General features: G+C 37.9%; 1 protein-coding gene across 1 annotated transcript; it reads right to left on the reverse strand.

Annotated features, from left to right (window-relative positions):
- Positions 1-33480: 33480 nt before the first annotated feature.
- On the reverse strand, positions 33481-44817 carry LOC146003091 (uncharacterized). Its single transcript, XM_083141263.1, has 2 exons — positions 44256-44817; positions 33481-37354 (listed from the first exon to the last, which is right to left on the reverse strand). The coding sequence occupies exons 1-2, from the start codon at positions 44785-44787 to the stop codon at positions 36993-36995; spliced, it is 894 nt and encodes a 297-aa protein (XP_082997389.1). The 5' UTR covers positions 44788-44817; the 3' UTR covers positions 33481-36992.
- Positions 44818-72089: the final 27272 nt, after the last annotated feature.

The following is a 72089-nucleotide window of genomic DNA, read 5'->3' on the forward strand; positions in this document are numbered from 1 at the left end:
GAATTGGGGTATAAGCCCCTCTTGGCATTGTTTTAAGTGTAAGCAAATCGGGTTGTTCAATCAAATAACCTCTTCTTTTCTACACTTGTAAGTGGGGTTTATAATATTGTAAATACAACTACTATCATGTCATCAATATATACCGCGTTTGGTAGAACCTGTCCCGTTTCCCGCGCTAGGGAGAGCTCGACAGTTTCGGTGCCAATGAGAAACGAGGAAAAAATCGTCTGCTGGGCAGCGAGGAGCGAATGGAAGCCAGAAGAGAGGCGCCTACGTAGGCGCTGTTCCGACGTTGCGTATTTTAATTGGCTGCCTGGCTTTGACTTTCCCCAGCACGGAGAGAAGCCAGCGATCGCCTAGCGCGGGAACAGGGACAGGTTGTAACAAACGCGGTAGTCACTTTTTTCAAATTCATTGCCTCTCTGATCTGAGTCTCTGTCCTGTAAGTAATTGTTTTCAAGCTTTTCTTCGTCTGCGCTACAAAGACACAGTTCAGTACGTCGCAGGAACTGATCCCGGCATATGCATGAACATTTCCTCTTTCCGCAACCACATGTCAACTGTAATCTTCTGTGAAGTTCTAGGTAGTATGAATATGACAAGAATGATCTTTTTGTCATCCTCATTTTCTTTTTTCTCTATTCAACAATCTATTGGACTGGGTAGATTTGGATGTTTCTTTTCTGCTTTTATTTCACTCTAATACTTGGAAATTATTCCTCCTGGTGAAAGGTGTGAGAAACACTTTGGCGGCACCGTTCACACTATCTATTAATGGTATCCCAGTTTGAGTTTGTACTTGCAACGAAGGCAAAAAAGTGGTTGTTGATGCATTTGAACGCATTTGATGGCGCTGAAGATGATGTGCTTGAATCTCTTGCAAATCTTGGTTCTCCTGGATTCGATGAACAAGATGACAGAATGAAAGAATGAATTGATTTATTTTCTTCTCGTTTCTGCTACTTTTGGCTAATTTCAAAGATGAAAATTAATTATAAGATGAAATAGATGGAAGGATGATCACAAACACATATGGGCAGCACACAACTCAAGTCCCATGGGTCCAGACGCCAGAGCATTGATTGATTGATTGAGTTGGTGTTTTATTTAAGTCCACTTTATGCACAGTAAGGCTAATTGTTACAGGACCTACAATTTAAAGTGGGATCTGAACCACTATATGTGCCTCCACCGGGTAATGAACTCGGGACCCCTTGATTACAAGGCAACGACGATACCACTGTGGCATCAGGGAGGCCCTAGACGTCAGAGCAATGTTAGTCTGCAAAATGCAGTCCAGGGTGTACTTCGTGGAAGTGAATGGGTGTCTCTTACACCCCGAATATGATCACAGGATTTTGCATGACACCCAAAATCAAATATTTCGGCAAATTACGATGGTATGTGTTCGCGAAAAGTGATGTTTAAGGCTCAAGTCTTGCTCCAACCAAAGTTCCCCTCACACTTTTTATCAGAAGAAGTTATTTCCAAGTATTGGAGTCAAATAAAAGCAGAAAAGGATCATCCCAATCTACAATCCCAATATAGGCTGTTGATGGGAAAAGAGAAAATGTTGATGACAAGATCATTCCTGTCATATTGGCACTGCCTACAGCTCCAGAGAACGTTGAATGAGGAAGTTACAGGTGACGTCATTACTCCTTTACCACAATAAGGTAGTGTCCAAAAAGTAGAAAAATGGAAGGGGAAGAAGACCTGTACGATCACCGTAAATAATCATCAAGGAGTGTAACTCACCTTACGAGAATAGGCAACAGTACTGCTAGTGTCAAATAGGCCCGTGATTGAAAGGTAAACAAATCACCTTGTAAATAGCGTGTTTCGTCGTTGCAAGGTTGTGTAGCTGTTAGGGGTAACTTCACCCTATACAAACCTCTTTTCTTCGTCAAGGAAGTATCTTCTATTTTCTTAATTTTTGCATGTGTCTTTGCACTAAAAACAATTGTTGATTTCATGCATTCTACTCTATTGTATACCATATAACGTTTTGATTAATTTTCACTATGTTTTATGCAGTTCTGTCACTTTATTAATAAAACATTTTGTCATATCTTAGTTATGATTAACTTTCGGACACTACTGTAGTTATGAAAATTAGAATAATAATTTTCACTTTTTATTTATTAACAAAAATGCCTGTGGAAAAATCTGATAATCGAACTCTAAATCAGAATATGAACCATATATCATGTGCAGAACCTCCAAGGTGGCCATCTTGGATTTGGGAAATCATGTATGGTCTCTGACACATTATCCAGCCTATTCACTACAGAATATGACAAATTTATGTTTTCCTTCAGAGATATAAACAAGTCGTTACTTGGATATTTTTATGCTGTTGGAAGTGAAACATGTCTTTTTCCTTTTGAAACATGAATATATTTGTCCTGTGTCCACTCTATTCTCTCAACCGTCATAGCAAATTAGGGTAACGAACCATTTTCCTGGAGCAGACTAAGAAGTACTTGAAATGTACGTATTGTGAGTGGCTGTCATCAAGTACTTCTACAGGCATTTTGAGAATAAACCTGTGGTGTTATTGCAAGATGTCGTTTAATTAAAATAATAATCGCAGATCATTTTGAAATCCAACAAACACACACACACACATGTGAATATTGTATAACATACCATTCGAGTTTAGCCTCCCCGATGGCGCAGTGGTAGCGTCGTCGCCTTGTAATCAAGGGGTCCCGGGTTCGATACCCGGTGGAGGCACAAGTGGTTCGGATTCCACTTTAAACTGTAGGTCCAGTCCCGATTAGCCTTACTGTGCATAAAGTGGACTTAAAACACTAACTCAAAAAACCATTCGAGTTTACTTAGTTTGTTTATATTGTTCATCTTTTCCTCCCCTTTTACTATGTTTTTCAAGTAATATCTAACGGAGATATCGTACAGTTGAAGTATATAGAATTGATTGTATTTATAGAGCAGAAATTATACTTCCTACATTTTCGGTTATGAACTAACTTCTATTGAAATACGATGCATTTGAGGCTACTACCATCTTCCTAAACACGAACGTGGTGTATTGTTGGTTAGGACTACAGCGCCTTGAATAACGTAGTGTGGAAAACGACCCAAGAAACTGGTTCCCCAGACGGATGAGAAACATAGATGGCAGTGCGATCGAACCAGGTGCTAATTTTCTTATGAAAGTAATGCGGCTTTGTTAGTTTTTGGAATATATTATGTACATTTGTTTGTCTTGAAAGGCGGTACGTGAATTGATGGAAACAGTTATATTTGCGGAGTGATTTGCAGTCACGAAATAACATTAATTTGGAAAGGAAAGTAAAATAAAATTAATAAATAAATAGCATGCGTAACACAAGAAGAAACATCGCAAAGTGATTCCGGACGTCAGGTGTTGGATTGTGTACTAGAGTTTTATTTTTCTATGTTATTAGAATATAAATAGTATCCTGAGAGATATTTCATACCGAGGCGACAAACCACAAGTGTCACTTGGAAGCGAGCAGTCCGTAATCAATGCAGCCTTTCGAACCGTAGGGACACAAGCTCTGACTGCACCGTTTCCTCAAGGAGATTTTACAAAAAAACGACACGCGACAAACGATACGAGGATTTCACACCAAAGCGACAGGGGTCCTTCGGTCCATGCAACTTTCACACCGAAGCGACACATGTTGCTTGGAAACGAGCCAATCAAGAGCATTCCACGCGTATTTTTTCTCCCGTATTATTAAAGAAAGTATGACGATAACAGGACGTGATCGACTGTCTAGAATGTTCGTTAATATCTTCGCGACTACTGTACCAAATATCATAGCAATTATCACATTCATAGAAATGCTTCATGTAAAAGAATCAGACGTTGCAGCGAAAACTCCATTTACTTCCATTATAAGCAGACGAATACCAAGCACCGGGTTCAACACCAGCGCCTCTAGCGGATCATTTTCGAGTGGAACCAGCCAGAGCGCGCAGAATTGTGCCGTTTTCCACACTACGTTATTCAAGGCGCTGTAGTTAGGACATTGTTTGTAATCGTTTATACTGTTCTAATATATATTTTTACTAACATAATTAGCTAATAGGTGCTGTTCAATTTCAGATTTTGTAAGTAAATCAATTTTATCAATACTTTATTCGTGTCATGAACTTGCACAGAAAATTGCATTCACATACCTAGTGATTTAACTATTTATATGATGCTGGTAAATCTGTGTAGTGTAGTTAAAACTACATTTTCTACGCATTTTATAATTGCATGACAGTGGGAAAAATTTGTTGGTAAATATTACGAACTTAAACAATATTTCATTGAACGACCTTCTTTTTGTGAATATGGAAAATTTAAATTCGTTTCCATATATCTGAAACATTAAGTTCATTTTAATGTCCATACAAAATGCTCAAAACCAACTCTATACATAACCATTAAAGATTTCATCAAACGTCACGACCATTACAAAAAAAAAAAAAAGTTCAAGTATTCTCCTTTATGTTTAGTTCTGAATAAATGTTTCTTGATTGTAGACTAGCTACACTTGGGTGTTATAATATAGCGTTAGAAATAAAATATTCTCATAGGAAGCAATTGAAGCTCCGTATTTTTATCAGAAAATTTAGAGGATAGTTTGTAATCGCCCTTTCGTTAAAGGTAGTCTCGAGACAGAGGCAAATTTGATGGCGGTCAAGGACATGTAGCAATTTATGCATCAAATGTATTTTTCAAACACGAAACTTTAGTTCATCAAAGTTCAGTGTTCAGTAATATTGTAAATACTATTGGAAGAACTTGAATGCAAATTGAAGGAGGCGTCACTTCAACCTAGTCCCTTCTTTGTGAGAGGGTATTTCTTGTCTCTAATTTGTACCATACAGAAAATGATTGAACACAGTTACCTTTCAAACTACGTACATTTTACCTCACCAACGCAATACATAAGAGTCTTGTGAGTATACACGTATTATTTCTATTCCGTCATTCTGCATATCATACATGTTTCTAAGCTACACGAACGAGAATCGAAGCCAACCTCTCGTAACAAGGAGAAGTGTTGATTGAATAGTTTTCATACTTACTCGAAACTGTAGCCTAGTTCCTTCTAAGAAGGTATGAGATCTTACTTTCTAACACTAACTAATCTTTTGCTCACTTTGATACCTATTTAAAGTACGTCAGTAGGGTCAGAGTGACACAATTCTTTTTTATTGTGTACAGGTTTAGTAAAAAACCTTAAAATTGTTGAACAATTTTATATTTTAACTATTTCCGACTGACATACAGAATAGATAATTGTTCTAGAGAAATGCATGTATCTATTTCTGATCGGAACCTAATTAATGGTATTGAATATTTTTCTCATATACTATTTTGTTTGTTGTTTAACCTTTCGGACGCGCGCCGTTGTAAATTTTACAGCAGTGCTGTTCTTCTGTTTCTATATTTTGAAAGATCTTGAATAACGTTTGATTCTCCACTCAACTTCCATAACTTTAAGCGACTCCCCTAACAGTTTGTCAGTTGGCAAATAAAGCTTTTTATTTTTATTGTTGTGGAGGAGAGTCAAACAAAGTAATAGACGCAGGCGCCACGTTGCAACAATATTTACCAAATGCCTTTGTTAGAAACAAAAGAACAACACTGTTGTAAAATTTAAAATCCATTTGGAATGATTTGTACAGTTAATTGCAGTTGTTTGCTTATTTACATTAACTAACATGCATTTGAGTTCTCCTCCGTGGCCGTGCAGTCAGGAGCTGTGCTTTGGGCTCTGACTTCGGGACGACATGGGTTTATTCCAGGGGGTGCTCGTTCGGCGGCGCAGATCGTATGCGCAGTTGTCCGTGGATGCATGACGTCATCATCGAAACGCTCGACACGGAAAAGGCTGGTTCCTTATGCAAATATTGAGATATTTGACAACGAATATCTTCTAAAATATAGTAGTAAGGGAAAAGTTACAACTTTTACTGTTAAGATTCATCCTTTCTAATCAATTTATCACAAAGTTGATTCAAATGTGTAAAATGGTTTTCAAGAAATCATGTTACGAAGGAACCCCTGTTTTGTTCTCTCCAGTCTTCCAATGTAAGGGAGTTTTAACTTAAGCACGTTGGATTTCTTTTTGCTTTATGTTTTGAAATAAGATTATTTTGTTCTTGTCAACTGAAATCATGCCTAAATGCTCTGGAAAGCTGTGAAAACTATTATCAGAAAACTAACGGAATAAATCTAAAATATCATAGCTTGACTGATATACAAAATGCGGTATTGCCCATTTTTGTGAAAAACGCATTGTGCGAGATCTAAAAGCAGAACTTTTTAATATTGTATATAAATGTAAGATTGTAATAAACGTGACTGCTTCCCAGGCACGTATCCAAGGGCTTAGGGGGCTCGAACCCCCACAAAAGTTTTCAGTTTACACTAGATAAAATGAGATTTTTTGTTTCTTCTGGTGTCAAATAAAATAATGTGACGTTAATTTAAGGAGAGAAATAATTATCGAGGCAAGACGGAGAATATTCCATAACCCTGTTATTGGTAACAGCTCGTATCCAAGGTGTGAATCAGGGGGCTCAAACCCCCATTTAGAAAATTTTCAGTTTACGCTAGATAAAATTAGTTTTTGGCTTCTTGAATAATATGGTGATAATTTGAGAGATAATTATCTAGGCAAGACGGAGAACGTTCTATAAGCCTGTTATTGTTAATAGCGCGTATCCAAGGTAGGGATCAGGTGGCTCGAGGCCCCCTTTCCCCGCTTCCCAAGGAAATTTTTCAGTTTACACTAATAAAATTAGGTTTTTGACTTCTTGAATAATGTGACGATTATTTAAGGAGAGGAATAATTATCGAGACAAGACGGAGAATGTTCTATAACCCTATTATTGTTAATGGCACGTATCCAAGGTGGGGATCAGGGGTTCGAGCTCTCCCCCCTTTAGGAAATTGTTTTGTTTACAATAGATAAAATTACGTAGGTTTTTGGCTTCTTGAAAAATGTGATAATAATTTGAGATATATAATTATCGACGCGAGACGGAGAATGTTCTATAACCCTGTTATTGTTAATAGTGCGTATACAAGGTGGGCATCAGGTGTCTCGAGCCCCCTCCCCCAGGAAATTTTTCAGTTTACACGAGATAAAATTAGGTTTTTGTCTTCTTCAATAATGTGACGATAATTTAAGGAGATAAATAATTATCGAAGCAAGATAGAGAATGTTCTATAACCCTGGTATTTTTTATAGCGCGTATCCAAGGTGGAGATCGTAACTCGTGCCCCTCCCCACCACCAGGAAATTTTTCAGTTTACACGGGATAAAATTAGGTTGTTGTCTTCTTGAATAATGTGACGATAATTTTAGGAGACAAATACTTATCAAGGTTAGACGGAGAATGTTCTATAACCCTGCCGTTGATAATATTGCACGTAAACTTTTCTTACGCTTTCGGTGTTGTCGTAGCGAACTTGAACTCTATGTAGAGACTTGTCAGCATTTGCAAGCTGCACAACAAAGCTAGCGCCACACATAGGGCGATTCGGATTAATTGTAATTTTTTAATCTCTGGAAAGCGCGAGAGGGAAAAGAGAAGGAGGCGAACTACTGGCAATATTTACGAATCGTTTTATCTGCGGAACGTCTAGAATATAATGAGTATATTAATACGCGGCTTCAATTTTCCGGTTGATCTGTACAACAGAATAGGTGGAGACTTCAGAGGTAAGTATGACAATTCATACAGTCGATTAGTGTTCAGTCAGTGACCATTGGTTGCTTTCTAAGATCTAGTGATTCGAAAATGAAATAGACTAAATACCGTAAAGTAACGAAGTCTACTACTAGTTCCAGTTTGGTCCCAAAGCTAAAGACATTGGCGACAGCGGAACTTCGAGTAGTGCTACGAGTAGTTCGGGTCGAAAGACGAAGAGATCGACGGTCTCTCTCTCTCTAAAGTGAATATTTCGGCAGTATCGGGCTGGGCATTGGAGCGATTTATTAAAAAAGAAATAAGCTGCACAGATCAACTGAAAATTAAAGTTTTGAGTGATGATTTGCTTGTGCCAGGACCAAATTTTGTGCATGCAGTCCGAGAATTTCATGGCATAAAAAAAATACTTTTGTTTAAGAACGTAGTTCTACCATATCTCACTAGGAAGCGTTATTGTTCAAATAGTTCATTATTAATCTGTATAGATGGCACCTCATGTTAAGCAGCGCTCTCGTAGTTCACGAGAATCCACTAGAGGCGCTGGCGCGGCGCTCGGAATTGTATATAAGCAGCGACGCTGCCCCGGCCAGTCAGTTCTGTGTTGACTCTTCGGTGACTCATGGTCGAGCTCTGCTCCCGCAAATAGCCCAGCATTGCAAGCACACGGGTGCTTAGGGATACAAGAGGGCTTCTTACAGTGTGGCCTACTCTGGTAGATTATACGAGAGGTAGCAATATTTCTCAGCCTACCGGGTAGAATATACGCATTGTTTCAAGCTCAACCTCCTACAGTGTGGCCTGCCTGTAGAACAGAAACGTACTCCTTGTGCGGCCTACAGGTAGATTATACGCATTGTATTGGGTTACGGTTTAGCTCGCGGATATATTTACTGTTGGGAGACGGCCTACTAGTAGATTATACGAAGGGTATCCGTATTCTTTGGCCTACTAGTAGATTATACATTTCACAACAGTCGATGCAGAAATAACGTCATCTTTTGGCCTACTGTGGTAGATTATACGAGCGATAGCAATATTTCTAGGCCTACCAGGTAGATTATACGAAGGGTGATGTTCATCGTTAGTTAATTTTTCATTAAGGGAAAAACGAGCAGTGTTTTATTACTGCCTTCAGCTTAGCATTATTCAAGTAATTAATTAAAGTAAATAAAGTTTAACTAAGCATTATCCTTTGTAAGCTTATAGTAAATTTCCGTTGCTTTGTTGATATTACTCTTTACTAGGAAAGCAGATTTAAATGTTCCTTGAGTCGTTTCATTAATGCCCTATTGTCCCCAAGTCAGCACAAAGGCGACCCAATGCCATAAAAGAAAAATAAGGTCCTTTATTCCCCACTGGAGAAAAATTGAATGGTCCCTGTCCTCCCTCTCCAAGACATCTGCAGAGGAGATTCGAACCTGGAACTTCAAGAACGACAAAAGTGCAGTGAAATCTTATCAGGAGATATTGTGACTTTGTTTTGTGCGGATATCTAATTACACCCCGATGTAATAAACTGATTACGTCGACGCTAACTTTCATTATATATATATACCCGAACCCTGAGTGTATAAGAACATCATATCTCCGGCTAGAAAAGAGCTAACATCATGGGTAAAACTGAATAATATTCCCCGTCACAACGTCGAACCCGGTACGTTGCAGTTGAGTACCATTCTGAGAAACTGCAACGTTGTGTGAGGGCGTGTGTGTGTGTGTGGACGAACACGAGGGGCATTTCATGGGTTCGACACACACTCAACAGACAATTTTGAACATTTGCAAGTGCTTAGGCCTGAATATGAACAATTTGGTGGGTTTCGGCTTTTATAAGAGCTGCAAACTTGGGAAGACAATACACATTAGTGGTGTTCAGGCTCGAATCAGGGAGAAATATTCGAGAACTGTGTGCGTCCAGTTCGCAGCACACAGTTTGAATCTCGCGTTGTCGAGTGGATTGTGCATTCCGTGCATGTGTAACACCTTCGTAAAAATACTTCTGGTACATAGATGTTTTGATGCCTGATGAGAAGAAATGGACAAACACACATACTGAGATGGTTCCGGCACACAATGTTAATGTATGGAAAGAGAGAAGTTCGAGTGGTAGAAAATGTCCCGATTTCACGTTCTGATTAAAATGACAGCCTTAAACAGTGGCGACGATTTAGGAGATAGTTGCTCCCCATTCTTTTACCTCCACACTATCACATTATGGCCTCTTAATGCTTGTCTCTAACAGACACTCACCCCCCCCCCCCCTCTTCCCACATTTTGGAACCCAATTGCCACCACTGGCCTTAAACATACAATTGTGATACCTCTTTAAAAAATGGTGTTCAGCCTCCCACCGAAAGGAATCCCTGGATACGTGCCTGCTCCTTCCCGTAAAATATCACTGCACTCTGCACGTTTCTCTTCTGTATTTTCCTTGGCGCTGTCAATAGCTTCAACACGTTGATTCTTATATATATATATATATATATATATATATATATATATATATATATATATATATATATATATATATATATATATATATATATATATATTTGTCACATATTTGTTTTAATTAGTATTCTGCTCGTTCCGCCACCTGAAGGCAGCAGCTAGGGCTCAAAGAGCAATTCAGTTACACCGGAAGAAGGCTCGGAAATGGCAGGCTTCAGAAGTTAACTCATCCAAATTAAATGTGCTCTCTCTAAATTTAAATCATAGTTCACAAATAATTTGATTAAAAATTTTAAAAGTATCTGTTTTATTTAATAGTGTATTAATTGGTGCATTCTTCTCCAGCATAGCTATAGGCAGTGAACACACTACGGGGGGGGGGGGGGGCAGGAACGCTCCCCTATTCTCGTTCGATAATTTCTCTCTCTCTCTCTCTCTCTCTCGACAAAAATAAATAAATGAATGAATGCTCTTTTAGCCAAAATATGATTTTTTGTGTCGTATGTAACGGAATAATAAACATGATTGCCCCGGGAAAATATGATTTACCCCTCCATCTTTACTATTGCGCCGTCACTAGCTACAACATATCTTGATTTCTATTGTTCCCACATATTTATTTTAATTTTAGTATTGTGAATCATATTCCACTGTGTTACCTCGCGTAGCCACCCCCCCTCCCTCACACACACACACACACGTACGATATCAGTTGTAAGTTTTAGACTAAGCTTGTCAAATGTCCACTTCTATCTTTGTATTCTTGAGCCATTTTTAAAAAAAAATCATTTCGCTCCTTCTCCTGGACTATTTCATAGCAATGTTTTCCCACTGGAAAACCCTTTGCAGATCGAGATCCGGGGTTATAGCCTTCCCAAGCCACTGCCCCCTCCAAATACTCTCTTGGCTTCATGAAAGAAAAATATATGTATTTCTACGAAATATTAATTTGACTTGGCAGTTTCTTTTTTCGAACAGGAATAAGTTTTAAATTTTAATAGCTTATAAATTTACACTAGCAATTTTGAGTAAAGGTTTTGCGTAACCCCAAAAGTACATTTAGAGACTGCAAGGTCAACTCTCAACATTTCAGATATATTAACAATTTTCATCACAACGTCTTGTATAATTATTTGTTACTTCAATAACCTCCTCGCAAATGTTTCTCGCATATTAAAACATATATGCCATTTTCTGTTTATTTCCTTGTAATGCTGACCTTCGTGGCGAAGTGGTTAGCACAACGCTTTACGATGCCAAGGCCCCCAGGTTCGAATCCCCGACCAGGAATGGGTCTACTCTCCTTTCTTCAATTTCATCATATCATCACGCATCCTCATCTTTGCGATTAGCCATATGTGACAGATAAGCGAAGTAAAATAAACTAAGTCTATTAATCAATTATTTTTTTCAACTCTTTAATTCTTCTTTAGCATGCAACGTTTTGTTTTGTTGTCATTTTGTAAAATGACGAAATTCTAAAGGAGAACACGCAACTTTCTTTGTAGCGCATCGGTCAGAAAGTTTCAGGAATATGGATTTTCAAAATACATTTTTTCACATGTACTTTGCCCCCTTTTAAAAGTAGCGCGTTTTCAATTATGTTACTAATCATTAAAAGGATGCCTCAATAACATTTTGGAGGATGACAATTAATATTTTCCCCCTCCTAAAAGTAATAATATACTTTCGCTCTCTGAATCTCCCATATAAATGCTAGGGGCCGTCTGCTTCAGCCGAGCTCACTGCTACTCCGGTGACGTCACGCGTTCATGCAAGATCGGCAATCTTCGGATGGCTTTACCTAATCTCTATCTACCTTGGGTTTAGTCTCTAAGTTTTCGACCTGTGTATAGGACCGGTGGCAACCCACCATCGTGAGGAAATTGGGGAGCTACGAGTGAGTAGCGTAATCCGATTTCGAAAATCTCCTATAATGGCTGCGGATTTGACGTTCTGAACCCACGTCACCCAATTACCGGTTGAAGAACTCCACACATTTAGGTAGGATTGTGGGAGGGAGACTGGCAGTCGAGAGATAGGCCAAGGCCTTTTAAGGGCTGTCGAGTCACGGATTATTATATTATTAACATGCATCTGAGGTTGAACTTTATGCCAGGAGTGATTTTGAATAAATGAAATATTTACAGTTTCTCGTTTTACAAATAGTCTAATTATAGATTCTACAAAATCTGTATTTGAATGGGTCTCGACAAGATATTGCCAAGTTTACATTTACTTTCACCACGCACTTGCATATCATTTCAAAGAAATTTAACGAATGCACTTCCAGATATTATAAACACGGGTCTTCATTGGTAAGTGATTTATGAATTTATTTTAACTTTAAAATCAGTGGTTGTTTATGGTATGAAAATGTAGCTTCGCAGTATCTTAATTTAGACCCCCTTCATCAAAACCCTGAATTTTCTCACATTAATGAGTTGATCAAAATTTGTTGTGTTATAATCTGCTTAAAATTATAATTTAGAAACAATAATTGCAGACGTTTCATCTAGAGGCATGCATTTGACAGTGTTGCTCATCCTCCCTCCACCAATTGCGGTCGGCATTCTTCACCTGGAGACAAATTTACGTGAATCTAAAGAGGTGAACGAATTATCACGCTGCGTCCTGGAAATCTTGAACAAGTACTTCAGTACAGCTGAAACATTGTTTTTCCTGCAGGATGAACCTGCTGATGAAATAAATAACGTTATCAGCAGAAACATCCAACATCCACTCATGTCGACTGAACTAAGCAGAGGTGGATATCTTGAAAATAAATTAGGGAAGAAATGGCTGTTTGCAAGAAACAATGTCCAGTACTTGATACCTGTGAGACATGCTGAAACGTTTGGAAGAGTTTTAGGTGCCCTGGAGATATCGTTAGTTCTTAAAACAAATAAATATTTGATAGTCGTTCAGGATCAGCAACCAAGTAAATGGGTAGTTCTGAAAATATTCTCAAATCTGCAAAGATCGCGCATTTTCAATGTGGTTGTTCTTTGCTTAAAAACGCACCAAGAACTTTACGGTCTGAAGACTGGCGTGTTAGTGTACACATATTTTCCATACTCGGAAAATAACTGCGACGAGACGACAGAGTTACATATCCTTGATATGTGGATAGATAACCGATTTAGTCATAGAAGAAACTTATACCTGATAAGGGGAAGCAGCTCTCCGGGTGCAGTCTTGTATTTTCGGTAGTTAGAAGTAGTTTTCTGGATAAAATTGAAGAATGCGAAAAAGGAATTGACAGGTTCACATAGAATAATGTTAGAGAGTCTCAAGGATAAACTCAATTTTACTTTAATTAGGAAATACTATGAGCCTGGAGACATTGAGAAAATCCTTAACGGCAAACACGAGGGTTCAATTGTATCGTTTGGTCCTTCTGCTTTTGAATATAATACTTACGATTTAATTTCCCCAATTGACTTCTACTCTAATGGGTTTGTTGTTCATGGAGGGAAATATTATTCCCCATGGATGAATTTGATTTTTTCGTTTCAAATCCATGTTTGGGTGTGTACTGCTATATCCTTCTTCTTATATTTCGCATTCATGAAATTCCATTCAACATTACCTCAAGATAAGGAGTCTGATACTACGGAGTCACATCTCGTGCTTAACCTGTCAATTGTTTTAGGAGTTTCTGTTCTTCAGATACCACGTATGCTTTTGTCAAGGATTGCCTTTGGTCTTTGGGTACTTTGTTGTTTGGTTCTCAACACGGGGTACCAAGGTTGTCTCTTCAGCTTCACAACAAACCCTAAAGTGGAGCCTTCCATTGACATTCTGGAGGAACTTGTAGATTCTGGGCTACCAGTGTATGGCCATCATTCACTAGGATTATTATTTAAGGAAAGGGAGGATAACATCTCTCAAGTCATATATACCAAATGGGTTTTTTCACATGATGTTGCGAATATTTTAAAGAGGATTGTGAAAGGAAGGGACGTTGCATTATATACTCATACCAATGTTTTGGAAAATGCTGCCATAAAATTGAACCTAACTGATTCTTTTGGGAAACCACGCTTCCACATTCTTTCAGGACATGCTCATACACTACCTATTGTGTTCCACATGAGACGTGGATCTCCTTTCACAGAATCATTTTCGCGTGTCGTCGGTGCATGTTTCGAATCAGGTATACCAAAATTCTTGGACAAGAGGAACAATTTAATGTATTCTGTTAAGATTCTGGAGGGTCACAATTTCCGAGACGTTGCAGAAAACACAGTCCTTGGGTTGAGAAACCTTGAAGGTGCATTCACATTGCTTTTGATAGGAACCGTTCGCAGTTTAGTTGGGTTCATAACTGGTGTATGAACCCATTGGGAAGTGGCGAGAAAAAGATAAATGAAATAGAATTAAATTGTCAGAGTAGCAATGCCTATGTCGATTTATTTCCAAACAATGGTTCTTATCAGAATGTCCATTGCTCCTTGTCATTTCTCTCTATGGTATCACAAGCACCGAAGTTTATTCTTTCAATAAAGTATCAATTTCTGTCGTCTTCGTATTGATAAATCTGATGTAAAGAAGGCTGCAGATTCATGGTATCCTTGATATCGTTGAAGAATGCTGTGTAGGTAGTAAAATTTTCAACTTGATGGACACAAAATATGTCTTGAAATTTGTGGAAAACTCAAGATGTTTGGTGAAATTATGCACCACTATTTCTTAAGAATATTTATTTGCCTTCACCAGAATCAAAAGCATATGTTGGGCAGTAAAGCACCTCCTGTCAGAAAATCCCTTAAACTGATTGTTCCGTCCCTTCTCTACTGATAATGAGAACAGAAATATCTAAACTTCAACAATAAATATATTATAGTTTAACATTTATTGTAGTTAGCAAACGGAAAGGTCCTTATAGTGCAGTCGTTGCTCATAAATATTTTAAATGTACAAAATTACTCGCAGTTAGGTCGATGACTTACGTCCTACAGAGAAATATAACCTAGTTAGTACGAGGACATTTTAAGAAGGCATTTCTAGCAGACCTCTTCAAGAGTAAGATATTTCTAACTGGACAGAATCACGTAGTTATGACTTTCTCATGTTGGCGGCCAAATATATCAACATTTGATACTGAGGGACTTTACAAACAGATCTAGGTATTTATGTACTGTATGTTTCCATTTCATGAAATTAAAATAAAACATATGCAAACCCTTTGTTCTGTCGAAAGAGTGGATGTCTCTTGCTATGTATTGAATGAAGAAATTGTGTATACAAACATTTCCATTGGAATAATGTTTACAAGTTTGTAGAACAAATGAAATAAGGTGAATTTTAATAGTGTATAATATCTATGATGATCTGTTGAGGTTATGACATTTGATACCAAATAAATTTTCTTCTTGGAATTGTAGTGATTCGGCTTAGCTTTTTCGAGGTAAAATGAGCAAGTGTTTCTGTATTTTCCCATTTTTTAGATATTAATTATTATCAAAAGCATAACATTTATTAATTTCGTGGGTTTAAACATCACATGTATTATCAATCAAAGTAATTCTTTGCTTGTTTTACGTTTTATGTATGTAACTATCTAAATATAATTTGAATGATGTAGAATTCCAGATTATGCACCCCTTTGAGGTGCACTTGTTTGTAATTTAAATAAATGTAATCAAAATCTAAGTGAGTTCATAATCTCAAAACACTCAAGTGTCAATATGCCAAAAATATAATTATATGTATGTATAATGTATATATGTTGTGCAATACAATACTTTCTTTTATCTCTAGTCGATGTAATCAATCAGAATACACATGTTGAATTGTTGAATTAAGTCCACTTTATGCACAGTAAGGCTAATCGGGACTGAACCTACAGTTTAAAGTGGGATCCGAAGCACTATGTGCCTCCACCAGGAATGGAACCCGGAACCCTTGATTACAAGGCGACGACACCAACACTGCGCCGTCGAGGAGACCAGCAGACTACACATGTTTAGCAAAAGTGTAAACATTGTATCTAAAATTTTACAAAAGAAAAATTCGACGTCATGCTTAATTCAAATATTAAATCTTAAAATGTTCCAATAAATGTCAATTAACTATCGACTAGATACACATAAGATGAGATAGAAATATGTTGTAGTTCCTTTTAACATTGTTGACGTATGGTTTTCATATGGAAACCAAGTCTGCTATTTCAATTTAACAAATTTTGTATTGATTTCAATTTCTAATAGATTATGAACAAACAGTCGCATATAACAGTTGGGCTGAAAAGTTCGTAGGCTGACTCATAGATGGCGTTATTAGAATTAAATCCATGTGATTTTTACTTAGCACTAACCTTCAAAAGATACGTGTATAAATTTCACAGCTGCCGGATAATTAGTTCGTGAGATATAGCATTGTGAGTGAAGCAGCTTTTGTTATTGTGAAAAAATGGATAAAAAAGAATTTCGTGTGTTAATAAAGCATTGCTTTTTGGCGAAAAAAAATACTGTTGAAGCCAAGGCTTGGCTTGATAAACATTATTCGGACTCTGCACCAGGAAAATCAACCGTTGAGAAGTGGTTTGCTAAATTTAAACGAGGCGAAATGAGCATCGAAGACGATGCACGCAGTGGACGCCCCAAAGAGGCTGTTACCGACGAAAACATCAAAAAAGTCCACAAAATTATTTTAAATGATCGTAAAGTGAAGTTGATCGAGATAGCTGAGACTTTAAAAATATCAAAGGAACGTGTTGAACATATTGTGCATGAATATTTGAACATGCGAAGGCTGTGTGCAAAATGGGTGCCGCGCGTGCTCAAAATCGATCAAAAGCAACAACGTTTTGATGATTCGGAGCAACGTTTAGCGATATTCAACCGTAATAAACACGAATTTTTCCGTCGATATATTACAATGGATGAAACATGGCTCCATAACTACACTCCAGAGTCCAATTGACAGTCAGCCGAGTGGACTGCACGTGATGAACCGAATCCAAAGCGTGGAAAGACGCAACAGTCGGCTGGCAAGGTTATGGCATCAGTATTCTGGGATGCGCAGGGTATTATATTCATCGATTACCTCAAAAAGGGCCAGACCATCAACAGCGATTATTACATAGCGTTGTTGGAGCTTTTAAAGAATGAAATCACGAAGAAACTGCCCCATTTGAAGAAGAAAAAAGTGCTGTTTCATCAAGACAATGCACCGTGTCACAAATCAATGAAAACGATGGCAAAATTATATGAATTAGACTACGAATTGCTTCCCCATCCACCATATTCTCCAGATCTGGCCCCCAGTGACTTTTTCCTGTTTGCAGACCTTAAAAGAATGCTCGCTGGAAAGAAATTTAGCACTGATGAAGAGGTAATCGCCGAAACTGAGGCCTATTTTGAGGCTAAAGAGAAATCGTACTATAAAAATGGCATCGAAAAATTGTATGACCGCTATAATCGTTGTATCGCCCTCGAAGGCAACTATATTGAATAATAAAATCGAATATTGTCAAAAAAATATTTTTTACTATGTAAGCCTACGAACTTTTCAGCCCAACTGTTACATCAAATATGTGATGGTTGTGTTATTTATGATAACATAGATGTTACGTAACAAATGAACAAAATCTCTGGGGGAGGGGCTTCCCGATGGCGTAGTGGTAGCGTCGTCACCTTGTAATCAAAGAGTCCTGGGTTCGATACCCGGTGGTGGCACATAGTGGTTCGGATCCCACTTTAAACTGTAGGTCCAGTCCCGATTATCCTTATTGTGCATAAAGTGGACTTAAAACACTAACTCAACAAAAACAACAACAAAATCTCCGATTCATTTTGTAATTTTAATAAGTCAGTCTCCACACAAACAGTCAAGCGCGCGTACGCACTATGTGTAAAGCGAGAGTAATGCAGCCAGTAGGGTTTCTGACTGCCCGGGTGGATCGGTATCGATCCCCAGGTAAGTGATCTGAGGGGTGACTTTTATCGGAAATATTCCTTCCTGAAGCGGCCCTGGTTTCATCCAGCTTCTAATGGAATGGGCACGGGTGCAAACTTGGGGCTTAAAGAGGCAGGAGAGTGGTGATGATCACATCACTTGTGCAAATAGCTCGACAGCATGTTGCAATATGCAGGGAGTAGCTTTTATATATATTACAGGAGTAGAATAATACAGGCCGCCCAGTCGTCATGGCACCTAAAAATGTTCACCTGGTGCCTGAATTGTCAAATTCAATTTTAAATTACTTTCTTTTTTTAAAAAACTCAAGTTCGCTTATGGAAATTTCCATTATTTTTTTAAAAAAGTAACGAGTACAATATTTTTTTAAAAAATGTGTCTTTCTGTATTATGTGTATCATTAAATCAGAATAATAAACATGTCATTACACATTTTTGCACTGTTGTTAGCAGAACATTCAAATCTGCTACTAGAACACATTTCAAAATGTTTAGCTTTCTCTTAGTTGTAGTCACGGCTTTCATAGCCCGTATTTGCAAATATACGCACATACATGTACAGGGTGTCTCATAAGTAATAGCGCAAACTGACACAGGTGAAAGTACACGATAATAGAAGCAAAAAAGTCTCACTAAATATGGGTCTGCAAACGAGCCGTTTTCGAGATAATTGGGAACGTGTGGTTACAAGCCGCCACTTACTTCATTGTTTGTAAACGTCGTCCTAGTTGGTAAAATGCTAATAATGTGTGCGAATGTGTTGTTACAAGCCGTCATCGATTGCATTTTGTAAACACCGAGTGCCTTACTCCTTGTGCGGTCCGAGGTTTGCTCTTTGTTTACAAAACAGAACATTCCGAAAACGGCTCCTTTGCAGACCCACTTTTACTGAGACTTTTTTGCTTCTATTATCGTGTACTTTCATCTGTGTCAGTTTGCGCTATTACTTTTGACCCACCCTGTATGTATATGTGTGAATAAGTATCTCTCTCTCTCTCTCTCTGTCTATATACAGGGTGTTGCAAAATACCTGTTACAACGCTTGGGAGGTGATTCGACAAGTAAAAACAAGGAAAAAATGCCATGTGAAAAAATGTCGAAATCGGCACCGTTTTCGAGTGACAGGCGTGCGAAAATCGCCTCACGCCATGTGTAAAGTACAATAACTCAAGAAAGAAGAAAGATATCAATGTCGGATTAAAAGAATACAAAGAAAGTCGTACCTGACGAATACAATGGTGCATCAATTGAGGCCCAGTGTAAATTGCGCAAGGGGACTCTCAAAGAAAGTGGGGAATCCCCTGATGGAAAATACAAGAAATTTACTACTATTTTCTACATAATGTTGAGATCGGAATGTAGGCAATAAAAAATGACAACGTATGTCCACATGTCCCACTACTGCTGGGACACCATCCCACACTCGGGAAATAGGAAATTCACTCGAAAATGACGCTATGCCATCAAATTACGCTCAGATTGATTTCAGCTAATTGATACAGAAAGCCCCACTAGAGGCGCTGTGAGTGTAGGTCACCTGTTACGTATTAGTGTTTGGTGGATACTACGTAGAGAGTGTAGTCGACCGTTGTTTTTCCTGTCTTGTTCTACGTCTCGCAGCGTGGAGTTTAGTCTGGCGTGTGTGTATGGTTGAATTGCGCCAAGGAATATTGTACGTAGAGTACGTATTCCCGTGTTCTTTCTCGGTTTGCAACAACTGCGTGGACACCTGTGTGACATTACGTGGGTGCTAATCACGGTAGTTGTGAGCCGTCACTCGGAGGGACAGCGCCCCTGTTGCTGGGCAGTTCTCGAACAGGACAATGGTGGAGTACTCTACCCACGAGCTTAATGATATGCATCTCGTTTATGGGGAGGCAAACCGAAACAGCCGTGAAGCACGGTGTTCGTATCACGAACGTTTTCCCAATAGGCGGTTACCAGCACATGCACTCTTTCAAAGACTTGATGCTCGACTGCGTGAAACTGGATCTCTACTACCCCGTAGGTTGGATTGTGGAAGACCCCGCACTGTGCGCACTGTGCAATTTGAAGAGGACGTGTTGGACGCGATACGAGACCGTCCTGACACCAGCACACGTGTCATTGCTCGTACTCAACAAACCCACCATAGCAATGTGTTCCGCGTTCTTCAGGAGGAGGGATTGCACCCATACAAATTGTATAAGGTGCACCACATACTGCCCACGGACTTTCCCCTACGCATGGATTTCTGCCAATGGTACGTGCAACAAACTCTTGCCATTCCAGATTTCCCAACAAGAGTTTTGTGGACCGATGAGGCAATATTCACCAGGGACGGCATGTTCAATAGCCACAACAGCCACGTCTGGGATATGGACAATCCGCATGCATTCATTGTGCGCCATCATCAACATAGGTTCGCAGTGAATGTGTTGTGTTGCGTAGTAGGTGACCAATTGATAGGCCCGTACATTTTTCCCTCTACTTTGTGTGGTGGGAATTATCGGGTGTTTCTACATGACGTATTACCTGAACTTTTGGAAAACGTGCCACTGGCAAGTAGACAACGTATCTGGTTTCAACACGACGGCGCCCCCGCACATTTCGACCGGGGAGCCAGGGCCTTACTCAACGATATTTTCGGCGATCGTTGGATTGGCAGGGGTGGACCTTTACATTGGCTACCTCGTTCCCCCGACGTCACACCACTGGATTTCTTTGTGTGGGGAGAAATGAAAAGGCTCGTGTATGAAACCCCCGTGGAAAGTGCTGAGGATCTCGTTGTTCGTGTTAGTGCCGCTGCTGGGACAATTGGTGACATGCCAGAGGTATTTGCGCGTACCAGACAATCAGTGCTTCGCCGATGCCATCTTTGTCTTGAAATCAATGGCGGACATTTTCAAAAACGTCTCTGAGTATACCGGTGTTTGTGAGCCCCTATCAGCACCGAATAGTGTCCTTTAGTGAAAGGTGCGAGTGAAGATGCTGGATATCGCTGTACTTCATACCGTCGATCTGCATGTGCGGAGGTTGTGCGCTTCTCAGTGGAATCCCTTCCAGATGTGCTGTGCCTGGAAATGTTATATGCCATTGTGTGCGTTTTCTCGCCATTCTCCGTCTTCATTCCTTCGAGGATTACCCACTTTCTTTGGGGAGCTCTCTTGTAGTATATGTACAGCCTGACGACATGCGGCCATTGTTTAACTTTTGATTTTCATACTGCAAAGTAGTGTGTCAACATTAAGGGATTGAAAACGTTTTTTTATGATTTTCCAGTATTTTTTTCCATTTGGAATAGTGTCCCAGCAGTAGTGAGACATGCGACAAATTGGTTTCTTTTCTTCTTCGTACCGCAATGTGAACCGTGTACAACAGGAGATTTGCAGTTATTTTCCTATTTCCCGGGTGTGGACGGTGTCCCAGCAGTAGTGGAACATGTGGACATACGTCGCCATTTTTTACTGGCTACATTCCGATCTCAACATTATGTAGATGATAGTAGTAAATTTCTTGTATTCTCCATCAGGGGATTCCCCACTTTCTTTGAGAGTCCTCTTGCGCAATTTACACTGGGCCTCAATTGATCCACCATTGTATTCGCCAGGTACGATTTTGTTTGTATTATTTTATTCCGACATTGATATCTTTCTTCCTTCTTGAGTTATTGTGCCATAAACATGGCGTGAGGTGATCTTCGCACGCCTGTCACTCGAAAACGGTGCCGATTTCGACATTTTTTCACATGGCATTTTTTCCTTGTTTTTACTTGTCGAATCACCTCCCAAGCGTTGCAACAGGTATTTTGCAACACCCTGTATATATACTAGGCCATTCAAATATGACCGGGACTGATTTTTTTTACTTTCACTTATGTTCCCCGTGGAACATAGTGCATCAACAAAGCATCTCTACCTGGTCCTACTGACGGCAATTCTCTTCACTGCATTCCAGCTCTTTCCTTCCTCCAAGGCCTCAGCTTCAACAGATCTTCGGCACTTCTGTCTAGGCCTTCGTATTTTCCTTGTTCCCTACGGGTTCCAGTCTAGTGCCTCTCTCTCGACAACCTCATTTTCCTTCCTCAATGTATGCCCTATCCAATTCCATTCTCGCCGCTTTATTTGTATGGACACCTCGGTTTCTCCACATTTTCTCCAATGTTCTTTGTTTTGAATCACCTCTGGCCAAAAGATATTCAAAATATTTCTCAGGAAGTGGTTGATGAAGATCTGTAGTTTAGAGGTGATCGTTTTTGTTACCTTCCATGTCTCAGACGCATATAACAGTACAGACTTAACATTACTTCGAAAAATACGAAGTTTGGCCTTCATAGATATCTTCTTGTTTTTCCATACTGGATAGAGCCTCACAAAGGTGCCATTTGCTTATTGGATACGTTGAGAAACATCCTGTGCAGAACCTCCATATTTTGCCACCACACTACCCAGGTAAGTAAAGCTATCCTCATTTTCAATAATCTCTTCACCAATACTAAACGGGTCTGTTTCTGGAGTTAATCCTCAGTGCCTTGATCTTCTAGGAGTTAATCACAAGTAAATCAGAAGTCCTACTTTTTTTACACTTTCTATCAAATCTGCTAGTTTTGTTTGAATATCACCATGTTCTTCGGACAAGAAGCACAAATCATCTGCAAAATCAAGGTCAGAGTGAGACTAAGAAGCAACCTACTGGTCAATGGTTCCAATAGCGGAAGAAGTTGGATGGCCATCTCAACGGCAAAGGAGGCAAAAGAACCAGGATCCAGGAAGAGTAACACATTTTTAAAAAATCTTGGTCTAGCTGACACCGGCTGGTAGTACCTGGGAAGGGTCCCTTGCCATGGTTATGGTGAAGAACTCAACGGCAACTATGGCAGAGAAGGAGGCCTTCGGAATGGCATAGCTGGCGGAAGAGGCACTCATTCTCATCGAGTATAAACATGAGAAAATACTACTGTCTTGTGGAGTGGAGGGATCCTCAAAGACTAGCGGAAAATACCCCGACAGAAAATTAGCCTGCTTGGAGGCTTAGGTGACAGCTCCATCACCAAGATCGGGTGCTGTGAGCCAATAACCCACACACTTTAAATCACACTATTAAAGATTTTTTTACCAAATTCTTTATTGTAAAATACTTATTTGCACATGTCACCCTTCAAAGTACTCCCCTCCAGAGTCCATACATTTTTCCAACGTTCTGGAAGCATCTTAATGCCCTTTTCATAAAAGTTTTTCGGTTGGCTGCGTATTCACTCCCGAACACTGCATGACGGCGTCGTTATCTGCAAACCGCATGCCTTCCAAGTCTGATTTAAGCCTTCCAAACAGGTAGAAATCGCTTGGGGCCAAATCGGGACTGTATGGCGTGTGTGGCAGAAGGTCCCATTTTAATTTGCTGAGGGTTGTCATAGTTGTTTTGGCTGTATGACGCCGTGCATTGTCTTGAAGGAAGACTACCCGCTTTCCACCTCTCTTTCGCTTGGATCGGATATTTTCCTTCACCTGTTGCCAGGAGTTCTGAGTAATAAGCTGCAGTTACTGTTCTGGCATCTGTAAGAATGTCTACATGGATATCCTGCCAGTCCCCAAAAAACGTTGCCATCAATTTTCTTACCGAACGGGTCCTTCGCACTTGGGACTGAGAGAACAGGTATGCCGCCACTCACGTGATGACTGCTGGGACTCATTCTCCACGCGCTCTCTTCACTCTCTGAAGTACTTACACCACTCAAACACACGGGTTCATAAGGGATACTCTTCTCCATACTATTGTTTGAGTCTTTGCAAAATTTCAGATGGCGGGACGTTTTCTCCAACGAGAAATTTGATCACAATGCGTTGTTCCACGCTCCGCGGCACCTGTTCGCTCATCGCTCTAGCAACACTCAGACACGACTGAGCAGGTTCTAACCAAAGAGAATTGAGTAAGATTCTCTTTGGTTCTAACCTGGGCGGGAAGGAGGGTGGGATTGTGGCTCTATTCTTCCAAGGACGCACAACTGTTGCGCATGGCAGGTTGTTTTTTCTTAAAAAAATCAGTCCCGGTCTTATTTTGAATGACCTAGTATATATCGTATCAATCCCTAAGATTGTATGTTTATTTTATTAAGTCTCTCTGAACGCTTCATGTTGACCAGGGCATTCACTTGTTTTTCTCAGCTGTCTCAAGCCTCTTAGGCATGTTTACAATGCATTGTGTTGTGCCATGCAAACCTCCTGAGCATTCAGGAAACAGGTAACACTTCTGGGTTTGGTGTCAGCGGTTTGCATGGTAGCAATTATAATAAACACGATTCGGCGATTCGGCATCGAGGAAGAGCTCGATGGCCAGGGAATATAGAGGTGAGACAAGCTGGGAAGTGACTGGACTTTGGGAATTGAGTTGGTAGAGAGAGGAGGTCAGCAAGGCAGGAGGTCGATAGTGGAAGCACGCTTTGGTCAACAAGTTAGAAGCTTACAGAGGACTTCACTATTTTGATTCAGCTCAGAGACTTCAGTTAGACAGGTAATTATCCTACACCCAGCCATGATACAGGTTCAACGGTTCACAAAATCCAACGAGTTGCCATTGTCTTTTCAGTAGTTTAATTCCTTTGTGTAATTTGTACCTTTCGCATGCCAAGCAATAACTCGTCATGTCAATGACGAGTGGTCTCATCAAGAGGATGAATGATGAGTAGTTTACATCACCCCATCAATTAACATGTTCAGATCCCTTCATTCTATAGAATGACACGTGGTGGATTTGCTAGGGCTTCTCATGCATTTTTTCGGAAATGCGATGAGAAAAAAGTTTGTTAACCAGTTTAAGATTCAACCCCACCCTAAATTTTGACACGTAGTGGAGTGCTAGTTCATTACCCACCCCAAAATTTTGCTCATTTATTTAGTTTTATTAGTATGTCCTTGCCATATTTTATTTTGAAAATACATAGGGCTTAAAGCTTTTGCATTTATGGGGGGAGAAGAATTTATATATGCCATGATAGATGTTTAGTCTAACATGAGGATGAATTTGATTAAATTTATCGACTTCAAGTTTGGGTCGATAATCAGCGAAATGTAAGAATGCGGAGGAACTGCGCCCTAGCTCCGTCGCGGTTACCCGCGTCGGGCTGGCGCTATGGTATCAGGAGCATCCGGCAGTCCGCGTGGCGTAAGGTTCGATGTCGGATTTTAGGGAGGCCCATTTCATCAAAAATGTGGCCGGCCCAGGGACGTCCGTGGACGATTCCCTATCAATCCGCTCCTGGTAGCTCTGTGGTTCACTCACGAACCCGGTACCATGGCTACGACAAATTCCCACCTGGGAAATTTTTACCATCCAGAATTTTAAATAAGGAATAAGGGAAAGGCATTTAGATTTGAAGATTTCTTGCATTGACAGTGATTTTAGATTTTTTTTATATGATCTTGGATACGAAAATTATGACAACGTTGGTTATAAGGATGCAGTAAGCTATAGTCAGCAGTAAACGATTTTTTACCCTTAACATTTTAATTAATTAACAACGTGGATTAAAAGTGGATTATAAAGTTATTTATGAATGAGGAAAATAAATTAGTGCCACAGAGTCAGAGTCAATCAGCACTATGGTGCATTTTAACGAGTCATAGCACAGAGTATGCTTGTTTGAGTCAATATTTTGTTTTTGTTATTATTATTAATTGAAATTCCTTAAAAGTTTAATTTAAATTTGGTTTAAAACTGAACGTAACTTGTAAAGGATTTAGAATGCTTGAACTATGACTGCTAAGACTTTTGCAACGAGGATATTACATTTTTATACATATATAGTTTTGGGAACGAATAAGGCCCCGAGGACCACTCTTTTATATTCTTAATGACTGAAGTCTCCTAGCACCTCATGAAGGGAGCTTAGATTAAGGAGATAGTCAAGTTTATACGAGATAGTCACTTGCCTTACGTTACCTTAACTTACGCATACATTGCCTAAAAATTTTCAATTCATGTTAATATGTAAAGAAACGAAACGCTAATTATATTCCTCGACACGCTGTACAATGTTCGTACCGTGATTTAGGGTATAAACCGCCCGATTAATTAAAAGTTCTAGTTGAGAAGTAATAGATGTATAAATAGGCTGCAGTGACGAGAGATATCCGCACAGGTAAGAAGTTGTGACGAGAATGAATCCGTACACAGATATACATATACTTATATGCTTTAAGCAAAGTTAGGCACAGCCAACTTATATTGAATAACTAGAAGAGAATTAGGAGAGCATCACACGGCGTGGACGTTTCTCACATATTAACGAGATATTTTTTTGTTAGTATATATTTATATATTTTTTTTTCTCCTGTCCGAAACAATGTTTCGTTTGACAGTTGAATATTTATCCTTAGCACGTTGTAGCTTCGAATGTTAAAAACTTTAAAATGCAGATTGTTTTAAAATTTTAAATATAAATATTGCAAGTTTGCTCCAAGTTACGGCATTTATTAAAGTGAAACAGGTCTAATATTTTAAATCCACTCGCGTAACATAATAATAATTTATAATAAAATAGCACTAATAATATTAACAATTAAAAGCAGACTTATTATTTAATAATGTGCTTTAGGCACAAAAGTTTTTGCAGTATGTAATAATACTAGCTCAGCGAATACATCACTAGAATTTTATAGTTACTCTTGAGAAGAAGGTATATGATTATATTAGCAAAGTTTATTTTTAAGCGCCAGTTATGAGAATATTTATATTATATGAATATGTAGACGTCGACGTCAAGATTTTTTGCGCTCCAGTTACAAGTATTTTCCTTCGGATATTGGATAGCTACCGATAATCCTGGAAATCCATTCTGCCATCGCAGAATGATAATGATTAAACCACAACGGTTTTAGTTTAAAGCTTTGCCACAATAATATGCTAAGCATATTTTAGAATGAGTAGAGAGAATTAAAGATTCTTCAAGTTTTAGTGATGTTAGTATTTTAATGCAGTTAAAGACCGCATAAATAATAATTATTATTTTATTTCAGGTAGTCAGGAGTAAATCAGTCTCAATTTTTTTCTTACCTTGTACCTTAGTACGGTTCAATTAATTTTAAGTATTTAAACATAACGTTAACACCTGAAATTAAAATAAGATAAGTTTGCAGTAAAATTTAAAATAACATAAGTTAAACAGTGCTAATAAATTTAGAGAATAAATAAATTATATTAAATAAATAAATCACGCAGATAATTTGAGCCTAGAGTCAGAAATAATTAAAAGTTGAGTTAAAATATCTACTACTTAGACTAGGCAAGCTTAAAGTACGTATTAGCTTTGAAGAACTGTTTGTTTTGATTGCCTAAGCAACATGAAAATCATTGCGATTTTACTTATTTTAAACGGATTTCTTCCATACGTAAAAGCTTCTAATTTTATTTATCTGTTGAACAAGTCCTTTGACTATACTTATAATATAATTACAATTTTATTATTAACAACATTTATTATTAGTATTTTTATAATTTTCATAATCTGTTATTTTCAATGTCACCGCAAGAAATCTATTACTTATGACCATGAGTGTACCAACGAATTACCGTTAAGCAAACTTAATGATTCACCGCCCATTGAGCAGATTTACGACGATATTGCACCGATTGTTGAAGTGGTACCATTAAAAACGAGTCACCCGCCAATTCCCCCTCCACTGCCTCAGTTCATTATTATTCAACCTAGGGTACAACTAGCAGTTCAAGATGTATCCAGAAATAGTTTAGTCACTAAAGACGACAGTATAGATTTGCCGAAGAATATTTATCCGTTAAAGATAGAGTTCAGAAATTTGCCGTAAGCAAGGGTCCTAATTTTGTTCAAAACAGTTGTAAATTGGAAAGTGAATTGCCTATTTCATCCTGTGTTCAGCCAGTTGTAAATATTAAAGAGTCATTTGCGAATCAGTCACCAGTAAAAGTCGAGAAAGTTTCAAGTGTTACTTTAAAAGCAGAAAGTAAGCCAAATTTTCAGGTTCCCGAACCTGTTGTTTCGTTTACAGACCACATTTTCTACGACTTCATGTTCACCTAGAATTTTATATTCATTACGATTTAAATTTTAAGTATAATTCATTTTTTTTTTTACGTTTCATTGTACCTTATGCAAGGTTTATTAGTCATTTAGTTTGCTAACAGCTTCCCAACTGTTGTTATTTTACCAGCACGGAAGTGTTCAAGTAACACGCTGTCGCAAGCGCAACGAAGTTTTTTTTCTTTTCATCCAATTTATTACGTCATTTCAAAGTCCTTGACTTTATTTCGAACTCCCGCAGCGCTTACTAGACTTTGTTCGTAGTAATTTAAAGTTTTGTAAACTTTACGCGTCATTCAATGTATCAGCGAACCATCGCCTTGCATTTTCTCTCTCCGTTCCTTTGCCCGCTGCTCGAAGCAGCGACCTTTTCCCCTCCACCTCCCGAACGGAACCCGAACTTCCCCGAAGTCGCCGATCACGGCAGCGAACTTGCCAGAGCTCTCGTTGTCGCCATAGAGAAATTTTCAGTTACGTCCAGCGACCACAAATGCAACCTTGCACAATTTAGAATGTCTGGTATCAGCGAATTCCTTTTCTGCACTCAAGCGCTCTCCCGAGTACTTTGAACACGCTGGAAGCTCAGAAAACACTTACCATAGGCTTTGCATATTTTCTCCAACCAGTGGCGGTCGTCCATTAAAATTTTATGGGATCAGTTTAGTTCCGCATATAGCCATCAGAATTTGATTTTCACGATAGAAGTTCATGTCAACAATGTTAGGGATATTTTGTCTTACATAGGTAAATTTTGCCATAAAACGTCGCATTTATGCACTTCAGACTAATCACGACCAATAATTTTACAAAGGAACAACAAAACGATTATTTTTTTTGCGTTTTCTCGCAAAATTTTTCCCGTTTTTTATAGATATATTTATAGTAAGTAAAATTTTTGGGAAATTGACGCATTTTTTCATTAAAATCAGGATAAAGATAAACGAAATTTTGATAAAATCATGGAAATTTCTACAAAAGGGCAATTTTAGCACTTTATGCACTTAGAGTAATCAAGATTATTAGCAACATGCCAGGCTAAGCCTCGGTGAGTGGCACAGGCATGAGCAGCAAAAGTCGCCACGGCATCGTTAGCCTTTCCAAATTTAAACAGAGTGGTTTACCACAAATGTTGAATTTGAGAAATTATTATTATTATTATTAATATTTATTATTAGGAAATTTAGCTTACTTACCCAATTTGCACCTTATTCGACAATGCAGCAATAAATTAATTACTTCTTACTGATTAACTTCGTGTTAATGTTAGTACAGTAGGTAATAACTATTAATTTGTATTTATATTTTAATATATAGCATAACTATTCTCTATCTATTTTGTTTAAACATACCTAAGGGATTGACACACCATTCTTATATGGGTCAAGTATACCTTTCCGCGGCGGGTCTGCTTACACGACCAAGTGATTTGAGGTATACGGCGGACTCAAGAAGTTTTGAGTGGTTAAATTTCTTTTGTTTAAAGGAAATTTGAAATTGAGAAAGTTTTTATTATTTTTATTGTGTTTCAAATTTGAATTTCACTTTTTTAATTCCCTGATGCTATATTTGTTACCACCTGGAGTTTCAACGAAACTCAGAAGTAGCATTTAGAACATGCTTGCAACACTTATCTTTGTTTATTAATTCTACATTTTGTAATTTTGAAGTGAAGTCTATTACTGACAATAAATTATTCCAGTTTATTAGGACACGCAATGGTATTTTAATATCAGGTTCAGGTCAATTTATTTTCATTCAGAATTTGAATAATAATTTGAACACGCACAGATCAGTTCAGCTTAACGAAGGCCAATCTTTATTTTTTAATTATCAGGATTTTTCGCAAATTATTGTGGATCAACAAATTTTACACACAAGAATGTTAGCTTTCGAACAAGTCAAAATGAAGGAAATTGAGTTACTACCTAATATTCCCAAGAATTTATCTGATTTCACTATTCCCCAATGGACTCCGCTTGAACTTGCTTTAAAACAACTTAATCAATCAATTAGTAAGAACATTTCATTTCAGGAATTAGTCCTAAACCCGTTGCCCATGTCTATATTAGTTTTTGTTATTTGGAATGTTTTATTAACCGCAACCCTAGGATATTATTTGTATAAACATTATCAGCTTTCTAAACAGATTCATTTAGAGCAGCACAGTAATAATTAATAGGTTAAGGCAACACATTAATCATGGACATTAATATTTTTAATTACAGTTGGATATTTTATTTAAATTTTCCTTATTTATTTTCAAAGAGTTATGGCAATTATTTTTATTTATTTATTTAATTTATTTTATTTTGATGAGACAATTTAAATTGATTTTAAAGAAAAGACAGTGGAAATTAGTTGGTTTTGTGTACATGCATACTTGAATTATATATACCCATCCTATTGCAATTTCCTTTCTTTGTCATAATTTTCCCTTTATTCAACCTAAGCTGTTATACGGAACGCCATGGACAAGCAATGCCTACACCATCCATGGGCATTTTTCATGACGGACATCCGCAGGCAGTCTACTATTACCAGGCAGAAAGACTGAGTATCATTCTACGAGGGAGACATGCAGACATTTTAAGTACTATTTCAAGAAGAGACTCGTCACCACCAATTTGAGGGAGACATGCAGACATTTCTACTTATTACTGCACGGAGACTACCTTTTACAGGAAGGATGTACAACCATACATTTCCCAGTATAGCGGACTACACATTATCAACAACACCTAGTGATGGAGCTAAATAAAATTCCCCTCCACACTGTTTGCAGTTAAAACAACAACTTTTCCCCATCTCCCAAGTTCTACGGGTAATTTACTACATTTTTACATTGCCCCAATGCAGTCAAGACGACAAGCAATCCAGAAAGAAGAGGAAGCAGAGAAAACATACATTCTACAACCAGCAGTTCTGGTCACAAACAATAATTACAGAATTGTGCTACAGTGTTTCTACACATACACATGTGAGCTCCTATCATGTGTATCTATTTGGTCATTTAACATGCATTATGGGAACAGTACTTTTCCATAGTCCTTATATACATTTTCAGTTTTGTGTCATGCATAAGAACTAGTTTTATATGCATTTAAGTTTACATTATACTGCAAGGAAGCGACAAGCATCAGTGGTGTCAATTGACCAGTGCTTCAATTAGTGCCTAATTTTTTTTTACGATGAAATTTTGCACTTTGAATAATAAACGGACATGCAAGCAATAAAAAACATAATTACAGCACTTTCGAACATTTTAGAAAGCATGCTTTAGTGACAATATTTTATGCATATGTTTATTGCATGCAGATATTAGTGTGATATATTTTTTTTTCTTTCTTCTCACCAACATGGAATATTGAAAGCGACACATTTGTTCGCAGAACATTTATTTGATATTTAAACTCAAGCACATAGTTTTGTCACTTGGAAGATTATTAATTTTGTGTGCAGTCATACAAAGGTATTCACCAAGCCATATATATGTATACAGTGTACAGTTTAATGTAGAAGAGAAAATGGAACGCTATAATTAAGTTTTTACCAGCGACAGTTTTCAGTGTAACTCACTATATGCATTGAATTTTGTATAATACTACCTTGGAATGTGCAACATAGCCGTGCAAGTTCATATATTCAACGATTTTAGGAGTGCAGTGGCTACGTAGTTCGTAAAACATACGCACTTTGATATGATCAGGTTTTCACACGGACAAAACAGTGAGATGTGACAATGTTTTACATGCTTACTTACGTGTACTTACTTGTGCACCTTTTTAAGGTTTTTCTATTTATTTGAAGAGTCTATATCAAGTGGCAATATAAATAAACATTGTGAATTCCGTTCCATTTTGCAAGACGCACCAACCGTTGGCCTTGCGGGAGACACAGAGTCGTTACCGCGTGGCGAGGCATCACAGACTCTTGACTAGGAGCAGGTTGATGAGCAATTATACATAATACACATTACGTACACGCACATGTGATACATTAAGAGTTTTATCGCTTAACGACACGAACGTTTGTGATTTCTAGTCCTATAATAGTATATATTATTGTTTTTTACATCGTATAAACATACGAATTTGTTAGTATTAAGGGTATTATTCATTTTAGAGTTTAGGGAATAAAATTTTTTTTTTTCATTCAGGCTACGGCAAACAAGGGAAAGTTATGTTTTGGTGGATTTTTTTTTGTATATTTGGTTTTTTATGAAAATATATGGAATTGGCGAACCTGAGTCATGTCAAGCTTTGCGATTTGACTTTTAAATTTTCAAAGGAGAAAATTTTTCCTAGGAGGCGCGAACGTATCAATCCCTAAGATTGTATGTTTATTTTATTAAGTCTCTCTGAACGCTTCATGTTGACCAGGGCATTCACTTGTTTTTCTCAGCTGTCTCAAGCCTCTTAGGCATGTTTACAATGCATTGTGTTGTGCCATGCAAACCTCCTGAGCATTCAGGAAACAGGTAACACTTCTGGGTTTGGTGTCAGCGGTTTGCATGGTAGCAATTATAATAAACACGATTCGGCGATTCGGCATCGAGGAAGAGCTCGATGGCCAGGGAATATAGAGGTGAGACAAGCTGGGAAGTGACTGGACTTTGGGAATTGAGTTGGTAGAGAGAGGAGGTCAGCAAGGCAGGAGGTCGATAGTGGAAGCACGCTTTGGTCAACAAGTTAGAAGCTTACAGAGGACTTCACTATTTTGATTCAGCTCAGAGACTTCAGTTAGACAGGTAATTATCCTACACCCAGCCATGATACAGGTTCAACGGTTCACAAAATCCAACGAGTTGCCATTGTCTTTTCAGTAGTTTAATTCCTTTGTGTAATTTGTACCTTTCGCATGCCAAGCAATAACTCGTCATGTCAATGACGAGTGGTCTCATCAAGAGGATGAATGATGAGTAGTTTACATCACCCCATCAATTAACTGGTTCAGATCCCTTCATTCTATAGAATGACACGATATAATGCAGGCTGGCATAAAGGGACTGGCAACGGAATCATTTTTAGTTTCTTATACCCCTGTACATATTTATGAGAAGGTTAAAGGCTAAGGGAAAAAAATTGAAACAAGTGCCGGTTAAGCTATATATATCCTGGGAGAAATTACTACTTGCAGAACTACTGAATACTCTTATCATGAACAACCACTGAACAAGATAATTTTGTATTTATGTAATCCACAAATATTTACAGAAAAATTGTACAATAAATAAATGTCAGTCCATATGTTGTTAATAATGTTAATATTCACACATTAAATACATGGATCTCAACATTATTTGAGTATAATAAATATATTTACATGCTTTATGTAAGAACTTATATGAGCTAACAGTTTGATTACATTTTGAGGATTTTAAAATTATTTACGGTTAAAGCCAGTAGTAAAGGTTATTTTTGTTTACAGCGTAATAAAATCATTATTACATAATAAATGCAAATTGATTATATTAAATTTAATAAATAAGGTCGTACAACTACAGAGTATAAACAAAACTTTATGATTTTTCAGGATAAAATTTGTCCTAATCAATGTAGTAATACTCAGGAAATAAAACTTGAAACATATAATCATCTATATGTACATAATACATATATAATTTTGTATTTTTACAAATGACCATTGCATCAGCACTGTGCAAGTGCAATAAATGAAGAACTACTACTTAAAATAAATTCTCCATTCAGCCTTAATATATGAGAAAACATATTCTACCAAAAATAATTTTCTGCACCTTCAACTTTCCCAAATAAAACATGTGAACTTCATAATAATTCCCCACTTATAAAATAAAGTTACTAAGAAAATCAATAAACAATGGGAATTTTGGGGAAAGTAACAGACTTCTCTTGAAGCAATGTATAATTTTCATTCAGTGAGTTCTTGTGGAAATGTTTAACATGAAAAAGCTTCATGTGTAGCACTTATAGTTTGAATGCGAAAATTTAAATCAAAAATAAATATTCATTTCACTTTATTTAGTGCTTATCAAAAGCATGAATGTCATGCTTACATTGTTGTGTTTTACAGGAAAATGTTTTACAATTTTCTTCGAAAAGAAGTCTATTACTTTTATTCTGCAAGATTTCTGTTATGCAAATAATATAAAATATTTTCAAATAATAACCTAATTGACACTTCAGAGACTTTATCAATGTTAGTATATATTCAGCACTAGTTGTTTAAAAAATAATTAAATTACAGTGTTGTGTTGTCAAAATCTAGATAACTGTAAAATGAACAAGAAGGTAGTTGCAGTTTGTATTCCAACGTTGGGAATAATAATAATACCTTGAACAATAATGTTGACAAATAATATGTCTGAGGTGTAGAATGAATGTGACACATGATTAAAATTAGTGAAGTACATGCAAAAGCAGAATGTTTATAATAAACAACGATAACATAAAATAATGGCACATTCAATACTTTTTTGTGCCTGTATAATATATTTTGCATTGGCGAGGAATGAAATGCTCTTTCGTTGGGAAAGACAATGCAAGCTAATAGACGCAAAGCTGAGCAAAATTCCAAGTTAGAAAAATGCTTGATTACAGAAACAGTATAAATATTTTGTCACACACTAAGTTTGAGAACAATGGTTTTACACATTATAATTTAATTATATGAAGTACATCACGAATGTAATGACTGAACGTACGTAAAACACACATACGGCATACAGGGTTATTTTAACACTCAAAGTGGATCTGGTGATTTTGGCTACGCTATGCAACTATATTGGTTCTACAAGTTTAGTACTTGAGTAACTCTAAAGTACATATTTGAAACAACAGATGATTTACTGCACAGGTAAAATGAAGTACATGAATATTAACAAAACAATTGATCAGAGGAAAAAGAACGTAAGTTTTATCATAGTAACTACCATTTTTAAATGTAAAATACTCAATGTCGTAAAAACTGAAAAGATATGAAAGTAAGTAAACAATATCGTGATGATTTGCTTCTCTCATAGCCAAACTGTGCTTGGCAAAGCATTCACAAGTTCAATTGACAAGAGTTTGAAGAGTTATTCCAAAAAAGAACTCCTTTCAAGTTGCTACCAAAATTGCCGTTATATTTTGCATCTTTACACACGTTTACCAATGAGTCACTTAGTCATACAATATAGACACAGAATAAATTTCACTACATTCCCAACAAAATGTCTTCTGAGTGAAGAAAACCTACTATTCCTCAGTTCGATGAAATTACATCTTGTTAGAATGACTAAGTTGAGCAGCTCTGAATAAAATAATGATTATTATGTTGTTACGCCATACTAACTCAATTTTCTAAAACGTAACGCACTTCCAACTAATTGTTTGGATGTCGACTGATATTTCTATAAGTTCGTTTCGACATAACAATAATATTTTCTAAGTTAAGAATATTATATTCCTCAGGTCACAATCGTCATTATTTCTAGCTTCTCTCTAAGCAACAAGTACGCATTAGGGCAGAATTATTCATACAGAATGTCCAAGAAACTGTAACTGAAGCTGCAACTGTAACATGAGTTTCATAGACATTAAGAACAAATTTTACAGTGTGTCCGGCTTAAAAGTAGGTATAATAAAATAAAAATTCATAACGTTTAACCAATAGCACAATATATAGTTTGAAAGATATCTCAAAATGTGGTGCTTACTGCTCATTGATGAAGAATAGGGTCGTAAGCCTATTTTTCTTCGCGGAAAGAACTCTGAATGCTGTACCTCAACTTCAACCTGATGTAATCTTCCAGCAAGATGGAGCACGGTGCCATTACGCGCAAGAAGTGAGGAGGGATTTCCTGGACCGTGAGTTTCCTGGACGCTGGATTGGGAGAGGCGTTCCTATCGCTTAGCCCCCTAGATCTCCGGGACATTACTCCGCTTGATTTATTCTCTGGGATTTTGTAAAGTCTCAAGTATACCAAATACAAGTTCGTGACCTTTCTGATCTACGACGTCGTATTTGTGCTCCAATCCGGAATTTGACTCTAGTAATGCTGCACAACGTATGGACGGAGCTTGAATATAGATTGGATACCTGCCGGGCAACTAATGATGCACATATCGAAGGGTATTAGATATGTAAAATAACGTTTTGATTTCCTCTATAGGTAGAAGAAAACTGTACGGCAATATCTTAATAAACTTATAAGTTAATTTTTCTTTTATTATACTTTAGGTCGGACATACTGTACAATGTGTCTCACTCGCTACTTTACCAGGCATTTTGGTGATAAATTTGACAAGATAGAACACCTAGGAACTAAACATGATCTGTACAAAGCTTATTCTGTGCGGACGGAAGGGAAGGGATGTGTAAGTCAGGTTGTTGGCCGAGCGGCGTGCTAAACGGTGGTGGTCTCCCTGTGGCGCAACATACCACACTTCCAAACATAGCATGGCTGAAGTTAAGCCTCTTTTGGGGCGATCATATCATTTGGCTACGGCTGTCGCTCGATCTTACACCGGAGATTACTTCCTCTGATGCTTTCTGAAAGGGAGAATGTACCGAAACAGACAATAGTCTATCAATGGATTGAAAGAAAGTATCGTTCAAGAAGTTCAATACGTGCCTCAGGATATGCTTTCCCGGACCTTGCAAAATTCGGGACGTCATGTTCAGGCCTCTCTGGACGCAAATGGCGACCATTTCCTCCACATATTGCGATGTCACTGCCACTCTCATAGACTAAGGCACGTTTATGCTCTCACATTCCGTTGCCGGGTAAGTAGCCACCGGGACACCCTATATAAGACAAGTCATTTGTTCGCGGTACGTGGAAACCAACACTTTCATAACACCAGTCTCGCCTCTTTACTGACAAATTCTGTCCTCCATACAGCAGGGTCGTTTAGTACGGACGTTGAGCAGGAGGGGGAGGGTGTGGTGGAGGCGGCGGTGCGTAGGAATTGTATGGAAGGGGGTGAACGTGGTACTCTTCTTCGACAGGTTCGTACGAGCTTCTCCGATGGTGATCTCCCTTGGAATGGACTATTTCGTAAGTCTGGGTCTCGTGGTGGTCGGATTTCTTGAGCGCCACGAGCGCCAACAGGGCGTAGGTTAAGGCGCTCATGAGGATGGCCTTGTACGAGATTGCCGCCAAGTAACCGCCGAATAAGGTCCCGAAGATCCAAGCCTTTGCTTTCAATCCGAAGATCAAGGGCATCCAGTGGCCTTTCTTGCCTCCTCCGAATCCTCCTCCTCCCTCACCACCTGTAAATATATGAATTAAAATTAATTGGCACATTCTATTCTGCACATACATGAACAAGTCTCACTATACTCTGTCCCGGGTATCTCTGAAGTAAGGCCGCGAAAAAAAGGGGAGGGGAATAAAGTGGGCAGAGAGAAGCAGAATACGCTGCTGCGAAGGCTGCAGTCGCTTTCCATCCTCCACGCAGTCCCGTTCCCTCTCACGTGTTCATTGGTAGAGCCGTCTAGCGTCACTACTTGTGCATAGACTTGTTTTCATTCGTTTGCTCCACAGATACCCGGGACAGAGTATAAATAGTCTTGCTAAACTACAAAATAAACCATGCTCAACCTAAGACCCTTTGATGAGGAGAAATCTACATATTTCCATGTGCTGTGTACAGTCATGGGAAAACGTATTTCCCCAATAGACCGTTAATACCAATATAGTCTTATGGGGGACGTATTTCTTTCCACGACTGTACGTACATTACCATGCTTTCGAATAAAATCTGCAAATATCAATTGGCACGGCATATGTTTCCTGCGTTATATTTTGAGGTTATGCAGAGAAGAGAACGCAAACGGTGAAAATACGTAGAAACACAAATAATCTTGTTCATTTACAACAAACTAAAGTTCCTGCTTATATCTCGTTCAATTATCTTGAATTGTATATCTTAAGAGGACAGTAACATAATTGAATTGAAAGGAAAAATTGTAATCCTCTGCCAATAGTAACTGCTTCCCTTTCTTACCGAACATTAATGTACAGTATAGTATGGCGAAAATATGTATACTGAAATGTAATTTAATTTTGTAAGTATAATGTAAGTAAACGATAAACGTTGCCTCAACACATCTGAATCAACACTTGTACGTATCAACACAACAGATACGCACAACATGTGAACATAAAGAGCACAGTCAGTACCTATGTTCCAAGTGTCCAACATCAAATATTTTTAATAGTGATTTGATAGTGTTTACAGAAATTGCTGGAATTTTATTAATGCATTGGGCAGCATTTGTATCTGTAGTGAACTTTCGAGCACAAGCTCCAGAAATCTCTAGCTGGGGGCTCGATTCAACGGCCACTTCCGTATGATTGGTTAGTTGGTTGATTTAGTGTTTTAAGTCAACTTTATGCACAGTAAGGCTAATCGGGACTGGACCTACAGTTTAAAGTGGAATCCGAACCAGTATGCGCCTACAACGGGTATCGAACCCGAGACCCCTTGATTACAAGGCGACGACGACTTCCGTATGAACGGAAATAATACCCTACAACTGGATATCCTTGTCTTCAACACAATACCAACGATGTACAGTGTTGCCAATTTTGGGTATACTTTATTTCCGGCCATACTGTAAATACGCTCTATTTTCACTCCATGCCCCTCACTCACCATAATGTCCCAGTAATCATTTGACCGCTTCTTTACTTCAAAGAAAGTTCCGAAAGATCAATTTCCCTCTGACAACCATAAGTAACGTCCACGTGGAGCCCAGTAAATCCTCCCCTCAAACCTTTCCCACCAATAGCGTCCGGTTTAGAAACTGACAGTTCTTGTCAAGTCCACGTAGAGTAAATGAGATGTTGCCAACTCAGTTTCTTTAGAGATTTCATAACGTGAGGTTGCGGTTACCTTTGCTACCTTTGTGTTGTGATATCTTTTTAATACAGTGCGGATACCTAGGGAGTGGAATGTCTAAACACTGCAGGTAAACGTGACAGCAGCGCTTCTAAGGAAAACAGGCGCTGACTCGAAACCAGAAACCCTTCCTCTCGAGCTATGTCAAAGATACCGAACTGGTTTTCCAATGAGGATTTATAAAACAGTACGACTCTTCAGAACTGTTCAGGATGAGATACGAAGGAGGGAAGGTCACCCCGCTACCTGTTGCTCGTTTAAAAAACTAGTACGTTTCTATTTAATTTTGTATTGGAAACACGGATGTCAATAAATGCGTCTACAGTGGATCTTTTTGCAACTATTCTCTGTCATAATGTAGGAACAAAGTCAATGTAAATAAGTACATGGGGGATGTGAGAAATCTAATTGGTTATTCCAGTGACAGGTGTGCAGGAATCTTGGCGCAGTGCATGTGATAAAGTCATACCAACGTGGCTTCTATATTGAAGTTGTGGGACCTTATATTTACATAAGCTGTCCGTTGATCATTACATTCAGACGAAATATAACACCTGCAACAACACAGGAAACAAAATGAACTATTCTTAGAAGGATTTACTTTAAGTATCTTCGCTCTTTCAGTGGATGCAGTCGCTTGCAAGTTATTTTACGAATTTATACATATTAGTTCGGTAGTTATGTAATAAATAGACGGAGGATTTTTATGACAATGAATGTTTCACTGGGATAGCTTATTTAAGAAATAAATGTTTTCTCACATGTTTTGACCAAAACGTAAGTAAATTAAACAAATTGATATTGTACAGTCACCGGCAATAAAATGGGACACCTAGATCCTGAAATACTCGCTTCTCTGCAAGGCGTTATGTGTGTTGCATAACGGTAGTATAAGTCGCCTGCAAATTTGCTATTAAAATCCACTTACCGCCGTACAGTTACGCAACACGCATAACACCTTGCAGGGAAGCAAGTATTTCAGGATCTAGGTGTCCCATTTTATTGCCGGTGACTGTACATATTTTGGAAATCATCTGTTCAATTTGGAAGCTAGTTTGCACAACTATTCAAAGACGTGTGTTCTCAATTAACCCGTAGCAATGAAACACAATTAGATGAAATCGTAGTCACTGAGGTGTATAAAGGTGTAAATGAGTTTAGAAAGGGGTGGCAACCTAAAGTAAATTTGATAAAATATAAAGACGGTGATTTTCTAGCTGACCCAAGCGATATTCTAAATAGATGGAAGAACTACTTTAATGAACTTCTAAATGTAGGAGATAAATCAGAAGTAAATGAAGTCCACACAGCAGAACCTTTAGTTCCAGAACCTAACTTGACTGAAGTTAAAGATGCTATTAAAAGGCTAAAGATTAACAAAGCACCTGGCATTGATTTAATACCAGCTGAGTTAATTAAATATGGCGGAAATTCATTAATATGTCAAATTCATAAATTAATTTGTTTAATATGGAATAAAGAAGAAATCCCTCAACAGTGGAAAGAATCCATAATCGTTCCTGTGTTTTAAAAAGGTGATAAAATGAACTGCAATAATTACCGTGGAATTTCTCTACTCTCAACAACATACAATATATTGTCTAACATTCTTTTAACAAGACTAACACCATATGCTAATGAAATTATAGGTGATTATCAATGTGGATTTAAACGTAACAGATCAACTACAGACCAAATTTTTCACATCAGACAGACACTTGAAAAAAAGTGGGAATATAATCAAAATGTCCATCAGCTATTCATTGATTTCAGAAAAGCATATGATTCGGTCAAAAGGGATAAATTATATAATATATTAGTAGAGTTTGGAATACCTAAGAAGCTTGTTAGTATGTTAAAAATATGCACCAGTGAAACAGAAAGTAAAATTCGTGTGGGTATTAATGTGTCTGACAAATTTACAATTCATGATGGGTTAAAACAAGGAGATGCATTATCTCCATTGCTCTTTAATTTTGCCTTAGAATATGCTGTTAGGAAGGTAAAAGAAACTAACGAAGGACTAAAATTAAATGGTATGACTTAGTTGTTATCATATGCAGATGATGTAGACTTATTAGAGGATGATATATATACAATTAAGAATAATGCTAAAATATTTTTCAAAACTGCTAAAGTTTGGTTTGGAAGTGAACAAAGATAAAACTAAATATATGCTTACAGGCCGAAACCAAGTGTTAGGTAATAATCAAAATCTAATTATTGATAACAACTCGTTTGAACCAGTTTCCAAATTCAAATACTTAGGAGTAATATTAACAAACGAAAATTATATTAAAGAGGAAATAAAAAGTAGGCTTAATTCAGGAAATTCATGTTACTTCTCTCTTCATAAACTTTTGTCTTCTCGTTTAATATCTAAGAAACTAAAAGTTAAAATATACAAAACCGTAATTTTGCCTGTAGTATTATATGGATGTGAAACTTGGTCCCTTACATTGAAAGAGGAACATAAATTGAGAGTATTTGAAAATAAGATCCTTAGGAAAATCTTTGGACCTAAAAGGGATGAGGAGACAGGTGAGTGGAGAAGGTTACATAATTTAGAACTACATAATTTGTATTCATGTCTAGATGTTATTAGAATAATTAAATCAAGAAGACTTGTGTGGGCAGGCCATGTGGCACGAATGGGAGAGGAAAGAGGAGTTTACAGGATGCTTGTTGGGAAACCTGATGATAAGAGACCTGTAGGAAGGCCAAGACGAAGATGGAGGGACAACGTTGAGATGGACGTAAGGGAAATCGGTAGGGATGGAAAAGAGTATATAGATCTTGCTCAAGATAGGGAAAGATGGAAGGCCTGTGTTGCTGCAGCCATGAACCTTCGGGTTTAAGAAGGCTAGGGAGTTAGTTAGTTAGTTCGTAGTCACTGAGTCCGGAAAGGGAATGTGTGTTCCTGGATGACACGGCTGAATTATTGTCATATTAGGATAATATGTTTGTTTATCATTTCTGTTATTTAGGTAAGTGATCTTTCATGAGTTCCAAGGTGGCTAAAAAGGATGTTATACGAATCCAAATAAAGGAGATTTGACTGATTTCACGTAACAAGATAACGTAACGTAAGCAAAGTTCCCCGTGAATATAGTACTGTGCCATAAAGGAACATTTAAGGAATGTGGGGGTAGAGCCCCACACATTCTCGGTCTCGGCCATTATGTAGGTGATGTGATCATCACAACGCTCCGTGACTTTTACCCCCGTGTGTTGCCCACAGGTACCCATTGATTTGCGGATGGGTGAGCCCCAGAAACGCTTAATGTGCGATCAAGGTCGGATAAATTCCGACATTTGATCACCCACCCCAGGAATCAAAACCCTGTCTCCTGCGTGGTACGAAGTCGTCCTACCAACTAAATAATAAGTTCAGAAAAAAACTAGATGAGTGAAGTACTGCACAATTTGTATTCCTGTCCAGATATTATTAAAATAATTAAATCAAGAAAAAGGGGAGAGGAAAGAAGAGTTTACAGAATTCTTGTTGGGAAACTTGATGGTAAGAACGAAGATGGAGGAATAACGTTGAGATGGACCTAAAGGAAATCTGTAAGGATGGAAAAGATTGGATTGATCTTGCCCAGGATAGGCAGATGGAAGGCTTGTATTGCTGCAGCCATACAACTTCGGGTTTAAGAAGGCTAGGGAGTTAGTTAGTTAGGCGGAAATGGGGAAGGAGATAAGTATATTTAATTTTCAACTATATGTGCATTTTATATGTAATATTTGAGGTAACAGTTTCTTGTAAAAAAAATTCTTGTCAAGGGGCTATGAATATCTAATCATATTTACTTCTGACATTCTTAATATGGATGGATACTGTTATCCATGTACAGTCACCAGCAATAAAAATGGAACACAAATATCCTGAAGTAGTGGCTTCGCTGCAATGCGTTATGTGTGTTGCATAACTCTAAGGAGATTGTCGAATTTGCTGTTGAAGTTGTCTCATCGCCGTAGAATTAGGCAACACGCATACCGTATTGCATCGAAGCCAGTATTTTAGGATAGGTGTCCCATTTTTATTGCGGATGACTGTACTTGCCCATGTTATCGACAGGAAATCCGTCTTTTGTAATAATTTGGAAGAGGAACGTGAGTTCCTTCATTTTCCTTTCGAAATATACGAAGCATATGCAATATTTTTTTCTCAGCCTAGACGAGGACGTACACATTAACGTAAGATAATGATTATTGTAAGTTCTTTTTTATTTTAAAAAAAGCATAGTTTAATATTGCAATATGAATATTAGGGTCTATATGTAGTTTCGATATAATATTTTCAGTGAAAATTGACATTGACACTTAATATTTTGTGTCTTGATTGTACAGAGATCAAAGAGTATTGAATATTCAACAAGTTAAATCAATGTAATTCCTGCCTTTCAATCCCTGATTGTCGTATAGGTGTGTTTCACCTACGTCACAAACTGTTGCATTGTAGTTCAGAGCAGCCATGATTGAGACCAGTTCTTCTAAATATACGGAATTCAAGTGTTCAGACGTTCGTGATTTAAAACAAACGAGCAGATGTAACGAACGCTACGTGGTGGATATTTCCTTGCAAACGGCAAATAAAATTGGCCGCAAACATGGTGGCTGTGAGCATATTGACGTTACATGAAACCCACCTAAAGGAGTCAGATTGTCTGAAGCACTATCAATCTTAGTAATAATAATAACCCGTGGCTCGACAGCCCTCGAAGGACCTCGGCCTATCTCCCGACTACCAGTCTCTCTTACATGGTCCTACCTAGATGTGTGGAGATCTTAACCGGTCATGGGATGACGTCGGGTCAGCATGTCGAACCCCCAGCCGTTATAGGATATTTTTATGATCTGGTTACGGTACTCACTCGTAGCTCCCCAATATCCTCACGATGGTGGGTTGCCACCGGTCCTATACACAGGCCGAAAACCCAGAGACTGAACCCAGGCGGACTCGAACCCATGCCGTTTCGTAGTCGGAGCCCAAAGCACAACGCCATATACCGCACGGCCACAGAGGAGGACACTATCAATTTACTGATTATATAGACATTGCTATTAGTAATATTGGATATTACAGTTTCAGTAGTTTCATTAGTTGCCGTGGTTTTGGGTTCGATACCAGGTGGAGGCACATAGTGGTTCGGATCCCACTTTAAACTTTAGGTACAGTCCCGATTAGTCTTACTGTGGGCTTAAACCAAGCAGTTGCCGTATAACTTTACAGCCGTTGATTAGAAAGTGCAACTCGTACTTACGTCCTTGGGAAACCTCTTGTCCATTCGCTGTCTTGTAAACATGGTCCAGGTGAATGTCCACTAGGTCGTTGTCTCCTTTCCTCTTGGATATCCTGAGAGCCACTCCAGGAATGAGCTTGTCCAAAGAGAACCTTATGGCGTGCGTCGTGAGCAAACTGTTGAGTCTTCCAGAGAGCATGTTGTCTAAGGTCTTGCCCCTTTCCTCAAAACTTCTCGGGAGATTCTCCTCCAATTCGTTCTCAGTCAAAGTGTTTGAGGTCTCGACCTCCTTGGCTACACGGATCAAAGTCAAGGACTCCGTAAGCGGCAGATTGCCAGCCTTTGCAGCCTTGTCCAGCGCTGCGATGGCCTTGACCTTGACGCAGGATACAAAGTCTTTCGCCAAACATTCGCCAACCACCTTCGTGAGGATTTTCATTTCCGTAAAGCCAGAAGACGCATCCGGCCTGTCGGAAGCACTTTGGGACAACAGTACAAAGTCCATTAAGAAACAAACTGACAAGCACACCGAGAGCAGTTGAACGCGAATCATATTGACGCTCTCAGCCGATCGTCACTCGCAGATGTTCCGAGCGAAACTGACAACAATAAGGACCCATTCTTTTATTTGTACGACGTCAATCTTTGAGCGCGCGTGCCAAGTTATGTGGTTATTTGCTTTATGGGACAAATTCCCCCCGCGTACCTAAATTGTAAAATGCTGTCCTACTCTTAATTGTTGCAAAAGAAAAAATTGTCACACTTGTTAGCGACACGTGATGCAAAGGTCTGGCGACCAACTTTCAGGAGGAGAAAAAATGAACGGAAAGAGTGCGCTACGAGTAATTGAGACAAAGTTTCCGCTTGTGTTCAGCCATCTTCACACTCTTCTTAACATCCTGCATCCTTCTTCACATACCGGAGCTTAATCTCTACTTCATCTGAGCCGCTGCGTGTAGCTCTTTCCGCTTTTCTTACCGCACGATAAACAAAACATCCTCCGGGAATATCTGGAGCGAAAACTGCAGCCAATTTGACGCCCTCTTGCCCTTAATCACACCTGTGTTGTTCATTTATGATTTCGTCTGCTTTGCTTGTGCTGATTTCCATTAAGAAGGTTAAGCTCCCTTTTACGGTCCTAAGCATTCATTATAATTAAGCAGCAGAGGCAGTTAATAACTTCAAACAAATATGCCTAGTGGTAGACCGCGTCTTATGCTGCAAACCGCAGCATCCATGACTCCAGAAGATCATATAAAGGTTCAACTTCTTTCAGAGTTTATTTACTTAAAGTTTCAGATACAGTACTGAAACTGTAGCAACAAGAAAATAAAAGCAACAACAACAAAACAAGAGAATACAAGATGGCAGAGAAAAAGAATGTTACACGTACATTCTTAGCGATTGTCGGAAACTGACAAAAAAAATATCAATATTTACAGGCACGTTTAAGTGAGAGAGCCTATAGTAAGTAAGGAGACCGCTGTAGAAGGTAATGCCTTGTAGCGCGAATGTGATTGAATTGGTTGACTAGGAATTCTGTTTTAATTTTGCCGTTGGTGGTTTGATACAAAAAATGGTCAATATATTCCCCAAATCACACAGCACAGAAGAATACAGAATGGCCAATAGACTTAGCTAATGATTGAATCTAAAATAACCGATTTATTTATATATTACGTCTTGTTTGTCATGGCAAAGTTAAGGCTTTGAACCTTTATTACCACTCAACAATATTTACATCGAAATATCAGTAAACGAAAATTAGAAAACAATTTAAACCATTACATAAAAGGAGGAAATATTGAAAACAAAGAAAGAATATAAAATTAGAAACAAAATTGGAAAAAAAGAAAAAAATACATACAGGAATACAAGTCTAACCTTATACTCAAAGATACACAAAAAAATACACACACACACACACACATACACACACATGCGCTCACATATTCATGACAGTAATCTGGAATTTGGAATGTTAAATTGAATAAGGGGTTTCAGTGTTTTTCTGCACTTAACTGGATTTAATTTGTCTCTAGCGTGCTAAATTAAGACAACTTTCATAACGCTTGGAAGCGTTTCCCGGTACTATATAGATATTGCATTACGCAAAACTAATGTGAAATGAAGCAAAATATGAAAATAGTGCTCACATATTTCCTGTAATCTATGTCGAAGCTTGTTTTAACGATACTTCATACTCAGTTTAATTAATCTGACTCGACCTACAGTTTAAAATCATTCTATCGGGGATTGAACACGAAACCTCTTGAATACAAAAAGATGGCGTTTCGATTACACCATATTGGAAGTTCCTTTGCGTGCTATAATGCCAGGTTTCCCGGATTTGAATCCCGTCCTGTGTATGGGTGTGTGTGAGTGTCCCTTCATCAATTTCCTCATATCATCAATCATCTTCATTTTTTAATTAGACAAAAGTGGCAGAAAAACGGAGTAAAATAAACAAAATCAATCAATCAATCATTCAATTGGAGGCCCCTTGCACTCTTTGCTATGACTGGCGAAAAAAATATGTAGCTTGGTAAGAAGCGTTTTATTTTATATGAAAGACTTACTTACATAAAAAACAACTGAAAAAGTGTAAAATGTAATGTCATGGATCATATATTCGAGGGATAATGTGGCTAAAAATACCTACTGAAAGATAATATATGTCATGATAAATATCTCTCTATTTAGCAGCCAGAAATAGAAATTTATGCAGGTTGGTTCAGATGATACAATGAATATTTAATATTTCTACATATACAAGTGTTTGATTTCGGTAAATCAGAAGCTCAATATACTCTGCATTTCGTCTTCCTTGACGCATATACGCTACAATATCCATTTAAAATGTTAAAATATAATTTAAATATGGACAAAGATTAGCATCTTTTCGAAATCACGTTCAGCTTGCAAGAAAGCCATCGGTTAGGCAAAGGGATTGTAAGCCAGAGATTATTTTCGAGTCCTGGTTGAGTCTGAACTTTTATTAGGATTCATCGTTAACCTCACAGAAGAAAATATTTATTAGTTTCACCTATATTTTCTCAAGATTAAAATCATCAAATAAAATTATTAACTATGCAAAGAAATACTAATGTTTTTTAATATCGGTAGGGGTTTTCAATAAATATAGAATTTAATTAGTAACAGGTATTTTACACATTAACACTAGAACGACGGGAGCGGTAATTTTGACCATTTTCAATTTTTTTTCACGTTCTTTTACTTTTTGCGCAAAATTTCTCAATGTACTTGACTTTTAATAATTTTATATCTCCTTTCGATGGATGTAAGCAGTTTTGTTTTTTAAAAAATCTAAATAGTAATGCAGGTGTTTCGATTTGAGCTAGCAAATTGCTTTGTTCTTCGATCTTACATTCATCAGTGAGTACTTGACTTGAGAAGATGTCGTGTAAGCGTGGGTTGTCTTCGCAGCAAATTGAAAGCTTTCTCGAGCTATCTGAGGAAGAAGGGATACTCAAGTAAAGATTCTGGAGGATCAGGTCCAGAAATACTACCCTATCCTCTATCATCATCTTCGGATGAGGATGCAGTGATGTGTGACCGAGAAGATGATATACCCATTGAAACAGTTGCAACAACGTCTTCCCACAGCAGAGAAGAGGCAGGAGGAGATGCTCGGGTTAGTGAAAAGGAGGTTTGATTGGGAAGAGACAGTTCTGTTTGGGAGATAGTCAAGGGTCATATTCGGGTGAGAGGTAGGAAAGCTGCCGTGAATGTACTGAAATAATATGGTGGATTTACAAGCTACGCCAAGCGACGTATTTGTGCAGGGGAAATTTCAAGTGCTTTTCGCCTTCTCTTTGATGAATCCATGTTACGACTAATCCGAAAATGCACAGAAATAGAGGCAAGACGTCAGCTTGGAATACAGGAATGACACCTAACATTGGAGGAACTGGAAGCTGCAATCTCTTGTAAGAGGTGTTTATTGTGCAAAAGGAATATCAGTCGAAGATCTGTGGTCTCAAAGCTGGGGAGTCAGCTTCTTCCGAGACACAATGCCAAGGGATCGCTACAAGGAGATACGGAGATATTTGCGTTTCGATAAAAAGTCATCTCGAAGGGAAAGAATGTTGACCGACAAATTTGCGCTCGTGTCAGAAGTTTGGAGAAAATTTATCAACAATTGTTTGAGTTGTTACAGACCAAGTGAAAACGTAACAATTGACGAACAGCTTTTACCCAGCAAAACGCGATGCCGCTTTATTCAATTTATGGGCAGTAAACCTAATAAATATGGATTAAAGTTTTGGGTTGCAGTTGATACTGAAACAAATTATGTTTGTAACTCCTTCCCCTACCTTGGAAAAGAAGAGATTCGACCAGAAGGGCTGTCCCTTGGGGCTTATGGAACCCTTCCTGAATCAAGGTCGCAATGTTACAACGGGCAGTTGTTTTTACAACACTCAAATTGGCCAAGGCACTAAAAGAAAAGAAGACTACCATTGTGGGCACGATGAACAAATCGCGCAAAGAAGTTCCTGATGAAGCAAGGAAGTTAAAAGAAGAGCTTTATTCCAGTGTTCACGAGAACATCACGATGACTGTCTACCAAGGAAAGCGTGCTAAAAATGTGATTGTTCGCAGTTCCTTGCACAGTCAGGTCTCCATTGAAGCTGATGGAAAAAATATACCTGAAACAATTAAATTCTATAATAAGACAAAATTTGGTGTAGATACTTTTGACCAGATGTCAAGGAAATACACAACAGCCTGCAGACGTTGGCCTGTTTTCTATAATGTATACGTTTTCTATAATTTGTTGGATATTGCAGCTATCAACAGTCATATTTTGTACTGCAAAGTGACAGCGGAAAAATGAAAAGAAAAGAATTCATCAGGAAATTGGCTGAAGAGCTGCGACAGAACTTCCTGCGGCAAACTTCAAAGACAGATAGAGGAATGAAGGGGGTGAGAGATGCATCAGACAAGGTGGATATCAAGAAAAGGAGGCAGTGTCAAATTGGAAGATGCAACCAAAAGAAGACAAATATGGAGTGGGTGCGATGCAAGAAAGCCAGGGGCGGCGCCAGAAATTTTCGACCGGGTGGGCAGAAGCTCCATAGTGATAGATTAGGGTGGGCAGTATAAATGTAAGACCATGTATGTGTACGTAAGACGCATCCCACCATGCGTAAGACGTACATTTTTGTATGTATCCCCCTCTCTCTTACACTCCCGATTTTCTTCTTACCTCTTTTCCTTTTCCTTGTTTTCCTCTTTATTCTTTTCTAATCTATTGTCGCATCTTGTTCCATTTCCTTTTGTTTTGTCTCTGATGGACACAATTATTTCAAGGAAGTGTTTACACATGCGCAGCCATACATTCTAATCACATTCTTTCATGCATGTTAATACAGTGAAATAAATGTGAATTAGGTTTAAGCTTGTGTTGCAAATACAAGGCACATACTTGATTTTATGTATTCGGCGACAATGATAGAAAGTACGATGGTAGACAATCGTGAAGTTTCTCGTAATTTAAATGCATGTTCCTGAGCATAGTATTTTCATTGTATAAGTTTTTGACTGAAAGAGTTTTCTTACTCCTTGGGGATTACTTTTCTTAGCTTACAAGGTTTATACAACTGAAAAATCTATCTGAATGTTTGTAGTAGCAGCGCTTGGGTGCCAACATTTGAGGGGCAAGGACAATATACGCAGGGGTGCCCATCTTCCTCAAGGCCAATGGCGCATCCCCACAAAAACCATGTCCATGTCATCCGCCCCCCTCAAAATCATATCATTTGCTCCCTGAAACTATATCGTAATCCCTACACCGAAAGTAACTTTTTCTTAGTTTTTTGTTACAAATAATGCACCTGCTTTAAAATAAGCAGTATACCAACACTAAGCACTATATTTTAAGAAGTGATGTTACTCATGAATATGGAGAATATCGCTCATGTCTTGTAATGCAGCTATAGCATAAAAATTCCACCTCAGTAAAGCGCCAAACACGCATTGTTGTAACAAACACACTATTGCGAGCGGAGCAAGCAAGAACATTCTTACATCCATATCTTTGCAGGCTTTCAAGAATATTAATTTAACGGGGTGTCAATACTTTCTTAGGATCCCGGGATATTTAGTCTTTCCAACTTCTGTTTTGGCACGTTCGGGGTCGAAAACGTGTGAATACCATATCGCTAAATACAGTCTCCAAAATTTAATGTTCAAACTCTCTCTTCACTACAGAAATCCCTTGACAATCTAAGATTTAACACTTTATCAAGAGCTTCCTATCTCCCCCTTTAAATTTAATACTCAATCCTACCACGAAAATGTCCATGCCAATTTTAGACTTACTGTTGATATTGAAGACTGGATATTGCCTCCTCCAAAAAATTAATTCTCAGTTTCCACACCAGAATTTCTGCAACATTCTAAGACAATAGTAATACACAAGAATTGGATACCTTAATGCTCAATGCCCCTCTAACTAAAATACCCGCCATAATCTAAGACTTAGAGTTGAATACTGTCTCCGCCAACGTTTAATTCAGAATTCCCCCCAGAACTCACGTGTGAATTAAGGCCTAATATATAAGAGTTGGGTATTTATTCCCCCCCCTCGCACCTTCAATAATGACCTTAAACACTTTCTTTTCTTCATCTGATTAAATATGGCGAATTTAAGGTGTAAAAATTTTACCTGTATTTTGTAAAAATATATAAATGTTCAATTTTACCTTATTTGAAGGGAAAAATTCCCCAAAGAATCTCGATGGCGCAGCCTGTGCCATAATCCCGCCTGTGGGCACCCCTGAATATACGTTTTCTTGGTAGAAAAGGCTTAGCATAAAGAGACCATAGTGCGGGGGCAAAAAGTGGCAAAATGTGGCTGGGGAACTGCATCCCCCACTTCCCGCTCCTCCTAATCGCCGCCACTGAATGTTTGGATTAAAATGAACGTCTTATTAGGAATGATTTGAAACACACACGGAAGACAAATTCTTTGTTCATTGTCCATGAAGTATTCCTAGGCTAATGAAAGGCTATTTTGACAAAATATCACTCGTCATAAGTAATAAACAAGTAAGATTGAGAAATCTGTTCAGAATTGAAGAGATTATTAGCTAAGTTGCTATTAGTTTTCTGAAGAACTGTCATATTACTAATGCGGGAGAAGCAATACACGTATGGTTACATGAACATATTTTTTGAGGTAACAAAATGATTTAGGACACAAGGAATTCATCGAAGTTGTTCATCCTACCAGTAATACTTCATCTATTTTTCATTGCGTTGTATGGCGTGACCATTTCGAACACACTACAATGTCAACCTTCATCCTGTGCAGCATACCCTGGAAACTTTATTCTTTCAGGACAACGAGTCCCTGGCACCTGGAACCGCAGTCAAAGTAATAATTTATGAGGGTTTGTATTTTGAGTGTCAGCGTGTGTTTGTTTTCGCCCCTTCGTTACTTTCATCTAATCACCATTGAACCTTAAAACGTCGTCATTATTAAAATTAGCAGAAAAATGACTTAAAATAAAACAATTCAACCAGAACTTACTTTTCCAAAAATGGAGTTTCATTAGTTCATAACTCTTAGAAAGTTCAAGTGGTAATTTCAATCGCACAGCGTTTCATTAGTGGATCAAGGCAGCTAATTCCGTGAACAATGACGTTGTTTTCCGAAAGTCTCAAATATTTGTCTCAGGCAATCACCCTCTTAAAATAGACGCATCTTCTGTGGTGATAAAATGCCACGTTTGGTGCGAGTTCTTTCTGTATATTTTCCCCCCCAATGGCATAACGCTGTCGCATTATAATGAAGAGGTCCTGTGATCGACCCCCCTCCCACTCCTCTGGTGGAAGCACAATGCACACTGGTTCGGACTACACGTTAAACTGTAGGTTTAGTCCCGATTAGCATATCTGAGCATAAAGGTGGGCTTAGCAACAAACTAACAACATCGTCTTCTATATACTTCGTGACATAACTTTTTTTCTTTATTTCAGCTGCATCTACAGATTCTGTTAACATTTTCGGCTGATTCATGTGACAAAATTTATGTGTGTAACGAGGATTTCTAAATAGGATAAGCCACTCATTAGCAATTGAATAATTCTGTAGCTTTTTCCATATATAACTGATTTATTAAAATTTATTCACTTCGGTATTGTAGTGATTGTTGTGATTCCTTCTTATTAGTAGAACGAATATAAAGTTGATAATTCTTATACCGTATTGATATTTGAAGATGACAGGTATATAAAAATTGTAATGAAAAAAAGGGACACTTCTGGAATTTCAATGCAGAGCTAATTAAAATTATATTATACTGTATAGCAGGTATGTCCAACTTCAATCAAGCAGTGATCTACTTTTTATTGTCACAACAGGCAGTGAGCTACTATTAATTGTTAATCTTTGCAAACATTTGTACCTACTCAGCCTATATACAGTATAGAAGTTGAATTCAAATAACGCATATTCGTATAATTACAATAGATAACTGCAATCGACCAACAAACGCCCCGCGATCGACAGGTCAATCGCGATCGACGCGTTGGACATGCCTGCTCTATAGCATACTTAAACCCGAAGGTTTATGGCTGCAGCAACACAAGCCTTCCATCTGTCCCTATCCTGGGCAAGATCAATCCAATCTTTCCCATCCTTACCGATTTATTTTAGGTCCATCTCAACGTTATCCCTCCATCCTCGCCTTAGCCTTCCTACTGGTCCCTTACCATCAGGTTTCCCAACAAGAATCCTGTAAACTATTCTTTCCTCTGCCATTCGTGTCACATGGCCTGCCCATCTAACTAAGTCTTCTTGATTAAATTATTCTAATATTAATTAAAAAGTCGAAATATTTTATTGTGTTGCTGGTGGAAGTAACGGTAAGATGATGTTTAGATTTGTTCACCCTCAATTCTGATTTAATCTTGATCATACCCTGCATAATTTTGAGCCTCCTAAGCCTACTAGCTGCTTTTAAACATGGAAGTATTAATTTGATCACAGTTTTTGTTTCAACAATGACAAAAGTGGCTTTTTATGGGTTGATAATATGTGAACATTTCCAGCATAGATAATATTCACAAGTAAAATATACATGTTATGAACACCAGGTTACACTTAAATATTTAATCATTCATATATCCCTGAATATATGTACTTATTGAATCTGATTGGGTGGGCAATCGGGTGGGCACAGGAATTTTTGGGTGGGCGCTTGCCCACCCGTGCCCACCCCTGTCGCCGTCCCTGAAGAAAGCTATCTCGCGTCGGCCAGAAGGACGTCTATTGCTACCAGTGTGTGTAGAGAGTGAAGAAACTAAAAGGTAATGTAATATTATAGTACAACAAAATACATGTATTTCAACATTTTTCAGCTGTTTATTTAAAAATTACATTAACACTAGAAGCGCCAGGATTTTTTACTACCTAGAAGCGCCACCTCAGGTCAAAATGACCGGTATTTAAAATTTGACCATTTCTCAAAATGGCTATTGCCAATAATCATTATGACTTATAAAAAAATAAAAAAGTAAAAAAAAGTAAAGTGCTCCCCTGTGCTTAGCACTACGCTATGAAGGCGTATAGAGCGTGTGGGGGTAACGCCCAACACTTTCTTGATCCGGTCGTGAGTGGGGGTGATGTGATCAGCATCACACCCCTGACCGCCTTTACCCCCAGGGTTTCCCCCAGGTGCCCATGTTATTCGACGCTGGGTGGGCGCCGGAGCTGCTTCCAATGTTAGAAAAGTTCCCGGATTTGAACAGGCCAGAGATCGAACCCGGGATGACCTTTAGCATGGTAGTCTTTTATTTTTTGTGACTAATAAAACAAAATATTTTGTAAAAATATTTTTTTCTAAAAAAATACAAAAATATCATGAAACCTAGCGATTTTTATTTTCAAGGCACTAATTACAACAATAAATATTTATTAATTTTCTTCAAGGAAATAAGTTTCCGTCATGAAATTTCCACATATTACATTTTTTGCATTTCAGTACCTTTTCTACATCAGAAACACATTTTCCACAAAGATATTTGTTGCACAGTGAACAAGTGTCACTTGTTTTGTTTTCATTGCACAATGCCACCTGGCATTGGCGCCTCTTTCTGGAAACAGAGCCACTTACATTCCGTGCATGTGATATTGATGTTGATAATATTTTATTGGGCTTTGCATTCAAACGTCCTTCTCTTACTTCCTCAGCTAATTCTGTCAAAAAGTTATATCTCGTAACGTTCCTCCCCGTGACTGCCTTGTAAACTACCCATGCATTTATTGCTGCTAGATCTAAGATATTGTAAAACACATGTACCGGCCATCTATGTGATGAAGCACGGACTGAATATTTGCATGCCATTTGATCAACAACATCAACACAGCATTTAGTTTTGTTGTAATACTTGATGTTTCTGGGAGTTTCTTCTCGCTTTGCAAATCTACTTCTACATCTGAATGCACGGAGCTTAGGAGTAGAACATTTTTGTTTGGTTTAGCTTGATATGCACACAATGTAATGTCCCCCTTTTTTAGCAAACATGTTTCATATACTTGTGTTCTAATGTTCACAATTTCATTAGGAATCTCCTTTCTATTTTTCTTCATAGTGCCAATTAGGCTTGTCTTCTTCTCCTTTAGCTTCTCAGCGAATTTTAGCGATGTGAAATAATTGTAAGTATTTACATTTCTACCAGCATTTAGATAAGGTGAAGTAATTCTCAATACAACATTTTCAGGTACAGTAACATTATCACTCCTTGATTCATCTTCCCCAAGGTATGGAAAGGCATTGCACACGTATTTGGAATGTACCTCCACTAGCATCCAAAATTTTATACCAAATTTTTCTGGTTTGTTTGGCATGTACTGTGTAAATCTACACCTCGCTTTCAAAGGAAACAATTGTTCGTCAACTGTCAGATTTTCCCCTGGAGTGTCCCCTGAGGACACATTGTCTAGAAAACATGCTTACAAACTGCAGTGTTCAAACGAAACTGATTCCTCACTTTCTCCTTCTTATCAGCTTCGACAATACCCCAACATATATGGGCGAGTCCAAAAGAGGAAGGAAGAATAGTGATAGAAACTGTAAGTGCAACGTTCCAATCGAGAAGTGGTTTTCCATTGAAATTAGCGGTCAAAATGACCGGCAACGGCGCTTCTAGGTAGAAAAACAAATATTTCCATTAGTATTATTTTTTTTTAAATAACGCATAGCAGTAATAATGTACTGCAAATTTTAGGAAAAGTCACAAAATTTCAACGCACGAAGAAAAAGGTTTCTGTACAAAGCAGAAACTGCAATTTGAAAAACGGTCAAAATGACCGGCTTGGCGCTTCTAGTGTTAAAATCTTATGGAGGTCAAAATGACCGCCCTTAGTTGGTTAATTTTCTCGTCGTTCTAGTGTTAAAGACTTGATAAGAAATATGCAGCATTTTTTATGGAGAAAAATACCATTTTACATGCATTCAATCAGATTGTAACCGATCTTGACGCACCCCTTATAAAAGTTGACCCGCCCTCGCTGGGGGAAAAATTGCGGCAAGAGAAGTTAACGTCTTTTCTGGGGAACGGTTGATGTGCGTTGCAGAGAAGACAGTCCGGCTCAAGCATTGATACGGTTAGGACCCGTGTTACGTTGGTTATGGGTTTCGTGGGCCAAAGGACAAACTGTAAGTGAACTAATGGCCATGATCTCAGCCGGAAAGAGAGATAGTGTCTATAGAATAAACTGTGAGTGAACTATCGATCTGTGAAGTATCTCTACCTGAACCTGAGAAAAGGTTACTAAAGAAGAGAGGCTACATGTTTATTATGAACCAACGACAGGAGGATTAGAAGATTGAAGACGTCGAACTCGGTGTCAGCAAGATTTGTGTTTTCCCCCCAACTCCCCCTAAGTGTTCAACGTTAGTGTTTTTCAGCGTGTTTATCGCCAAGTGAAGTAAATACCTAAGTAGTTACATCGAAGACGTAAGTACTCTGTGAAATAACCTCGAAGAACTAAGTTTGGTCTAATATCTCAACCAATTCACACCGGAAGCTGACTAATCTGTGTATTCCGGAATCGTTTGTAAACCACAGACGTCAGGTGCCTGGGCCTTTAATAAATATTAATACTGTATTTTGTGGTGTATAAATACTTAGATAGTTAAATATAAAAATTCACTGCTGGTCTCCTTTTGTATGATTGACGTTGTTCGACGGCAGAATATAAATTGCTCGAATAAAAGCAAAACCAAAGAAAAAACGATATAAGATTATATTGAAAGTGGCTGTGAGGCTATATAGCTCCCCAGAAATGGGCACAATATATTTACTGTAATTCATGTTATATTATCTAAGAATTTTGAAATATAAATTTACAATTTGAAAATATTAATTCTAGCATGGACTAATATTTTAAAAGTTTTATTTTCCAAATGACTTCTAAACTGTATCTTCAATATCTATATAGTAAAATGTATAGTATAAAACGAAAAAGATGCACGAAATATTAGAGATATAAATGCTGACTTCCTAGGAAGCTACTCAAAAGTTAAGCTCCCTTTCCGTAGGTCTAGTACACTATGGAAACAGTACTGCTAATAACGAAGTAAGGTACCCAAATGGATTTTAAAGCAGTTAAATTTTAGGGAGCTGTTACACAGAAGTGGTAAGCGATACACGACATGTCGTCTGGCATGTGAAGCAGCACACTACACGTATTGATTGTCGCTTTGGTGACATAGCGGGTGGAAGGGGAAATCACACCGGTCCTCTAGAAAATGAGCGCCGCGCGGACAAAAAAGCAGCCGATGTAAGTTTTCATTCTCATGGAATAAGCTTCTATTCATTGCTTGTTAAGTAAATTTTGTTTTCAATTGCAATATTTCATTGAATTAAGCATTCCTCACCAGATCATGTGATAATTTTAAACAAAACACAGAAATCAGTGCCAAGAAAAAGTAGGTTTTTAATAAGATGTATTTCAAGGTAAATCGGATCACTCGAACTCTCCTTTCTGTTTGATTGTTTTGAAATAACTGGAGGGATCCAGTAGGCTATATTTATATTTTAATAAATCAGTCTGTCTATCTATGATCATCCGCAGCATAATTTGTAGCACAACACATGTGTACGTATGCTTTAATGGAGGCTATAGCAACGTTTTGTTTTGTTTCAGATGCCTCGTAACTACATTCAGAAAACTGCTCATGGTCCTTATAGTTCCTGGTCGGTTGTAGCTATGGAAGAAGCTGTCATTGCAATATTCAATATGGAAAGCCTCAAACGTGTTTGGTGTCCCATTTACAACCCTTTAAAGAAGAACTTCAGCGCCTGAAAAAGTTCCAGTGCATAATGTTGGACGTCAACCAGTGATACCTCCAGACATTGAAGCAGCTCTAGTTGTGAGTCTAGTCTACCTGTCCAAAAGGGGATTTGGTTTGACACCGAGGAGCGTACGTGAGTATGCCTATAAGTATGTGACTGAGCGACGGATTCCAAAGAATTTCAACGAGGAATCCGAAATGGCCGGCATTGGTTAGTTTCAGGGATTTATGAAAAGACACCCGGAACTTTCTATTCGGAAAGCCGAAGGTATTTCTCGTGCAAGAATGAAGGGCATGGCACCAGATAGTGTTTCGAACTTTCAGAAGAAAAATGCACGAAAATCTATTTCTTCACTTCGTGTGACATCAGGTGAAAATTATCCTTACCTCAACCCTGGGGATAAGAGGAAGAATGAGAAGGATAAGAGACAGGTTAAGCAAGCTGGAAAACTCGCATCGAGAAGCGAGAAGAACGAAGCGTGGAGGTGTGGATTCTGCAGTCTTTCGTACTACGACAAAAAAGTCAACAGGCTGGTGATTGGATGCAGTGCCAGGCTTGCAAAGGGTTATTCCATGAACGCTGTGTAAACGCCTTTGGTAAAAAGCAGTTTACTTGTGGTATTTGTTTATCAAAATCTGTGTAATTCGATTTACCCCACCGCCGATCCGATTTACCCCGCAGAGGTGAGGTAAATCGGATCAGTGCACCACGTGCATTAAAGTTACAATATCTCAGCAAATAATAAGAAATGAAAGTAATTTATACATTTGTCTAGTAGCTGACGGTTTGCTTGTTTTTATGCATATAATTTAAATTGTAATAAAGGCACTGATATTCAATAAATAGAGTTTTTTTTAAAAAAAGTGATCCGATTTCCCCCTACCTCCCCTATTTGTTTATGGTAACTTATACACAAGGTTTTGTGTTGAGTAATGACTGAAGGTACCAATATTCAGAATTTTGATGAAGTGATTAGGAAGGTTAACCTATAGCTGCATTAGGCCTAAGTTGTTGTTTGTTTTCTATACAAAGAAGTGTAAGTTGGGTGTTCCAACAAGAACGCCGGATTTAATAACGTGAGAAAATTATTTTATTTTCATGAAATGGCATATATTTCTACATCATTACAAAGGACACATGTTGCCAGTTACTTAAGTATGAAAAACAATTTCTGTCATATGTGCCCCACGACTTGCTATTATGAATCTTACACAGAGTTGCTCCTCGATTTGGTCGATGATATGTCAAATTTCCTCTTTGAGTTCTGGTAGGGTTTGGGAATTGTTTTCATAAACCTGCGATTTCACATACCCCCAAAGGAAGAAGGCGCAGGGTGTCAGGTCACATGACCTCGCTGGCCAGTTCTGGTCGCCGTTGAACGAAAGGGGGCAATCGTCTCGTGGGAAGTGTGGCAGGTAGCGCCATACTGCTGGAACCACAAGTGCTCAATATCCACACCATTCAAATAAGACCACAACCATCTCGTAACCATATTGCGGTGACGTTCTCCATTCACTGTCGTGGCATTTCCATCCTCAAGCAGCAACAAGACAACCTCGCAATTCAAATCCGGCGTTATTGTTGGGACACCCTTTATAATAACATTTGTCCCAATCAGGGGAAAGGGGCGAAAATATTTATAGTTGGCCATTTCGTATTGCTAAAGGCTCCGTCGTGTCGCCTTGGTCTGTTGGTTGCTCATGGCCGAGTGAATTATTTTCTACTTACTGGGGAAAATGACCATTCCTGTGTGTACAGTTTGTTGTGTCAGTTGTTGCTTGTCACTTGGCTTTGAAACCTCCGTGTCACGTGATACTTGCCGCTTGTATGTTGCCCTTCGTTGCATGTCTCTTCGCTGTGAATCTCCCTTAAACTTTCATTGATTGGGTTAATCACCTCTGAATCGAGTAAGAATTACATTATAGCTATAATATAATATGCTACTCTAATGTAGCATGTGCTACTATATGTAGTAATTTGGACATAATTACATCATAAAATACCATACAATTCATTTAACACTGTACTTAGCATGAATTGATTCTTACAGAATTGTCCATCTAATACAGACCTCTAACCGGCCCCTGTGGCAGACTGGTTAGCACATCGCGCTACAACGCCAGGGGACCAGGGTTCGAATCCCGGCCTGATCATGGATGTTTGTGAGTGACCATTCATCAGTTTCATCATATCATCACTCATCTCCTTCTTCGCAAATTCGCCAAAGGCAAAAAAGGCGAAGTAAAACAAAGCAAATAAAAAAGGAAAATACGGACCTATAAAAATAACACAGCAGAGTAGAAACGAGATTAGTCCACGTTTGGTACTACAAAATTAAGTGGAATCCTATAATTAAGCAATACAGAATTATCAGCTACTGAATCGACATACGCTATTTCATTTTAGGGCTTCGCCGGTGGGGAAAAGGTAACGTTGTTGCCTTGTAATCAAGGAGTCCAGAATTCGATACCTGGAGAAAGGTCATAGTGGTTCGGATCCCACTTTAAACTCTAGTTCCAGTCCCGATGAACCTATTTGCGTATAGACTTAAATTTATAACTCCACATGTTCTTTTATAAATATTGATTGATTTGATTTGGTTTATTTTACTTCGTTCTTCTACCGCTTTTGGCTGTCGAATGAAGATAAGTGACGATACTATGAATTTAATGAAGGGACAATCACAAAGAACACCCATGCCAGGCAGGAAACCTGGGAACTCTGTTGTCGTAGCGCGCTTTGGTAACCACTACGCCACTTTAAATATGTGTTGATGGAGGACACGTTCATATTTCATTATGCAAGAGATAGATGAAGACCTGACTAACAGGAGGATGTGAGCACAATGTTAGTCCCGCAGTTGCATGGTGAGTAATCAGACCTGGTTTTATACATATGGAGGTCCGGAGCTAACAAAATGGTTAGGTCCCCTACACACAATTCTAGTTACGCCAGATGGTAAATAATTTTGTTAATATTTTTACCACATTTTACATATCTTACTTTAAAATCTTGGAGCCCATTTCAAAGCATTGAGGTTGAGTATGGATATTCTTCTTATATGGTGGAACAAAGCAGTGTTCAATGTATGTAAGAAATAACTGAAACAACATGCAATGGGGTGACACGCACAAACACGGTGCGAATTGGCGGAAGATGTCCCTCAATAGACAAAAGTATCTTTGGTAAAACAGGTAAATTTTCACCCTTAGGGATGATTTTATTTATAGCATCAATAATATTCACATTGCAAAACAGATATTCCCTAAATGTAAATTGTTGATGAAACAAGAACTGTTTTAAAGAATTGTACCTACATTTACTGATAATAACACATCTAAGTACAGAAAACTTGATCTTAAAAGCTTGCGATCAAGAAATCATCAATAATATTATAAGAATTTCTCATTATTGAAAAAAATATTAATATTAAATTTAATTCAATGAGTTTATAAGACCGAAAAATCTGCTCCATTGCCTCTCGTTTCAATATTTTCCCACTAATTCCTTGCACCAGAAGAGTTGATGAGATTCTGTCGTTAATTGATGATAGATTGATTGATCTGGATTTTTATTGTTCGCTTTTCTGCTAATTTTGGCTAATCGCGAAGATGAAGATGAGTGATGATATGATTAAATTGATTAAAGGACACTCACGAAGAACACCAATGCTCAGGCAGGGATTCGAATCCGAGCCACCTGGCGTCGCAGGGTGCTATAGTAACAACTCCGCCACAGAATGTAAAAAATATCAGAAATACGCATATTAATTAAATTTGAATACTAGCTTCAAAGCTTTGTTTTAGAACAAGAAAATTACCAATACACGTGTTGCAATATACAATTCAGGTCCCTTGGGGTAATAACGCCACGTTACTGTTCTGCCAATTGTATCTCTTCTGACGAAAGTTCTTTTTCACAAACAAGCACAGGGTAAGATAGAGTAGCTTATGTAGTACACACAGAAAAGCAAAAGGATAGCTCAAATCCAAAAACAAATGTTGTAGGGAACTTTAAAGAAAACGTTGCAAACTGGCGTTATTACCCAACTACAGGGTGGCTCACGGGATATAGTACAATATAAAACTGTTATAAATATGTGTAGCGTATATTTACATCAACAGCAGACATACATATCAGTTGTACACATATTGCCATTACTTATAATCACACTTTGAAACTTACATGACAAACACTATTTTTTGAAAATAACTTCAGCCATATGGCCTCCATCTGCATCGATGCATTGCTGAAGACGCTCGTGAAAGCTTCTCATGACGTTCTGAATCATTTCAGGAGGGATGACAGCAATCTCTTCCTGGATTGTGGCTTTCAACTCATCAATATTATGGAGACGGCGTGAAAACACTTTGCTCTTAAGGTAGCCCCAAAGAAAAAATCAGGGTCGGAGAGATCGGGTGATCTCGCAGACCATTCAATATCACCAAATCGTGAGATTAATCGATGTGGAAAGTGGCGCCCCAATTCAGTCATGGAAATACGGGCCGTATGGGGCGTAGCACCATCTTGCTGAAACCATGTCGTGTCTCAAAGACCTTGTCCCTGCAGTTGTGGAATGAAGAAATTGTTAATCATGTCCAAATATTGAACAGGATTAACACTCACTGTATGCCCGTTTTCTTAAAGAAAATATGGTCCAATGATTCCACTGGACAGTCCAATAGCGCACCAGACGTTGACCTTTGGGCTACCTTGGGACCGTTCATGACTCAGTTGTGGATTAGTGTCAGAGTAATAGCGGAAATTTTGTTTATTCACAAAACTGTTAAGAAGAAAAATTGCCTCATCAGACATCACAAGATGGGGCAGTATTGCATCATCGTGGTTGATTCTGTCCAAAAAGGTTATGCAGAATCTCCGCCTGCTCACTTTATCTACCGGCCGTAATTGTTGAGCCATTTGCACTTTTTAAGGATGGAACTTTAAATCCTGTTTAAAAATCCTCTGGAGGGATGTGTGGGAGTTTTGTAATGTTCTGGAATGACGACGAACTGATCGCTTTGGGCTTTGTTGCAGAGCTACACGTGCACGTTTGATATTGTCTGGTGTTCGAACTGTTCTTTCATGCCCTGCAGGTTTCACATTGATTACCGAACCAGATTGATGAAATTGGTTTATCTAACAGGAAATTGTCCTTCTGTCTGGAACAGGGAAATGGCGGTATTTTCCACGGCGCATAGCGCGTTGGACAGCTGCGACGCCCCTCACACGTGCGAACTCCTCCACTGCCTCAATGCGGATCTGGACTGGCCAACGCCATCCTGTAATGAATGGCATACCATTGTTAGTAAGATTACCTGAAGTAGATGTTGGAGGGTGCCCATGTCTTAGCACGGTTGCCAAATGATAATGTGCTATATCCCGTGGGCCACCCTGTATATGAGTAATGACGCCACATGTTTTTACACACAACATTAAATCCTAATCAATGGTATTGTAATTGGGATGCATTTAGGACAAATACTAATTATTTGTACAGATTACAAATTATGATTTTTCGAGGAAACATTGCGAATGAAATGCGAAACATCCATTTCAAGATATTTTTACTATAACATTATTGGATAGTAATAATTGCGGTTATACATCAAGAGCAACGAGGCACGCAAATCTTTCTTTGTCCATTGGCGTTAATACAATGCAGATTTCATGAACATAAGCATTGCACATTATCATATCGAAAACTTTACTCTCAGAGCATACTGAACAGTATCATGATTCGACAGCTTCCTTGTACGATATTTCTTCAGTTTAACGATTAACTGTTTTTCTTCTTTTGATTTATTTTCATTTTGAGCAGTTTGCAGTAGAAGTTAATGAAGATGCACTACCAATCCCATCGGAATTATTATTCTTTGGGAAGATATCTGTCTTTAGAATTGTGGCAAAAGTAGCTTCAGCTTCAAGGACCTCTTGGTGCATGCAGTATGTAAAATTTATTTTAGTAGGTCCTTGGCATCTTAAATACCAAAACAATTCTGATCTGAGGCCCTCAATTCATAAACTGAAAACATCAAAACTTGGCGTTATTATCCTGGCTTATTTATCACACGTTCTATACAAACTTAGGAGCTCGTTCTCGAACATATTCATGATCACTTAGTATATAACTTTAATACATTAAATATACTAGTAATGTATGTACAGTGTATCGGACAAGACATTTAAATTACAGTCTCACATGCAAAGGACTTACCTTAGCTATTTTACAAAAGGTGTCAGAGAATATTCCAGACGGATTTTGTGCTTTCCTGACTTCATAAACTTCAATCAAGGTACTGCCTCTTGGATTTCTTCCCAAGTATGTTATTTACGAGCATTTGGCGCTATTACCTTTTGGGCCCTTACAATTCATGAAAATAATGATACAGTTGAAAAATATTTGCGTAAAAATGAATGAATCATTCTGTGATTTTATCTTAATGTCTCGTTATTGTTAATGGTAATAATAATAATAATGTGCGTTTATCTACAAGCACTAAGAGAGTTTGTTTAATCTTGAGAACTATTTTTATAAATCTAATGCCTGGTTCACACGAGGCTAGATTTCCTGCTGGATTTTCACACTCTTCTCTCTCCAAACTCCAAAAACGACTCTCGACCAACCTCTTTTCAAGCTAAACTTCCACTGTCTTGTTTCAGATTCAACTTCCATCCTGTCCATTTAAGCTTCGCCTACTTTACATATCAGCCCACTTTTCTCTGCAATAACTGACAAATGCTTTTCGCTGAGGTGGCGCTGAAGTTAACACATTCTTTACTGTTTCCTGCCCATGGACGTCCGCAGGATTTTCTCCAGGGAGGGGCAAGCAAGGTATTTTTTTCCAGGGGGGGCAAGGGACACATATTTTCCTCCAAAATAGTGATGCCCCCTCAAAAAACACTATTTCAGTCTGAAATTATCATGTTTCTTCAACGAATTTATAATAATTAACATAAATTACTGTGATTGAAATGAAATTATGTGTGAAATATATAATTTTTAGGTACACATTCATTTTCCAGAGGGGGCCGTGGCCCCCTTGCCCCCCCTTCCGGACGCCCATGTTCCTACCTGGCTACCTCGCTCAGTGTAATTTTAAAAGTAACACAAACTAAGGGATATGTAACGCTTATTACCGTACTTGTCGGTATACTTTTGTTCCCACAAGGCATTGCGCTGAGCAAACAAGCTAAATAGATAGACGAGAGGTTTCAAGAACGTTGTAGGAGAATTACTACTGATCTTATTAAAAATTAAAATGAAAATAATTAAAATAAAAGTATTTGTATAGACCAGAAATTGACTCGAAAGAAAGCATGGCAATCAAAATGTACTCAACAAACTTTTTAATGAACTCGGGTATGCATGAGATTCGCAAGATTCATTCATAAAAAATGTATATTTTGTTCAACTAAAGATGTCAAACATTTAATACACTGGTAACAATAAGGATTTTTCATTATCGGCTATCACATTTGTCGTGTACAAATTACATCGCTTTGGATAAATTTGATAAATATTAATGAACCCGAATGCACATTATCTCTGTTGTTTTCCTTCATCGAGCAGCGACAGAACCAAATACCACTCGGAAGGCACAGTCTCTTTCCAAACTCACAGATTATCTTCATATAACCAAACTTTGCTCTGATTAGCTGTTCTACAGAATCTAGCAAACAAAACCAGTTGCAACCAGAACACGATCTAGTTGTCGAAACCAGTCAAGCAGCCAGCCAGGCAGCCATCCAGCGCCAACTAGGGCATTTATACTGAAATCCAGTTTCGTGTAATTAGGCCTTAAGTGACATTCCAGGTATATACAGTTTGTGTAGTAGGGATATCGATAGGTCATGTTTGTTCGATTACTGTCCCTCACGGCCATGCTGCATTAAACTGTTATTCGGTAGGTCCTTCAGTCCACCATTTTTTATTTTTAAAACTCTGGTAGTTTCTGAGAAACTGATGCTTCATACTGACAGCCCGCAGTTTCTACGGTTCAACTGACATAGCTATGTCTGTTGTTGCCACGTTCCACTTACATCTTTACTTCGTTCAATAAAAATCTGTGTAAGATCGGTTTCGCAATGTGAATTGACAATGATAATGGATTTTAAAAACAGATGCAAAGAGCTTCAAAACAAGACCAATATTGTATTTATAGGACTACCCAATAATAACAAAACGTTGTTTCACAAAATTGATAAGCACGGATTTTTTAACAAACATTTAAAATCTGAAAATTAAGAATTGTGTGTAAAACCTTTCGACATGAACCGTATTAAAATTTCATCACGATCGGAACATTTTTTTTTATTTCAGGGAGTCCATAAAGTCCTGCAAAAAACTAAAACTCTATAACTTGAAAACCATTAAGTTTATTATCAAAATATTTTGTATGTACTTACAGCAAGGTTCAAAGTTTATTTCCTGCTTGTTAGGTTCATCGCCAAACTTTCAATTGTGCACCATTCACGTCCAAACACTGTTGCAGTCTTTTTGTGAAACCGAGATTTGCGTGCTGGACGGTGCTCTCCGGGGATATTCTTAATCACATCTCTTATTTTTTCTTTTAGGTCATCCAGATTAGCTGGTTTCTGTGAATACACCTCGGTCTTTACATGTCCAGACAACCAATAATCGCAAGGTGGCAAGTCTAGTGATCTTGCAGGCCAAGGTGTGGGCCCTCTTCGGCCAATCCATCTACCTTGAAATTGTTCGTTAAGAAACTGCCGAACTTCAAGGGCAAAATGCGGAGGTGCCCCATCTTGTTGCATGTGGACGTCATTGATGGTGCCTAACCTATTAAGTTCTGGCACAAGGAATGTCTGTAGCATGTTCAGATAGTTGTTGCCATTTACCGTGTCTTCCTCGAAGAAAAATGGACCAATGATGTGGTCCATTGAAATCGCACACCACACATTCACTTTGGGACTACCCCGAGTTTGCACTTCAAACTTGTGTGTATTTTCAACCCCCCAAATTCGTCAATTGTGCCTGTTCACTTTTCCCGACACATGAAATGTGGCCTCATCTGAGAACAGAATCCGAGACAGAATGTCACCATCACCTTGTGAACGTGTAAGCATTAACCCACCAAACAACATTCTCATGTCACAGTCTTCGTCTTTCAGATCGTGCACAAATTTTAACTTGTAGGGCCGGGCCTTCACCTTCTAGCGTACGATCTTGTGTAATGTTTACTTCGGTATTCCCAGTTCCAGTGATCTTCGTTTCAGCGATTTCATTGGACTCCGATGCACGCTGTCCTGCACTGACTGAATCACATCGTCACTCGATCCTGGCCTTCCACTGCGTGGCAAATCTGACACACTTCCCGTTGCCTTGAACTTTTCATACCATCTCTTGATACTTGAATTTGCTGGGGGTTGTTTCCCATATGTTGTCTGGAACTTTCTCTGCACTGAAACACAAGATTTTAACTCTGCAAACCACAGAACACACTGTTCTTTTTCCTGGATGGACGCCATCTTAAGTCACATGATTACGTGATTACCAGTGCAAGCGTCACTGAGCAGTGTGGCCAGAACAAAACTTTAAACTTCCACCCTTCTCACCCAAAAAATGTGTATTGTTAAACGCAACAGCTAAAAAGTTATAGAGTTTTAGTTTTTTGCAGGACTTTATGGACTCAATTTCAAAGAGAGCGATTGTTTGCAAGACTAAAAAAAAGAACGGCACTTTTATGTTTTCACGATGATAAATAATATAAGGCATACTCGGAAAGATATTTGGTTATCATAGATTAACGTAGAATTCAATAAGCAACGTTTTGATGCAATTAATTTTTATGAAGGTTTACTGCTTAATTTTCAAGTGGAGTCTAATCCAGTATCTATAATTTTTAATACGACACTAAACACTTTCATGAAAGAGTTTAAAACACACTTCAAACGTCTAAGGAGAAAGAATGATGGTAATTTCCTAATCGGTGACTTATTGTTAGTCCTAAATGTATTTACGGAGATCGCCATCTCCACCCTTCCGCTTATTGCACGTTTCAATCAAATCTACAGATCTTAAAAGTCCTTCTTAACAAAAGGTGTAGTGTAATTAACACCAGATACTCAGAAGTTATGCCATCTTTGCAAAATCATCAGATAAGCTCCCCAAGTATGTTGTGTGAAACGCTTGAAATCCTTGGCCACAAAATTGCCTGACATGTCCTCGTAAGAAAAGTGCAAGAAGAAGTGCGGCATCAATGCCCATTATCTGCAATGACAAGTGCATTAGCCTAACACTAATTAAATTTCCTTTGTGCATGTGCGCGACATCTTTGCAAGTCATTTCAAAGCATGTAGAACACAAAACATGTCGAATAACATTTAAAATTTGTTTCCGGTAACACTTTGAAGTGAGTAAAATATTAATGATGTGCTAGTGTGCGTTAACAGTAATTGTGTCAATTAATGTTTGAAAATGAAAAATAAGCCAATTATTACACTGAAGAGTACAACGTGATTCAAAAGTCGTCATACATAGCATACATAGAACAAATAGCATACAAAGCAGTTTTGTGGTTGCACAAAATGTTCGTTGTTGCGAATGCGCATGTCAATGCGTTTGACCCACTCAGCGTGGACTCCGTGCAGTGTCTTGACAGAGATATTAGAAAGGAGCAGTGTGAATACTATGTATGTATGGCGACTTTTGAATCGTCCTGTATAATCTATTTTGTTCTCGTAAACGTATAATTGAAATCAAACTTTATTTTGCACAATTGCGTGTGCGATGAAAACCAGACATACGTGCCTTATTATTGCAGCTGCTTTGTCACGTGCCAGTTTCGATGACACAATGAAAGTTGCAAGGAGGAATGGTTTCTCGGAATCGACGAGAGATGGCAGCACGCTATATAAAGAGGAGCCAAGGAGGGATTATATATATTATAGTAAATTGAGAAATATATAAAAGAAGAGTTCAAATACTATAAAAGAAATAAATGGAATGTTGTATATAGTAAATTAAAATAATTAAGAATATGGTCGCATATGAAACGTTTAGGAAAGTTATTAAGTAAGCGAACGAATTCAGAAATCTATTCTCTTTTTGATTCTCTGGCGAGGAGAACGTCGCCATGATTTGGTTGTTTGTCCCCGGTGGCGCTGTTGTCAAATTAGACGCCCCGAAGCACTTTACGGTTGCGCTCCTTTTTAGTCGCACGGGGCCATTGGCAGCGCTTGTTATTAGCGATCCTGGTTATTTCCCTTGGTTATTGTTTTAGGAGGAGGTGCTATTGTCAGATTAGACGCTCCTAAAACTTCTCTATAGCTTTGGTTCAATTCTCTACAAGGAATGCAGCATAATGATTTGTCTATATTATTGAGAAGAGATATGGTAAAGAGAAATATTTTCGATAAATGAGAGAAATAAGACTTTTTCCAGTGGCAAAGAAGAATAGAAGAAATAAGAATTTGCTGTGGAAAGAATAAATAGAAGAATTTATCGAGAATATAAGGATATCTCATCGGAATATAGAAGATAATAAGAATTGCTGCTGAAAGAAGAAATAAGAATTGATATGAATAGAGGAAATAAGAAATAGCGATCAATAAAAGGGGATGACTATTTTTTTGTAAATAGAAGAAAGAGATTGTCATAAAATTTAGAAGAAAGAAAAAAGAATATTATCCTTTTACCAAAGAAAGGAAGTAGAAATTGAAGAAAGAAGAAGCCATTCATATATTTTATCATAGAAGAAATTGACGAAAGAAGAAGAAGGCTTTATTTCCTATAGAAGAAATTGATGAAAGAAGAACGAGCCTTTCCATATTTTATCATAGAAGAAATTGATAAAAGAAGAAGAAGCCTTCCTATTACCATAGAGGAGATTGATAAAGAAGAAGAAACCTTTTACCAAAATAGAAGGAAGAAAAGAAGAAGAAGCCTTTTCCCAAATCAAAGATAGTCAAAGAAGAAGCCTTTTCGATAATAAAAGAAGAAGAAGCCTTTTCGATTATACACACACATATATATATATATATATATATATATATATATATATATATATATATATATATATATATATATATTTTCTCTTTATTTTGTATAGTTCTCAGAATATAGATCCGCATTTAGCTATATCCTCTTGGCTATAAAACGCTTTCTTATTTGGAATTCTCAAATAAAGAACCTATCCCCCTGAGATTAAGATATCTGTAGCCGTGGTAAATAACATTTAAGTACGTACCCCCAAGGGGCGTAGCAGCTTATATGACTGCTGGTTGATGAAACAGTGCAATTGTTGAGCAAAACGTAAAGAACAGTTTAAATTTATGTGACAATAACTTGATAGAAATACAAATTTATTATCGTGTCGCTTAAAATGAAAGTAGCATCCAAGACAGAACGGTACCGTAGGTTTTTGTGGCACTGGGACACATATCTGTATAGTATCTCGTAACCTCACCTCCCCATATACTGGGTGCCGTACCGGCATCTTATTATAGGTAAAATAAATATGTGTGTGTGTGTGTGTGTGAGAGAGCGAGAGAGAGAGAGAGAGAGAAGTAGTACATGGATACATGATAAATTCATAACCATACCACAATATTTTGAGTAGTTCGTGCGATGAACATAGGCGTGCGCAAACTATATAATTTGCGTGTGCCTAAAGGGTTGTTTCAATTGTCTATCGAGACAATGCCAAATTGTCCTAACTTTGTGTTCCATTTTCACAGAAATGGCTTACATGAAGATGAAATTTTAACGTGGTCTCTGAGTGTTCGTTTTCACTTTAGCACAAGTTTTCTTATCACTATGACTACATTTATGTTATTTAAATAATGAAAGTAATCAATTGAAAATCAATATTGGCACACAATAACCAACTACAACAAATGCAACTCAATTCAAGGCTACGTCTCTACAGATAACAGAGACTGAATCCTCTCACATTTTTCAATGTACACTATTGTATCTGGTTCCTTGAATATCATGCGTTATCATTTTAAACGGCAGAGTTCCAGCTTTCACATGAAATCAAAATCTAAAAATTGGCATCATTTATACATTTTCAGATTTTATTATTATTCACTTGGAATTTCATTAGTCCACTGGAAGATATCCTCAAAACAAATTTTGGCCATTCTAACTCGACAAAAACAACTTCTCATAATTATTTTTTATTTGCAGTTGATTTAGAGACTATTATTAACATTTTATAAATTGCAGAGTCTCCCATACATAGGTTTGTATTTCTTATTCTTCTGGGTGAGGTTTAGATTGCTACTTCAATCTTATTACTATTTGTATAAATGGAAGTAAATATTTAAGCTTCGTGAGTTGAAGAAGATTGTATTAGCAATCGAGGCTTTGATCGGGAAAGGGATAAGTGTGGGCCGATTTGTTGAGGAGCTCTGTGAGATTTATAAAGTGAAAACTTCTACACTACGTGATTACTGATTATTATAGTAAACACTACTACATTCTTTATTGTAGTAAACAATACTACATGTAGCTCTGTTATACTTCCCTCTGTGTACATTGTCTGTTCTTTCTACTGATTTAATACTCAATGTTTATTTGGCGACAATAACAAGCATATCTTATTAAGACAGGTTTCTGTTTCCCTTTCAAGAGGAGAAGTATAATCATAAATTTCGTAACATTTTTCAGAGATTTCGTGAGAACTGGAACATTTTCCATTTATCTGCCGTTCTGTTCCACTTCTTTCACTTAAAATTTTGAAAAACAGATGGATGTTTAGTTTAAACGATCACAATTGGCTACAAACACGAGATTACATGTGACTCTTTTTATGAACCGCTTTTATACAGTGTGCTACAGAAACAAAATTTTGTAAAAATAAATCTCAAGCTACAAAATTAATGTTGAGTATTATATTATAGTAAAATCTCTAGAATTTGTGAGTCAAAGGAAATAATGAAGGCCCTATTATCAGTTCAACAAATTCACAAGACAAAATTATGATTCATTATTTTCACAAATTTAGTCATCTCACATAAAAAAAACAACATTTCATACTGAAAAAACGACATCTTAATAAAATTATCACAACAGATAGAGGATATTAATTTATTACCAGTTTTAAAGAAAAAAGGAAACAAGTTTAACTCATGGAAACTTACTTAGTCAATAAAAATTAAGTTCACTAAACTGAAACACAAGTTTCATTTATGAGGGATGGAAAAAAAGCTACATAGCTTAAGGAAGAAATAAAATAGCAAAAGTCTCTGTAGGCGATATGATTAAAAAGAATTACAATAAAACTTAATATAAATTACACGCTAATATTTTCTTCTAGTCAAATACTTATTTTCTTTAAATATGACATAACTTTGGAATGCAAGCACACAAAAAATTATTCTGCTGTAATATTATTTAAAGCAGCTTATTGAAAAATATCATTTACAGTTTTCATTGTAGATTACATTTAGACTCCGTATTACATGGATTACAAATTTTAAAAAAATATCATATAGATTCCTTGTAGTCGTGTACGGGGATCGTTGCCCCGCATCTCCACCACGTGTCATTCT

Source organism: Lepisma saccharinum, chromosome 19, assembly GCF_977018435.1.
Source record: "Lepisma saccharinum chromosome 19, izLepSacc3.1, whole genome shotgun sequence".
In the NCBI taxonomy this organism is placed as follows: Eukaryota; Metazoa; Arthropoda; class Insecta; order Zygentoma; family Lepismatidae; genus Lepisma; species Lepisma saccharinum.

Coding starts and splice junctions, on each gene's coding strand:
- LOC146003091 (XM_083141263.1), bottom strand. CDS start 44,787: ATGATTCGCGTTCAACTGCTCTCGGTGTGCTTGTCAGTTTGTTTCTTA. Junction 37,355..44,255: donor ACAAGAGGTTTCCCAAGGAC/GTAAGTACGAGT, acceptor ATATATTTACAG/GTGGTGAGGGAGGAGGAGGA.